Source organism: Cornus florida, unplaced genomic scaffold (assembly GCF_030987335.1).
Source record: "Cornus florida cultivar Cherokee Brave unplaced genomic scaffold, ASM3098733v1 CherokeeBrave_3.0.0_Hap2_Chr05, whole genome shotgun sequence".
In the NCBI taxonomy this organism is placed as follows: domain Eukaryota; kingdom Viridiplantae; phylum Streptophyta; class Magnoliopsida; order Cornales; family Cornaceae; genus Cornus; species Cornus florida.
The window spans coordinates 72,306,126-72,378,214 of record NW_026775575.1 but is presented as its reverse complement, the minus strand read 5'-3'; the positions used below and the strand labels follow the sequence as shown (position 1 = coordinate 72,378,214).

Below are 72,089 nucleotides of genomic sequence, written 5' to 3'. Positions count from 1 at the left end.
GGCATGAGGATGACGTGTGGCGTCTTTATAAGAGCATGGGTGAAAATTCTCTGCATAGAACATTATCATCCAAGAATGGTAGAAATTCACAAGGTAGGAAGAGTGTTGGCTTACATCAAGTTGACCATTCAAATGAAATAGCCGCCGAAATGAAGTTTTTATCTCAAAGGTTTGATCAATTTTTTATTAACCAAAACTCGGTGAACCAAGTATCTTCCTTCCCTAACCATTCTCATCGTGCATCAAATGAAACATGTATTACTTGTTCTAGTGTTCTTCATTATACTTCTCATTGTCCTCACGGACAAGTGCAAAACGAACCTAGTGAACAAGTCAATGCAGTTTTTGTGAACCAAAGGAACAATCCTTACGGTACTCATTATAATCTAAGTTGGAGAAATTATCCGAATTTCTCTTGGAAAAACCAAGGAGAGGGCTTAAACCCTTCCCAAGGCGATTTTCAAGGGAAGTACATTCCACCTCCACTTTAAAACCAAGGATCCCAAGGTTATAGACCTTATCAATCACAAAGGAATCAATTTGCTAACACTCATTTTCCCAACCAATCTTATTCCCAAGGAAATGCTAGAAGTCCCGCCTTTGAAGAAAAAGTTTTGAATGCTTTGAGCACTCTTGAGGCAAACACACAATTGCTTCATTCTCACTCTCAATCCATTGCGAAGCTAGAAACCCAAGTAGGGCAAATAGCAAGCACTCTTAATGCAAGAAAGAATGGAAAGATGCCTATAAATGCCCTACTCAAGCAACAATGTGTTGTGGAAACCCATTCCTCATCGAAAGGCCACACTATTGAGCATGTTAATGCGATGACTACCTTGTGGAGTGGTAGGATTGTGGACAATCAATTTGAAATGTCCAATGAAGAGAGTGAACCGGTACAACCTCAAGTTATCACCCGTCCCATTTCACATCACATTCCTCCTTCATTGCGTATACATGATCTTGTGAATGAGAAAGCTTCAAAATGTGATTTGAAGAATGATTCTGAAAATGATTTGAAGAAAGATTTGCTGAAAAATGAATTTGAAAATGTTTTGTTGAAAAATGATTTGAAACAAAGTGATTTAAAAACTTCTTGTGTTGAAGAGACTTCAGAGAAAAATTTTGGAAAGTGTTTTGAACCAAAAGTTCCATTTCCGGATGCCTTAAAAGGATCCATTTCAAAAGACAAGCAAAAGGCAAAAACCAATGAAATCATGGAAATGTTTAGGCAAGTGAAAGTCAACCTTCCACTTTTTGATGCAATCAAGCAAATTCCGGCTTATGCCAAATTCTTGAAAGACTTGTGCACCCAAAAGTGGAAGAACAAGAGCCAAGCACCAAGAAAAGTGGTTTTGACCGAGCAAGTAAGCTCAATTTTGCAACATAACACTTTACCAAAGTTTAAGGACCCCGGTTCACCTACTACTTCATGCATCATTGGTGATCATATCATTAATCGGGTGCTTCTTGACTTAGGAGCAAGTATTAACCTTCTTCCATACTCGATTTATGTCAAATTGGGCCTAGGTGAATTGAAACCGACATCGATAGTTTTACAACTTGCCGACCGATCCATTAAGAAGCCTAGGGGTATAATTGAGGATGTTTTGATAAAGATTGACAAATTCTTCTTTGCCATTGATTTCGTTGTCATTGACACAGAACCGGCCCCCAATCCTAAAAGTCAAATTCCCGTTATCCTTGGCCGTCCTTTCTTGGCAACCGCTAATGCCAACATCAATTGTTGGACGGTATAATGAAGATCTCATTTGGCCATATGAAGATGAAGTTGAATATCTTCAATCCCACACCCAATTCATTTGACAAATATGAAGGAGAGGTTAATGTTGTAGACAAATGTCATGATCTTCAATGTCAAGGAAGTGAGCTTTTATGTAAGACCAAAACTTCAAAGGGATCATCTTCAACCTTGCATTCTCAAAGTGTTGTTTCAAATTCTTGCCTTGAAAGGGCATGGAAGCCCAAAGGTTGTGATTGCATTGACAATGGATCAAAAGTTTCTTTTGAGCTTAATCCAATAAGTTCTTCAAAGAACTGTTAGTTGTGTGGAGTTCAAAGCATCTATCACCCCAACAAGGAGGGGATGCATTACAAGATCTTTGATCGGGGTTAAAAGAGCACAATGTTTTGCTAGAGACATTAAAGACTAGCACGACATTTCGTAGGGTGTCAAAACCCTATTCCTCCCTCATTTCTATAATAAATTTCATTTCTTGCGAAGTTTAGATACTTGTTTTTGGTTCATATGCATTGCTAGGAACTGTGATTAGGATTGCATGAACTTTTATGTTATGATTGAGCATTTTGCATAAGTTCGATCGATCTCAAATGAGAGTTCGATCTATCGAACTTCCATCTGTATCCAACACTTAGAAAAAATTTCGACCTGCATCCACTTGCATCCAAATCACCTCTCTGTCCCATCGTTCGAACTTATTCTCAGATCGATCAGAAGACCTTAGATCGATCCAACTTCAAAGTTCGATCGATCTTGAGATCCAACACTTAGAAAATTTTAAGCCTGCATCAACCTGCATATTTCAGCTCCCTGTCTCATCGATCGAAAACATTTCAAGATCGATCTGAAGTTCTTCGATCGATCCAACTTCATCATTGGATCTATCTGCAAGTTCCAACACTTAACCAAAATTTTGAACCAAAAACCTGCATATTTTTGCTCTTTGTCTGATCAATCAAACATTTTGTTTAGATTGATCTTAGTTCTTCAATTCTTTATTTTGACTTTTGTTTGACTTCATTTGACTTTTTAATTTTTTTAAAAAATAAAAAATAAAAATAAAAATAAAAAATCCGAAAAGATTTTATTTTCTTTATTTTATTTTATTCTATTTTTCAAAAATCCAAAAATATTTTCTATTTTTCAAATTTAATTTTTAATTTTTAATTTTAGTTTTTAATTTTTCAAAAATTCCAAAAATACATTGAAAAGAGACCATCAAAGTTCGATCGATCGAACTAATCGGCAAAAGTTTTTAAAAATAGACGTTAAGGGTCTCAAGATCGATTCATTAGATCAATCCAACCCTTCAAACCCTCGTCCCTCATCTTTCATTGCCGCTGCACTTACCCATCTTCATCATCTTCTCCGGCAAGATCCAAACTTTGATTCTCTCTCTCTCCTCTCAGATTCTCATCTCCATCTTCTTATCATCTTCTCTTGCAACTTGAGGTAAGATCCGAGCCACATCTTATGATTTCAAGCTTCAACTTGTTCAATACATGTTGCCTACATGCTAGATCTAGGATGTATTGTTGATGATTTCCTCCATTATTGCCGGCTTGAAGCTTTTTGTATATATGTGTATGTATATGTATATATGGTTATATATTTTTGAGTTTTGATTTGTATTGTAGGAGTATGGGCCATGCTATGTGAGTAGGATTGATGATTTGATGTGTTGATGGGCCCACGACACTGTTCGTGTGGCCCCCGTGCTTCCAAAGTCACAGATCTGTGACCTTTCAGTTTTTATCTTCGCACAGTTTGATCGATCGAACTTCGATCGAACTCATCTTTTTTAATTTCTCAGATCGATCGAAGTTTTGAGATTGATCTCAAAACTTTTTGTGATCGATCGAACATTCACAGATCTCATACACGCACTTCATTCATCATGTATTATGTTCATGCTATCTCATATATGCCCAATGCCTATGATATTCCACATTGGACGCATTTCATACTTACATTGTTTAGCATGCTTCATATCTTGTCACTTGCATAGATTCATGTCATCTATATGTTTTGTCTATCTTATTTGACATACATGTTTCTATTTTGTGCTTTCAATTCTTTATTCTGCCACTAACTCCCCTTGTAAGTTTTTAAATTATTTTTCAGGTCATGACTAAGTGCAAGATTATTGCCAAGAGGCAACACGGGCCCCAGAGACATATCCGACCTAGGATAGAGGAGCCAGCAGAGCCCTCTCATGCACAGGAGGAGCCATTACAGCCTACTCCACCTCAGTCACCTGCTCATGAGGCTGAGGATGATCATATTCCATCTACTTCTGCGGCTCAGCCTGTGTTTACACCGTCCCCATCTCCATCACATGATGGAGCTGAGCATTCACCATTACCATCTCCACTACACCAGCCAGCTCGAGAGCATGATAGGCCCGCGCCTAGATATGTGCATATGACAGTGGATCATGAGTCAGTGTTCGACACAGATTTTTTCTGCAAATCGGTACTGACCCGATCAACTTATCATAATATTATCTAGAGGGGCCTTGCAGCTATTCTTGCCCCAGTTACTAAGCTAGTCTACCCGCGGCTAGTACGGATGTTCTTCCAGAACCTCCGACCATCCCCGCGTACCACAGCAAAGCTGGTCACTACTATAGATGGCCATCAGATTACTATTACTGTGGACACGCTAGCCCGATCATGCCATTGTCCACACCGATGCCCTCAGGAGCTACATGAGCTATATCCGAGGCTATATAGGCCTTCTTATGCCGACATGGCAGTTTTCTTGACAGGTCACCATGCCGATGGTGAGACTTTCGCCACCCGCATTTTTCTTCCAGATGACCTATGGTTCTTTGATTCCGTTCTCTTTCGGAACATATATATGGCCGGGCACAAGATTCAGCAACAAGGAGACTATCTGACCGCCCTCTACACATTTTATACAGGCCATTGGGTATCTATCCCCGCGCCCATCTGGAGCGTGATGAGGAAGCTCTTCTACGAGTATATCAGTAAGGAGAAGCCCAGAAGGGCTAAGTCTCTCCCATTCGGCCACCTCATCACCCAGATACTGATTCATCAGCGCTATCCTTTCCATGTCAGTTTTTTAAGAAGGACTGCGACAAGAGTTACAATGTTATTATCACTAGACTACAGGATTACGCAGTAGTGGCTGCAAAAGAGCCCGAGGCTAAGGAGGCACAGGCAGCAGCAGATGATGTACCAGTAGGTCTAGCTGCCAAGCACATAGACATTGATTTAGAGTGACCTGCAGATGACGCAGAGTAGCACTCTCCAGCTGGGTTGCCAGTACATGAGGAGGAGCAGACTCAGGATCTTTCTTCTAAGTCATTCGTACCTGAGGCTCTTAGTCAAACCCTCGGCTTTGGAGAGCATCTTCAGGCTCTTGAGGATGCAGTGGTTGCTATCAGGGCTGTTACTGCTGCCATTCGAGCCGATGCTGTAGCCCACCGAGATGATTTTGCTACATTCCGCACGGATGTCATGACTGCACTCCAAGACTTATCTCGCGATATCAGCAGAGCTCGCCCTACCCGTCCTGCCTCGTCCACCTGAGATTTCTAGTTTCTTTTATCTTTTCATATTACACCTCTGTGCTCTATACTTCATTTTTGTCACTGTATATTATTTGCAGCCGGATATGTCGGCTTTGCTATTTTGATATACTCTATACTTTATTTTCTTTATATATATTTTTGCTATGGATGTCATCTATTATATTCTTATCTCTATATGTTTGACTCCATCAGGTGCATCACAGTGACTAAAGTGAGAGAGAATACTACACAATTTTCAGGACCACCCTTATATCTCTCTCCCTGCTTTATTTTATTTACACTTGCATGTCCACTGTGCACTGATTATCCCTTTTTGTTATCTGATGAGTTTATCTGAGTGCCAAATTTCAGGACCACAGTTAATCCCAAGTTTGGGGGGGGGGGGGGCATGCCACCCAATTTGGATACTTCAGTCCCAGCCATTCCTTGCCTTAATTGCACCGGTATACTCTTTCCTTTGTTCTCTTTGCACATTGAGGACATTGTGCCGTTTAAGTTTGGGAGTAATGGTGTATGTTACAGTGTTTGCTTTTAAATCGAAATTTTGAGCATGACTTGTGTATTTGAGAGATTTTCTATTATTGGTCCATATCTAGCTATGATTTTGATCTTTTGAGGACTATATTGCTTAAAATTTAAAAATTGTTTGACTTGAGAGTCCAATACTCCTTGTATGCCTTGTGGATGCCATTTAAGAGTAAATTTTTCGAAAGATTGATATTTTGCTTGCATTTATGGTCCACATCATCTTGATTTTGTGATTGTTTTGAGATTCATTCTAGGATTCAACACTAGCACAGGCGCACACTAACATTCATTTGTAGGGTACATGCTTTGTCGATTATTGAATTGGTTATATCCCAATTGGGCTAGTAGTGCATTGAAAACTTTCATTCTTGATAAAGGTGGATAACAACCCCTTTTCACTAAGTAGCCGGGATTCTAGTCTCATCAAGCACTGAACTTCTCGCGCCGAAAGGTGGAGGGCCCAAACTCTAGGTCAATAATTGAATACCAAAAAAAAAAAAAAAAAAAAAAAAAAAAAAAAAAAAAAAAAAGAGAGCAAAAGCAAAAGCAATAAAAAGTGAGGACTTCTCCCAAATGGTGAGAAATGGGAAATGATTAGATAGAGGCTAGGTTGTTTTGATTTGTAGCCTAGTTGATTTGAGCTTGTAAGTCTGTAGGGGTGTTTGAACGTCTAATGTCCTAAAGCCGTCTAGTTTGGGAGTCATTGACTTAATGCTCGACCTCATGAATCGCTAGAAAGCTTAATAGATCAACACATTGCACCATGCTTCCATCTTTGATCCTATATACAACCAAAAAAAAAAAAAAAATTTGAGTGAAAAGAATAAGCGCATCTAGAACAATAAAACTTTAATAAAAGGTTCACTTTTTGTCTTGATAATCGGTACTAGATTTGCGTAATAGTTTAAGGGTAAGGATGTGATTAATTCTTTAGTTGGCTTAGATAGCAACACATTTGATGCCGGTCCACTCAAAAAGGATTCTAGAGTTGTTTTGATTTGTATGATCATTTTCTTGATGTGTGAAGGACCATACTTGCTTGCTTGATGTTGAGATTTTGGGAGATTGCTTAGAAATGTTTGAAAAAATGCATACTTGAGATAGTTTTCTCCCAATGCTTGTTTGTAATATTGGTGCCTCTTTTGAAAGAATGAGCTTAATGTTTGTGGGTATCATTTCTGGAAACCCTCATGAGACTTCACTCGTCTACTAGGGGTAACCTAGGGGTTTAAAAGGCTTGTTGTATATGCTAAGTGCAATCGTATTCCTTACAAAGTGGCGTTATCCATTTATTATTTTTCAGTTCATAGTTGTTTAGTTATTCATTTCATTCATTTACTTTCTAGTTCATTGCTAGGGACTAGCAATATTTAAGTTTGGGGGTGTGATGAGCGCTGAAAAGTACGTATTTAAACCCCTTAAGCTTAGGCATTCTACTACCCTTATCTATCTTGCTTTACCATTTTAGATTGATTTCGTATTATTTCCATTTTCAGGCACTTATCCCGAAAATAAGCTAACTCAGCCAAATAAGAGCAGAAATGAAGCAATTCTAGGATGAATCAAAGAATGGAGCCAAGTGGAAGCAAAAGGAAGAAAAAAATGGAAATCAACATCTTCGATCGATCTCTGATCAAAGTTCGATCGATCCAACATGATCGATCTCAGTACTTCAAGATGGATCAGAGCCATGATGACATTTTCAGAGATCTCAAAAGTTCGATTGATCCAACATCGTTCTTCGATTGATCGAACTACCTTATCCTTATCCAAATGATTGATCTTATCTAGTTGTACCACCCTACCAACCACTTTTGTCCTTTTCCCAAAAATATCTTCAAAATATCTCAGATTTATTTTTATCAAAAAAGCGCCGCCATTGAGGATCGATTCAACCTAAGTTCGATAGATCTTAGCCATGTTCGATCGATCCAAGTCCAAGGTTCGATCGATCGAACTTCCTCCAGTGTGAAAAAGTTAAATTTACAGCTCATTGAAAGTTGTCCTTTATCCAATCATTGGAGAATATTTTATGCACGACTCCAGCACATTTTGTGTGTCATTTGACCTATTTGACCTATATAAGGATAAGGATTAGTTTTTACACCATAACATACAATATCACATCATATCATCTAATACCTTGAAAAAACTCTTGGAGAGCAAGCTTAGAGGAGGAGGAGGCTAGAGACACCATTGGAGACTCTTCATCAACCAAGAAACAAATCTTTACCATGGAGTTAGCCCTTAAGGGTTGAAGAAGCACTACCATGAGTGGCTAGACATCCTCTTGGGGCTAGAGTTAGCTCCAAGCATGCTTTCTACATCTTGATTTTGTGTATTATTGAGGGATTAGTGTTGTAATACATGTTTTGGCACTTTTATATATATAGATCTTGTTTATTCAATGATTTATGTGGTTTAATGCTTCCAATTGATCATTTCATTCTATCCATATGTCTATGTTTGCTAGAATAGATGTTCATATGTTTGTCTCTATTTCTTGTGTTATTGATGCATGTCTATGTATATTAATGCCATAGATCTAAAGATTGTCAAAACATTGTGCTTAATGGAATGCTCTTATAATTTTCTAGATGGTTCATGTTCATTTCTTGATGGATTGTGCCTCTCCCTTAGCTTAATTAGTTTAATTTCATGTCATTAGCTTAATTGTAGTGTAGTGGTAGCATATTTGTTAGATGGGAGGACAATCCATGCTTGTTGTTTGATGTTCCATACTTTTGAATGCAAGTAGCATATGTCTCTAACCTTGTGGTGTATTTGGCTTGTGAGCTTAATGAAAGGATTAATGACTTGCTAGATATGTTGTGCTTTTCACATATTATTTAGACAATATATACTTAATTGTTAGATATATTGTGTTTTTCATATGTTGATTAGATAATATATGCTTAATTGGTCACCCTTACTAATTGAATCAACCAACACACACACACATCAATATTGCAACACACATTTCCCTCACTAGTCACTTGTTAAGGGTGTAGAAAAGTATTGCTTGGTGGTGACCTCTAAACCCCTAGAACTCTTTCTCTCTTACTTACTCTTTATTGTATTCAATTATTTAGTTTAATTTGCTCTCTAGTTTAATCAACCAACCAACCATTTGTTTGATCACTCGACCTACAAACCCTAATAGCGATTCCACAACTAAATTCAACTCCAATCCCTTGGGACAATCCCTACTCACCCTAACTATATTTTTAGTGAAGGTAGTAGTGGCTTTATAAATGTAAAACTTGGCCCTCACCTTAATGCACACTTTTAAGCTTATGGTAGGACGACGACCATCACTAGTGTATTCGAGATAAAGAATCTTGGTGCAGCGAAGCAGATTCTTGGGATGAGGATGAGCAGAGAGAAATAGAAAGGTACTTTGCAGTTGTCTCAGGCTGAGTACGTTGAACGGGTTCTGAAGAGGTTCAACATGAATAATGCTAAGGCGGTGAATACTCCCTTAGCTAATCACTTCCGATTATCTCAAGATCAGTGTCCGAAGACAGAAGATGAGAAAAACTTTATAGCTAAAATTCCATATGCCTCAGCCATTGGAAGTTTGATGTATGCCATGGTGTGCACAAGACCAGACATTGCATATGCAGTGGGAACAGTAAGCAGGTTCATGAAGGATCTGAGCAAGCTACACTGGGAAGCAGTAAAGTGGATATTGAGATATCTACGGGGTACCACAGACAGATGCCTATGTTTCAAAAGGGGCAAAGTAAAGCTACATGGCTATGCAGATTCAAACTTTGCTGATGAGGTGGACCACAGAAGAAGTACTACTGGGTATGTGTTCATGGTGGGTACAACTGCAGTTAGTTGGGTTTCGCAAATACAGAGGATTGTAGCGTTATCTACTACAGAGGCAGAGTATGTGGCGATGACAGAGGCCAGCAATGAGATGATTTGGTTACAAGATTTGTTAACAGAGTTGGGATTCGAACAGGTGAAGAATGTTTTGCACAGTGATAGTCAGAGTGCGATACATCTGGCAAAGAATTCAACATTTCATTCAAGGACTAAGTATATAGGACTTCGGTATCACTTTATCAGATCTTTGTTAGAAGATGAGGTGTTGACACTTGAGAAAATACTTGGCACCAAGAATCCGGCTGGTATGTTGACCAAGACAGTGACCATGGAGAAATTGAAGTTCTGTGCAAATTTAGTCAGTCTTCTAGCTTGAAGATAGAGAGAAGCGCACCGACATGTATAGGATATGCATGAGAAGAAGATGGAATGGGTTTACAAGTGCTCTAGCCTCTAAGTGGGAGATTGTTGTGGTTTTGTGGAGTCTGATTAGGTAATTATTTTTTAGGAAGATTTAATTATATGGAAACTTCAAGAGTACTAAATTTTAGGGAAAAATTCAGTTTCCTAATCTGTTAGGGAAAATTCAATTTTCTAATCTGATTTGACTTCCTTATTGGTTTAAGGAAAATTCAGTTTCCTGATTTAATTTAATTTCCTTATTGGTTTAGGATTCTACAAAGGGCAAGTTCTTGCAGGACAAGTTTGGGACTCTATAAATAGGGTGAGAAAGTTAGAGAAAAATGTGTGCCAATACAAGAGAGAGCAATTGAGAGAGATTGAGAGAGAATTGTCCTTGTAATTCTTCATCCTTTTCATAGTGATTTTGTTCGGTGTGCTCCATGGATGTAGGGGTGAACCATGTATATCTTGTGTTCATGTGTGTGATTTTTTTTATTCTTTGTGATTGCTTGTTTATTCCTTGAACAGTGTTATTTATTTTGCATTTCCACCACAACAACTGGTATCAAATCCGGTTGATTGTGTAGTGCAACTCTAACAACCTCCACGTGGGGTTTCTTAAGATGGTGAATCACGGAGTGCCAATGAGCATGATAGAGGCCATTTTAGAAGGTGTTCGACGCTTCCACGAGTAACCGGTGGAGATGAAGAGGGACTTGTATTCCTCCGATAGTAGCAAGAGAGTGAGGTTCAATAGCAATGTTGGTCAACGTGAACTTGATGCTGCATGTTGGAGGGATTTGGTAACTTGTGTGTTTTTTAAGATGATACATTGGACCCTGAAGCTATTCCTCTGGTTTGTAGGTACTTATAATTTCATTTTACATTCTATCTTTTTGCATGCATAATAGAACGAGTATTAGTCCAGATCTCGAGGTTGGGTGTTTGAGTTCTATCAGGGACAATATTGTGAGTGTACTATTTTTTCCTAAATTTAAGGGTGAAAAAAACTAATGCTATATATTAATCTTGTATATATCTAGATCATTAATTGCTTTCTTTGTAAATCTGGATTTGCAGAAAAGAAGTACAGGATTATATGAGTTGCATGATCAAACCGAGGGAGACAATGGCCGAGTTACTACCAGAGGCTTTAGGGCTAAGCAATGACTCCCTTTCACGCTTAGAATGCATGAAAGGTGAATAATTGGCATGCCTTTATTACCCAATTTGTCCTGAGCCAGATCTGACCTTGGGCACTGCCAAACATTCAGACACCACTTTCCTAACTCTACTCCTGCAAGACAACACTGGTGGCCTACAAGTTTTTCATCAAAATCAATGGATTAATGTGGCTCCTGTCCCTGGAGCTCAAATAGCAAAATATTGGAGATCTCATGCAGGTACATATATATGTGGTTTGATGTCGATAAGCTTGATTTATTTGCAACCTTACGTGTTTATGACACATTACATTTTAAAATAGTTCAATACTTACTAACTCCTCCTAATTTATTTATTTATTTTTCAGAAGATTAAGCAATTTATTAATAAGGAAAGAAACTGTACAATAAAAGGCTGAAGAGCCAAGACCAAGGGACAAAAATTAACCCAATACAACACAGGACAAAAGGCCCATCTACCTAGCCCACAAGGGGGACATGTGTACTCCTAATTTAATTTTTTTGCTCTATATTTTCAGATTATTAGCAATGACAAGTTCAAAAGTGTGGAGCATAGGGTGTTGGCTCAACCTGTGGGAACAAGGGTATCAGTGGCATGTTTCTTCATTCCAAGTGGTAGGGTTGCATCTAAGCCTTTCGGACCCATAAATGAGCTTTTATCCAAAGAACAACCACCTATATACAGACAGTTCATTTGTAGTGAATACTATCAATATTACAAGACCAAAGGAACAAATGTTACCTCAGCGCTTCCTCATTATAAGCTATGATGACAAGTTAATTATAAAAATGCTAAGGGTTTAATCAAATAGTGCTGCTCAGTTTCCAAATGATCAATAATAATTAATGGTGCTTGAAAGTCATTATATATATGATCTATAATAGTTGTGCTGATGATTTTGACAATGTTTGTAGCATAATAAGAAGATGATGGCAATGATTATTATTATTATTAGTATTAAGTTGTAATAATAGTAATGCTCATTATAAGCTATGGAATCTTGTTTATTGTATTACAATTCCATCATTAGCTTTTAATAATGATGTATGTACATAGACTTTGTTATGACAAATGCGTCTAAGATCGCAATTAAGAAACAAGCAAAAAAATAAATAGCATCATAAAAAATAGGTAGATGTGATATAGCATAAGTAAAACATATGTTCACATGATATTGTGGTTTGAATTTGGTGTTGAGTTGCAATGCGACCTGATTACTCGTTGGATAAGTTTTGTGTGGATCCAAGCCCACCAAAATATTAGGGGTTCTGGGACTTGGCCCCGAGGAAAATTTTTTGACCCATTTTTTACTTGTGGGTTGTGGACCCTATTAATTAGTACTCTCTTGAAACCCGGTATATAGGGGCGTTGAGAGACATTGAAAATTGAACAGTATAGAGAGTGAGGGACTAAAACGTATAATATCCGATTTTAGACATAGAGAAAACTTTCGCAGGATCTCTATCATAAACGTAGGCTTTGTCGAACCATGTATAAATCTTTGTGTTCTTTGTGTGTTGTATTTACTTTTCTATTGTGTTTCGTGATTATTGATTGGGTTCAATCCGTTTTTCGTAACAATTCGCATTAAAAATCTCGCGAAAATTTTCACTATGAAAAACTCAGGAGATTACAAAATTTGGCTCCCAAACCTTATATCTCTCTAAAAAAAGAGCTTTCAATGTTCTCCCATATCACACACAAACTATAAGTATGATACCCCCAGATTTCCACGTGTAGGTTGGCTAGGCCCATACCCGAAAACACGGGGGATATTGTTGGACCAAGAGGGGGGTGAATTGGTCAATTTAAAAACCTTCTTCAGCTCATCTAGATCAATTTGTTAAACAAATACAATGAACACAAGGTATATAAGGAAAACTCTCTTAATAGGGAAAAACCTTCGTTCTTTGCCTTAGCCAATATAAGCTCCACTAGTTGTATGCAAGTAGTTACACACTCAGCTGCCTCACATTCTACATACACTCTTGTACAAGTTGAAATACTAGTTTTCACAGCCTCTACATATACATACTAACTTAACACAGTGCTCACAAGCACTCCCCCTGTCCTAATCACCTTTGCTTGAACCCTACAAGCTCTCACAGCTCACCAAATACATATAAAAGAATGAATTTCAACAATATACAAGCATATATACACACAAGATAAGAATGGTTGTACAGCTCGAAACAACAATCTGTAGCCTCTAAAACCTTGTCAGCAGAAACTAGGGCTTGAGGGGTAAATCTAGAAATTAATGTTCCAAAAATTCTGAGGTCACTCCCACAACCTTCTATCACCATTACAGACATACCCAGATGTAACATGTGAATCACAATTCAACCTCAACAAGGCATTAAGAACAATTCCACAATGAAGAACGTCTAGGTCACAACCACAAGTGACCAAAGTTCTATCCAAAAACCAACTTCAACAGTTTTTATTAATTCATCAAAATAAATTTGTTAACATGTAGATCAAACATTGTATAGCAAGATATAAACAATCTATATATAAATCACAAGGCTAAACCAAAAAACAGTCCAAATCACAGGTCTAAGAGGTAAAAGTCATTTCTAGCATAGTATGGCTAAAAAATAAGTGCTTAACAAATGTAAATAGCTCAAATATACCTGTCTCAACCTTGACTTAGCACCACAAAAACCTCAGGCTCAAAATGAACCTTCAAACTAGCCCTTTCACCTACAAAACATGACAGCAAACGGACTCTATAATGAACACAACAACAAGGATCAATTCAATGACATTTCTATGAAGATTTCAAATTCAGATCATCATCAAGGACCATAGAAATGTTAGTTCATATAAAGCTTTCGAGATAGGTTCAATGCAAGTCACTATTAGGGTTTTTCAAAAGGCTCAATTCAGCTGAAATGTTATAACATCATATATATATAATAAAACATACAATTCTAGTTCTACTACAAGAAGGATATACACATGGCACCTGTAGCTAATCATTGGCCAGACAATGTTCTGACATTCTTCATGTGAATAGACTATTATGCCTTGCCAACTCAACTATTTTGTCCTGTAGTATACCAGAAATTACAGCTAAAAATATCAAGGTTGTAATAATATTTTTATCCAAAACTTGGTGATTAAGAAATGCAATGAGGTATATACACTCTCACTCTAGGACCACAATAACGTGTCACACACCCAAGCTTCAAGTAGAAAAACCAAAATACCCTTGTAACAGCCACTTCTCATTCTCAGTCCAAACCTGTTGTTGAGACTGTATAATTCATAATGCAGGCTAAATCACATATGTCAATGCAATGTAGCTATCTGAACATATGTATAAACATATATGTAATACCCGTATATTTTAAAGAAATTATTTATTGGGATTTATATTTTTTATTTTTAATTAAAATGATTTGTTTAATTTAATTGAAATTAATTTCGTTTATTTTATTTTTAAATGATTTATTTTATTTAATTGTTGTTTTATTTTAATTAAATTATATTCATGATTATATATGATGATTGTTTGTGTGTGTGCTTAATTATTGATTGAATTGTTGGCATGTTGATTTCATTAGTATGGTGTGACTTGTTTGTAAATTCTTGTTTTATTTATGTGCTTCATGTAATTAGTTATTTTAATTTAAGTGTTTATTTAATTATTTTATTTATTTAAATTAATTGGATTTGGGATTAAAGGAAGTTAGACCAAAGGATGTGATCTTGGGCTTGGATGAAGCCCTGTTGGGTTAATTAATAAAGGCCTATGGTTATATGATTATTTAAATGATCATTTTTGTATAATTATAAATATATATAATTATATATATATAAATATAATTAATTAATAAGTATTATGGAAGGATATATATATATATATATATATATATATATATAATTTAATGATAATAATTATTATTTTTATACGGTAGTCATAATAGAAATAGGATTAGGGCATTAATGTTGTTATATATACATATATGATTATTTTATTAAAAGGTTTTTATGTTAGAAAAATATGAGAGGCAGAGAGAGAAGAAAAACAAGGGCTGACAAGGAGGAGGCCGAATCTGAGAAAGAGGACGTCGGGATTAGAAGGCGTCGGTTTCATTTTGAAACCTTCAAGCGAGTTCTCCTCTATTTTTCCTCTTAGGACTCATAAGGATTTCACATTGACTATCAATGTTTACATTAATTTTATTTGTTTAAAATCATGGTTAGAAGAACAATTAAAAACATAAATTATTATATTTGATTTTTGGATTATCAAATTTTAATTATATATATAAGTGTTGTATATATTTTAAAATTAATTTATAGGTGGACCTTTGACCTAAGAGGGTTAATTAAGGTTTCTAGAATTTCTAGGAATTTTCTGTAATTTTCTAGAATTTTTTAATATTTTTTTAGGAATTTATTAGATTTATTTTCCTATTTTTTTGGAGTATTATATATATAACTGCTGCGAATCATCCACAAAGGGTGTGGATTCAGTGCGGCGCGGTGCACCTTGCTGCCGTGCGCCCCAAATCAGGACCATAAGATAGTCCTGATGAGTAAAGGGTCGATCCAATGTGGGCGTGTGCTTGGGAGCACTGCACACACTGATCTGGACTGTTTAAAGGAGTGGATGGATAGTAGATTGACCCAGTGCATCGCGGCGTACGAAGACATGGTGGGCGCATACAGCTGGACCGTAGATAGGGTCTAGTCAACCTAGATGGATCTAGTGTGGCACGGCTCACAAGAACAAAGAGAAGCAGCCAACCAGAAGAAGCCACGTCTCCATAAAGAAGTACCTGGCGTGTGTGCAGCGCGTGTGGGCGTGTAAGGCCACCTGCCAGCTTGTGGAGGCACGTGTACCAAGTGTAGGAGCGTGTGGAGGCACGTGGGGGCGCGTGAGGCATTGTTTGGGGTCCCAAAAAGTTTCTGTGTGGTCCAGTGATGTCCCATAACTAATTTTAAGCTAGTTAGGGTTGAAAGTAACCACTAGATAATATATTCTTAGGGTTTTGAGAGCCGTAGAGTGTTACTACTATATTTAGTAGTATTTATTTCCGTAATATAATTAAGGTAAAAATGCAAAAAAAAACCCTGAACTATTAATTTTGTTGCAGATACCCCCCTGAACTAAAAAAGGTTGCAAATACCCCCTTGAGAGTCACCGGATCAACTTTTCTGGCGTGTGTAAAGTCACACGCCTGTAGAAACTATGAGAATGCTGAAACTGACCTTTTTGTGACCGTTATAGCCTTGTAGCCTATATAACCCATTTGTATGTCAAATTCCAAATTCTGTACTCATTTTCTCTGTACAACTGGAAGGGGCTTTGGATAAAGGTGAGTTTTCTTATCTAATTAAATTTATTTATAATACATATATATTAGATTTGAATATGTATATATATACATATAAATGTACTTTTTTTGTGTTAGTTTTTTTTCTTCATATGGATAATAATATTTAATAGTTAGGACTATTTTTTTTATTTAATTATTTACGTGGTTGCAATATCTATTGTAGTAGTGATAAGGAGCCATCAAACAATTCATCAAATCGGCATACAATGTATGAATAGGGATGGCAATTTGACCCCGCCCCCGCAGTCACCCGCCCTGCCCCACTTAGCTCCGTTTTTGGCGATTTTGGGGAACCGTTTAGCTTATTTGGGCGAAGATGGTTTGATGTAATAAAAACCTGCGCGGGTTTGGTGCGGGGGTGGGGGGAGGTCGCCCCGCTCCGCCCCACCCCGTTTAGATAGGCAAATTACTTAGTATCCTTATTTCAGTAGTATATATATTTCCCACTATATATAGTAAGTACCCTATATAACAATATTAAAGTAACAAATGAATTTTATTAAAAGGAAAGTTGCAATGGTGAAGAACTGAAGATAAGGGGAAAAAAAAAAAAAGGAGCAAATCTCTTTCAACAATAAATAAAAATGCGGCTGGGCGAGTACCCGTGGGGGTAAAAATGTTAAACGGTTACAGGAATGGGGTGAAAAGTCCCCCCATTTTTGCGATTTTGGGTGGGGACGGGAGCGAGATTTTTAAACGGTTGCAGAGGCGGAGGAGGGTCACCAGCCCAAACCCGCCCCTGTTGCCATCCCCTATGTATGAAGGATTGTATTGCTATTGTGGAGTAAAATCTCTTTTGAGAAAAGCTAAGACACAAAATAATCTAGGTCGGAGGTTATATGGATGTGAAAGGTATCTAATGATGTCTTGTGTGTTCCTTAGATGGGTAGATCCTAAGCACAATGAAGTTCATAGAGGATTTAATTGGAACCATATGGAAAGAGAACTTACTATGAGAACCATATCATCTTTAAGAGGCCAAATTGGTAGGAATTTAAAAGATGAAACACTGCCTATTGATAGGAGTATCAACTTTGTGAGTGCATAACCTATGCCAAACAATACTGGGAATCATGTGATCACAAATTTGGTTGTTTTCATGTAAGGATTTATAGCATGTGCTATTAATGTAATGGTTATTATGTGGTTATCAGTAGAATATAATTGTAATGGACTTTATAATTAATTAATATATTATTGTTCTATATAATATACTGTGTTAGAACCTGCCTACAACCACAATAACAAAAAATTATAATATGTGGTAATCTATACACCACCAACCACCAACATACCAGTTGCACCAACATAGCAAAACACATACAAAAACAAAATCTGTGCATCACCAACATACCAAAAAACATAGCCATAACCATACAAAAACAAAATCTATGCACCACCAACATACCAAAAAACATAGTCATAACTATAACCGTACAAATTATATTAGTATCAATTAACCACAACTATAGCCATAACCATACAAAATCATAAGTTCTGCACCAACATTCCAAAAAACCAAAACTATAATTTGTGCACCAACATTCCAAAAAACTAAACAACATCTATGCACCACCAACAAACCAAAAAACTAAACCATAATCTGTGCACCAATATACCAAAAAAACCTAAACCATATATGTGCACCACCAACATACCAAAATATGAAAACCAATATATGTGCACCCAAACTTACAGAAACACAAAAAACTGTACCATGAACTCCAAAAAGCACAAAACCACCAAATTTACTTAAACTTCTGGGTCCATTGCAGTGGCCTTTTAAAAAAAAATGATCAAAGACATTTAAAAACTGTTCTTGCTTACTCCAGGAAAAAAATGTTAAAAACTTTCTCATACCTAGATGATGAGGATGCTTAACTGCTCCACAAGAAATTTAAATCAATTAATGATGAAGGTTGAGACAAATTATTCAACAATTTCCCATATCTTGATTGTATTGTCATCACCTATGAAACAAAATGATAAAATATTAAAAATATTAATATGACAGTAAATATTCAAATTAATTGATTATGATGGTTTAAAACAATAACCTCTTACATTTGCCTTTCATTTGTTCTTGCAGCCCCTCTTCCCCCTTCCAATGCCTCTTACTCTTGCAGTGTCAACCTTTTCCATACCACTTGCAATCCCTCCACTTCCAATCCCTTCACTTGCAGTGCCAACCTCTCATCTTCCTCTTGCATTTTTTCTTACAGTTACAATACCTCTTGCCATTGTTGATGCAATTCTGTCAGTGTCTGGCAGTCCACTAAGTAGCATAGAAGTAACTAGTAGTCTAGGTCTACCTGGTGGACCTTTTTTGGCAGCTTGAGGTGTTACTTCAGTAGCTTTGCAAGTTCTGACATTGTGTCATTTTACCCCCACACTTTCTGAAGCTGAGTTATGGCCTTTTTCTGCTAACTACACCATTTTTCTTGTTCACTTCACCAACAGCCTTTTTTCTTGCCTTTTTAGGTCTGGCAGATAAGGGTTTAATTATGGGTGGGTGTATGGGATCAGTGCCAACTTCACGTGTCATTTGCCTAAGAGGCATAGGGAAAATAACAGGTGTATATGTCATCAAGTATGTCTCCTTATTATAACAACTATCAACAAACTCTTCAGGATTATACATGTCTCCCTTTGGTAAACAATACATGCAATGGCATGCATACATGGTATACCCTGGCCCTTACATCCCATTCCCTACAACTACATGTCCTGATTGTCAAATTAACAGTATCTTAACCCCTTTATAGCAAACTTCATATATATCATCACATGCTTTATTTGTAGTGCAATACCTTGAATCATCCACTAGCTTGGTCAATTTGTCAGCAATTGTAAGGCACAACAACCCCTTTTGGGTTTGAATCCATTCCCTTTTCGACTGAAATTGATACATCAAGTAGCCTCTATACCACTCCAACATAGTAATTAATGGCTTATCCCTAGCATCACCAATGTTATCATTCCACGTCTCACAAAGGTTGTTAACAAGCAAATCACATCTAGAATTATCATTGAATCTAGACCCTAACCAGTTGGCACCTTTGATAGACACTCATGGGCTTCCTTATCAATTTGACTTATGAAATGCATGTGATATTTAAATGTATCTTCAGTCGAAGCACATGCTACGTTCCACATCACATTCCTCAACTTCGCACCCTTAAACTTTTTCTTAAAATTGTCATACATATACTTCACACAAAATCTATAGTCAGCGCCATGCAACTTGTCTTCAAAGATTTCAACTAAACCCTATTAACCAACAATAAAGAAAATAATAATATAAAAAATACGTAAAACAAACAAAGGAAAATCACATAAAATAAATTATTTAAACATTTATACCTTTTGTCTATCGGACATTAATCTAAATCTGTTTAGAGGAACCAAAGCATTTTCTAGTTGGTCCAAAAACCATTCCCAGGATTGTTTTGTTTTAGACCTAACCAGACCTACCGCTATGGGAAAAATTCCATTGTCTCCATCATTCCCAATTGCACTTAACAACTAGCCCTTGTAAGGACCCTTCAAGAAGCAACTATCCAATCCAATGAATAACCTACATCCTTCCTTCCAAGAAACCTCTATTCATTGCTTCAAAGCAAACAAATAGCCCTTCAAATCTGGTAGGGTCATCAAGTGTTGCTCTATCAACAGTGGCCACAGCAATACTACCAGGGTTGGTGATCTGAATGAGGTGGAAGTAATCCCTAGCCTTTGTGAATTGCAATCCATGGTCACCCTCAATGTGTGATATAGCATTCTTCATTGCCCAATAAACCCTGTATTTGAAAACAATAACATCCAATTCTCTTAAAACTGCCTTCTTCATATTGCAGATGGTTTCCATTTGGGTTCATCCCCAATTGTCTCCATGTATTTGGTTGCCAAAAAACTAGATGATACTTGACTATTAAGCTTACTGTAACTGTAAGTATGTTTTGAGTTAATTAAAAATCTTTATTTCGAAGCTGCCATCCTCGGAGTTAAATGATGCATGAATTCTCCACCCATAATTTTTTGAACATCTAGCAGTAACTTTATTCCATTCATTCTTCACAAACCTAATATCATATTTTCTTTGAATATCATCATCCCTTAAGGCTAATTTAAATGGTTCAGGTGAAGAAAATTTGTTACCAAGTTCTATGACATTATTCCTAAATCTATGCCTTCTTGAAACCATATCCACTTTACTGTCACTATCATCTTCTTCAGAGAATGATCGATTTGCATAAGCTTTCCAACTCATCACTTGGTACATATATTGATTTAATATCTGAGTATTGACCCATGCCACCATTCACATCTTCATCCACATCTGTATTCACATTTTCATCCACTTCTTCATCCATGTCAGAATTCACATCTTCAACCACATCAACATCCACATCTACATCCACATTAGTATATTCATGCACCAAGTCATCATTCAGCTCATTATCCACACGAGCAACATCATTTTCAATTTAAGTTGCCCATTCTAGTATTTCATCATCCCAATTAGAATCATCAAATTGCATTTCAACTTCAGTTTGTTGTACTCCATCCTCCATACACTCATTATTTTCCTCAACATTTTCAGCATTTTCACCCTTTACACTACCTTTTGAAATTATAAATATTTTCATCAATCTGAAACTACTATGAGCATTAATGCATTCCAATACACCTTCATCTATTACAATTTTCTAAACTCCTTCATCACTGGCGACCATTGGATTCCTATGATACATCTCATAGTTTTTTTCAAACCCAAGCCTGTTGGCCACCTTTTTTAGATGAAAATATGATAAAAAAAAAATTCACATCAACATTGTCAACTAGGTCTACCTCACCACTAATATATGACTTAAGTAGTGTGTATTGGACATAACCTCCAAAATGTACTTCCAGTGTAATCAACCTAGTAATATTCATTCTCTATTCAATCAACCGAACCAAAACATATAAGTCAATGCTCAATAAAAAAATTAATCAAATAACAATCCCTAACCAATAAAGTAACAGTATGCACAAACCCTAAGCACAAAAAATAAAAAAATTAATCAAACGACAATCCCTAAGCATAAAAAATAAAATAAAATTAAAAAGCAAATAACAATACCTAACCAATAAAATAACAATATGCACAAACCCTAAGCACAAAAAAATAAAAAATAAAAATAATCAAATGATAATCCCTAAGCACAAAAAATAAAAAATTAAGCAAATGACAATCCCTAACTATTTAATAACAGTGAAAATAAAATATGCAGTAATGGAGCATATGAAGATATGCAGTAATTATCAGATGGACAATATTAAATATTCCATAAATATGCAATAATGGAGCATTTTATTTTTTTTATTTTCACTGTTATTAAATATGCAGTAATGGAGCATATGAAGATAAAAAAAAATTGCAATATTGATCAGATGGAAGACACATGAAGATAAAAGAAAACAAACTGACATCAAACACAAGACATGGACCATTGTGTATGACTATACCAAGACATAAAGGTAAAATAAAAAAATAAAAATAAAATAAAATAAAATAAAAATAAAAATAAAAAGACATGGACCATTGTCATTGACTATAAATTATATTGTCAGTGGGGTCTATCTTCTTTAATCAACATTAAGCCTACACCAGATATTTCTCAAGTTCTAAAAAATTGCATATAATTAACTGCATGCATGTGTATTATATATACAAAAAAGCGATCTTTATAATAGGTCAAAACAAATTTTCACAAACCCTACAAATTGAATATTTGATTCGTAGTAATTAACCCAAAAATATAAACCATTAACATGCAAAATGAAAAATAAGATTCATTTAAAGTAATAAAACAAAATCTACACTTATAAATTTGGAGAACTTGTAAAAGCGAACCAAAGATCCTGAAAAAGATAGACCCAACAGGAAATACCACACGATGTAACGCACAATTAAAGAGAACAAGAACACGATGTCACGCACAATTGAACAGAACAAGAACACGATGAAACTCTTCAACCCACAAAATGAAACCCTAAAGTTTGTATCTGCACCTCCATCTCTCTCTAACTCTCTGTACATCCCTCTCTAACATAATCAACAAAATGAGAATTTATGCCAACTTAACTTAGTAAGGTAAATTGGTATTTTACAATTAGGCTTTTTTTTTTTCTTTTTTATATAATTTAATAAGTAAGGTTATTTCGGTCATTTCAAATCAACACAAGCTAGAAAAGTTGATCCGGTGAATCTCAGGGGGTATTTGCAACCTTTTTTAGTTCATAGGGTATTTGCTACAAAGTTAATAGTTCAGGGGTTTTTTTGCACTTTTGTCTATAATTAATTAATAATTTATTTTGGAAAGAAGTGTGTGTGTGTGTGTGTGTGTGTATATATATATAATTATTTATATATGTGTATATATGGTTTAATTAATTTCGGATAAGTATGGAGGAATGTATATATATGTTGCCTAAGTATTAACTCTAGAGGAGGGTGAATAGAGTCTACGGTTAACAATGGCCAATTATCGGTTTTGCAAATTTTACTAAAACCTTCTAACAATTATGCAATAATCAATATATAGGCATAAGCAATTAATAGCATAAATGTAAAGGAGATAAGGGAAGAGAGATTTGCAAACATTTACACGGCGATTTTAGCGAGGTTCGGAAACTCCTACTCCTCGGCTCAAGACCCCTTTTGAGACTTCTCAATGCACTATGGCACCTCCTTACGGGTGGAGAGAAAACATTTACATGAATCAACTCCTTTCTTTATTTTGCTAAGAGACAACCTCTCTTAGTCTTCCTTTAATTCACACCAACCTTTACAAATTGAAGCTAGCTTGCTTCTTCTTTCTTGGGCCATACCAACCCTTACAAATGATTAAAGATAAGAATTTCAGTACACAATAATCTCTCACAGATTTGATGTACAAAGTTTAGCTCACTCTAGAGTATATATATGAATACAATGAAGCACAATACTCTTCTAATGATATGGGATGTATGAATACAAGAACAAAAGCTCTTTGGATGCTATATGATGTTTCTCTATGGTAGCAACCTTAAATCCCGAAGTCCCTAGCTCTATTTATAGAGTTTTGATGTAGCTAATTCAAAAATATAACTGTTGTGCACGCGGTTCAAGGCAAAATAGTAGTTCAAGTTTGAATCTGTGCTGAGTCGGTCGACCAAAATGAATCATCATTTTGTTTCGGTCGTCTGAAATGAGTTAAGGCTGTCTTTCACCTTTTTATTTTGATAGGCTGAAATGGGTTATGCTTTTGTTTCGGTCGACCGAAATAGCTTGAGTCCTTGTTACATAGCCACTGTCCAAACCAATCATCCGAAATGACTTGCTTATACATTTTGGTCTGCCGAAATGAAACTATTGTTTCAAGAAATTTTGTTCTAAATTAACAGATGAGACAATTTGCGTACAGGACGTCTGCACATACCTTATTTACATTGTAAACTTAAAGTAAATGGACATATAAGGAAGTACAAGACATCTGCACATACCTTATTTACTTAAATATTTTCAATGGAAATAAGGAAGTACCCCGCATTTGGATTCAATAAAAAATACTAGAAAATTGAAATCCAACTAAATCAAAATGTAAAAATTCAGTTTAAGTACAAATTTGGATTTCCGATAGTTTTTGTAAAAATGAATCCTTAGGTAGACCAATGTAGACTTAGTCAAAAATTATAATAAAATCAATTTATGCTAGTTGAAGTATAAAGAGTTATTACTGGGAAAAATTATTTTGAAATAATCATTATTTCAAAATTTCATTTTTTACACTTAGCCAAAAACACAGTTTTTCATGACGTGCATTCAGGAGTCCTAATGTCCGTTACCAACTCATGGTAATGAAGGCTTTTCATGCCTTAATTTTTTACCAATATGAATTATATGATTGATATGCATAGTCTTCATATTTCGAGCACAAGTGATGGGTTCTTTCAAAGCTTATGCAAGCTTGAACTAATACACTCTTTAGCAATAACTTCATGTGCAATTATATATAAATGAAGTGCATAGTCTATTGCTAATGGATATAGGAGCATATAAATGATGATATGATTTGCATGGTCCTATAGAGATGAGCTTCAAATGGATTCATAAATACTTTGACATTGAATCCTAAACACTCACCATCCTATCTATCCCTTTCTTCACGCTTTGTCCATGATCGTGTAAACTTTCAGGTATACTTGTTTTTTTCATTTCTTTGAGTTGCTTTCTTACTCGTTGTAGTCCAAATTATCTTTGGATGGACTTTGCATTTGCTTCTTTGCAACTTCATGTCTTCTTTGTATTCATTGTTTTCCTTGATGTGATCTTGAATAATGGAATACTTAGAATGATTTTTCGTGCTTCATTAAGGTCATCAATGTGAATAATCTATAACACTCAATATAAATATTAGTCCTTAAACACCATTAATGGTTTGTAATCATCAAAGCAACTAGATTGTCCTTAAATGAAATCCTTAAGGTTAACAATATATGTATACAATTATTGATATATATGTATATATATGATTTAAATAATCAAGGAGTATTATAGATAGTATTATACATATATATATATATATATATATATATTATAAAATATATGTGTGTATATATATATATATGTTATTTAAGATGATAAATATTATTATTTTTATGTGGCATATCATGGTTTATAAGTTGTATAGTTGATTAAATCATACTAGGTTGGTTATTAAATTAATGTTATGTTTTTAATATGCATGGGATGTCTATGTATGATTTAGTTTATTGTTAAATTTAAAGTTAATACATTGTTGAATTATAGGCATGTATGAGTTGCTAAAGGCTTAAATATATGGCTTAAATATTTGTATAAATAAAATACATACATAGGAAGTATGAATGAATTGCTAATTTAAAAGTATAAATATATATACTTAAGGAGACATAGTTGAGTTGCTAATATATAAATAAATATATTTATAATAATATGGTTGATTTGCCAAAGCGTAATTAAATTGTTATGTGTGAAATAATTAAAATTTCATCTATGGTTATTGTATGTATAAGTTAGATTAGGATTAGATTTTCTTATTGGAATAATCTAGTACCTATAGGTTAGTTATTTATTTTATAATATTAATAAAATAATATTGGTGGAGACATAGATGATTTGTCAAAGTTTTGATACTGAATATGTGATTTAAAAAATTACAATTATTATTAGGTATTGGATTAAATGTAATATTCATTTAATTATATTTTATTGTTTAAATGATTAATTAACTGTCTAAGAAGGAATTGAGGTTAATGAACTTTTCTTTAAAAGAAATGATGAATTAGTTTAGGTACGATTATTATTTAATCATTGTTAATGATTTTGGAATTAATGAACCTAGTAATAGATGTGACTGTTGTATTATATATAATTATTTATATATATGCGTATCATTATATATTAAAAATAAAAATTTTATTAGGATTGGTTTTGGTCAGAGATGATTTGTTTGTTAGTTTTCAGAGGCTTAGTAGAGAGAGCTTGCTCGTGGGTTTGACCCACTTATTTTTATCTTTTATATTATTATAGGTTCAAGTCTCAAGGATGAGGATCCGCAACTGGAGGACTTATCCATTCTTTCGGTTTATTTTAAAGTAGGATTTTAGTACTTCATTTGACATTAATATTTAATTATGGATTTCCGGATGGTAACTTTTGGTTAAGGGGTCCTTGAGTTAAGAGATTCCTGAGTTGTAACAGTTGGAGGATTATTAATTAATTAAATTATTATTTATTAGTTTTCCTCAGCGTATCATTTATTCTTTTTTTTATTTTGTAATCTATGCTTGTTTAAAATGCTTTAATTGTTTTGATATCCCTTAATCTTGTTCGCGAATTTGATCAACCCGTGTCTCGAAAATTAGGGGGTATAACTATATAATACAACTGTAAAATGACCATAGTGCCCCTTAAAATCCCTGTAACTAATTTTCATATGTTGAACCTAAGTTAACATAGAAAATAGCCTGAACAGGCTGAATAGCTGCAATGTGCTACTATCTTAAACCATTATAAAATTGTGTCACGAGATGGTAAAAGACAATACTACCCCTGCGTGAAGATATAAACCACTGTGAAATGGTGAATATATAAACCCTTGACAGCTCTGTTACACCTGGTTTTGACATTAAATAGGCAAACACCAATTGGTACTAACTTGGACCAACAATCTCCCTCTTTTGCCTTTAATGACAAAAATCTCAAAATGAAATAAGAATTGAAAAGTGAAGATTCGGCAGCACAATTATATGAATACCACAATCATAGACAGTTAAATATAAGCACCAAAACCTTATTAAAGGATAAAAATATCCTTATTTCAGTCATTTTCTCCTCATTTTTGACATTGAAGGTCAAAAGGTGATAAGGACCAACAATTATAAGCTTAAGAATGTGGTGGAACAACCCTGAGAAGGTCTCTAAGGGCTGTAAATCTCTAAGGAAGAAGAAGTTTGTTCATAATGTCTGCAAGTTAATCTTCAGTACGTGGGCAAATAAGTGATATCAATGAGACGCTTTCAAACTTTGTCTCTGAGAAATGATACATGATGTCAATGTGCTTGCTTTTCCAATGAAGAGTTGGGTTTCTACTGATAGCATTGGCACTTTGTTGTCATAATACAGTTTGGGAGGACTTGAGAATTGAGGACCAAGGTCTGTAAGTGTTGTCATTATCCAGAGTAGTTAAGAACCAGCTTAAGAAGCAGCAATGTAGTCAGCTTCAGAAGTTGAAAGGGACACTGTATCTTGTTTTTTGCTGAGCCAAAACACTATATTGGATCCATGAAGATAACAACAGCCTAAAGTATTCTTTCTGTTCGGCAAAGAACCACCCCAATCAGCATTTAAATAGGTTTCAATAGGTAATGTGGGAGAAATTAAATAGTGAAGGCCATAGGAAAGTGTTTCTTTGACATATCTGAGGATTCTCTTGGCAGCTTGAAGGTGAGAAACTCTTTGATTGCTTTGAAACCTTGCAACTAAACCCACATAATACATAATATCAAGCCTAGAAGTTGTAAGATACAACAAACTCCCTATGATAGACCTGCAAAGAGTTGAAGGGACAGCTTCTGTTGTACACTCAATGATGAGTTTGGTATTAGGGCACAAAGGTGTAGAAACAACCTTACTTTTAGTATATGGAATTTCTTGAGTAGCTCAATAGCGTACTTCTATTGGGAAATGAAGATTCACGTGGATATTTGACAAATTTGAAGCCCTAAGAAGTATCTGAGAGTCCTTAAAAAGTGACATTCCAAACCTTGTCTTCATGAGATTGGAAAATTATGAGGTTAATGAAGTGTCTGAGCCACATAACATGATATCGTCAACATAAATTTGAAGAATGATGAATTAATCTTGATGAGTACTAACATATAAAGCATTATCCATCTTACCTATGTGAAAACCTTGTTCAACCAAGAAGCTATGTAGTTTTTCACAAGAAGCTCTAGAGGTTTGTTTAAGACCATACACGGCCTTGCTTAGTTTGAGCATAATGCCCCTATAAAACCCTAATTTTCAAATGTTGAACCTCAATTTACACAAAAAAATAAACCTAAATAGGCTTTATAACAATAATGTACTATCTCAAACCATTGTGTAATTGTATCACAAGATGTTAAAAGACAATATTACCCTTGTGTGTGAAGCCAATGTATACCACAATACTGATATTATAAGCTCTTGTAAGCTCTGTTATACCTGTTTTTGACATTAAGTAGGCAAACGCACTTGGTACATCATAGGACCAACACGTCGCCTTAAGGATCTTTTACACTCCATCATACAGTGGAACGGTTGAAGCACATAATCCTTTAAAACCCTGGCACCATCCGGTTTAGAATCCCTTCTCCGTACCTCGTTGCTGGCTCGCAGTGCAAAACAAGTTATCCACACTTGATCGAAGCAGTATGAGAGATGTCCCTAGACCGAAGGCTTGTCACCTTTGCAATATGGTTGATGAATCGCACGACCACTTGTTTTTGGCTTGCCCGTTCGCAAGACCGATATGGATTTCTCTACAGGACAAGTGCAGATTTCATGTGCCGCCTTCGTCGTGGAATACATTGGTAGGTTGGGCGTCACACCACTGGTCAAGTAAGAACTTGAGATGTGCAATTAGAAAGCTGATGTTTTCTACAGCCATCAACAAAATATGATAGGAACGAAACAATAGGGTTGCCCTTTCATTACTATCTAGAAGCGTGAAGGACTCACCTCTTGCACGATGACTAATGATTGAGTGGGAACTTCCGGTGTCATTCATGTGACCTCCACCGGAGCCGCCTGACTAATCAATTTAGGGCTTTGCCCTTTCATTGCATTGTTCACCAGATTGTTTTGTGCCAAAGACGCATAGTCTACAAAATGCCAGACTAAAAGTGTCTTGGTCATGCTTTGGGCTTGGTCTGTTGTCTTTTGTTGTGGATGGGCTTAGTCCATATTTTGTGGACCAGGTTCCCTTCCAAAGGTATGGCCTTGTACAACATTTACGTTTGGAAAAAAAATTAAAAAATAAATAATAAAAAAGAATAAGTAGATAGTAATGTGTTGTCATTGACTTTGAAAAGTTGAGGACAGGTAAAGTTCCCAACAAACTTATTAATGAATTATTTTATTTAAGAAAGATAATTTAATATTTTGAAATAAAAATTTCTAGGATATTTTGAACATGCATGCATAATTGTTTTGTCTAATTTAACAAAAGTGAAAAACTAAACTTTAAAAGTAGAGCACTTTGCAATTTAGAATTCTTATCTCTACTTAAGTATAATTTTTCTTTTGTTATATTTAATTATAATTATGTCCTATCCTCTCACAATTCCAAAAAAAAACAAAAACAAAATAAAAAATCAGTCATAAATTTTCTTCCCCCTAGAAACCTCATCTTTTATTTATTGTCTAAAATTTGTTCAGATCTGAATGTTTTTTTTGAAGTTGAGATCTGATTGTCTCACCTCCCAATTCTCTTCCCAGTCTATTTATTGTTTGAAGCATAGATCAGGTTTTCTTGTATCCCTCCTTCTCCCTCTAAAAAAATTAGTTTTCAGTTTAGATTCTCTGTCTACCAAAAGTAGAACGTTCAGTTTGTTGAAGTATAAATCTGGGTTTTCAGATAATAACAATAAAATAATAATAAAAAAAGTATAGATTTGGTTTTCTTGTATCCCTCCTCTCTGAACAAAAACTAACTTTCAGCTTCATTTCTCTCTACCAAAACGGTTTTAATTAAAAAAAAAAAAAAAAATGAAGAAGATGGTTTTAATTATTTTATTTGGAATCCTAATAGGATAGGAGTGGTAATTAAAGAGAATAAGAGACCCAATAAAAATTTAGGACCAAAATAATTCAGTGTTGAGGAAAGCAGTTTGACGTTAAAGTAGCCTCTCATTGACTAGGTTGGTTTGACTTTCTAGAAGTTCACACAATTTTACGCAAACTCGTTTTAATTTGTTTTTTTTCTTTTTTTTAATGGCAAACTCGTTTTAATTACTAATACCAATCTAGAAGATTACACAATAATTTCAAACCCACAAATTCTTGAAAGAAAACGTTAAACGAAGACAGTTTTAAAATAATTATAATTAATACATTGTTTTTATTTTTGTAAAGCATTAAAATATAATTTTATAAGATAATATTATCCTCTTTTTGAATTTTATTCTCTCCGTGTGTGACTATTTTATCACCACTATACTTCTCTCTTGCTCTCTACCAAATCATTCACTTTTATCATTTATAAATAACAAAAACTCAATTATACAATTTTACTTTAATAAAAATTCAATAAGTGTGATTATTTAAAAATTACTATAGTTTTCTCACCCTCTATCTTCACTAATCCATTTATTTCTATCTTTTACAAATAAATTAAAACTTAATTATACAATTTTATTTCAAACAAAATTTAATTTTATAAATTACTTCAATTAAAATTTACAATCATGAAAGTATAAATAAATAATATTTAATATATACAAAATTCATCAACATTAAAATAAAAAATAAAAAAAAAAGAAGAAAAAGAAATAATGCATTGATAGTAGATTAGTTATATACATAAAAAGCTATAGATGGAAAGGAGAGAATAATAGTCAATAGACAAAAGAAGATAATTTTGTCTTCCAAAATTAAATTTTAATATTTTATAAAAATAAAAATAATATATTAATTATAATTTCTTTTTTAATTAATATTGTGTAAGGACAGTCACAGTCTGGACTGCAATTATGGGATGGTCCCATACTTATTGCATCGTTTGGATTACTCACTCGGTTTTGAATAGAGAGAGAGAGAGACTGAAGCCCGGCCCCATGTATGATTGACAAACCAAACCCACGATGGTTGACCTTTACGTCCTTGGATTTCACAGGTTGTGCGTGACAATTTCTGTTTTTTGTTTTTCAGATGTCAAGTGCTTATTGGCCGCATTAATGTTCATAATAATGTGTTGTAATAAGGTTAGTGGACACACGAGTAAATGCCGGCCTTTGTAGTTAGTTTCAACTTTGGGCCAAAATAGTCTACCTGGTCCCAAAATAAACTATGACTGGTTTTAGTATTTTTTATTGATATATTAGTAACAAATTAATTACTAAATATTTTTATAATAGGTTTTCAAAATGTGATGATTTATTTTTTTATAATTTTAATGCGATTTTATTGATAATATAATCAAATAAATATATATATATATATATATATTTTAAAAACAATACTTAGTAACTTATCAGTAAATAGGGTGAAACTACTCAACTTTTTATACTCGAATAACAAAATAACACATCACCTTTAATAATAAAATAATCCACACATTTCTTTATTTTTTCGGATCAACAGTATATTGTGTCTTTAGGTGTGGATTACTTTATTATTAAATGTGATTTGTTATTTTATTATTGAACCAAATAGAGGTGAGTAGCTTCACTATACTCACCAACGAGCAGCTAAGTATTATCTTAATTTTAATATTTTAAATAAAACATTTATTTTGGCACCCAATTCCAACTTTTTACTCTTCCAACACTATATAATGGGATGCGCTCAAGTCACGAGTATCAAGCATTCACTATAAGCAGCTATATCTAGATCTCTGCATACATAACTAATCACTGTAAAAGCACCAAATACACTTCAAATATGGAAGTGGTCTCCGGCAATGGACATTACAGCTGGGCCAAAGAAGTAAAGGAGTTCGACGAAACCAAAGCCGGCGTAAAAGGACTTCTAGACGCCGGCGTGGTGAAGATCCCCAGATTCTTCGTCCACCCACCTGAGAGTCTTCACAGTCCATCGCCACCTGATAACAAGAGCAGCCTCGAACTCGAGTTCCCCACGGTAGACCTCCGAGATATCGAGAGTGGTGGAGATCGGAGAAAGGAGGTGGTGGATGGGATTCGACAGGCGGCCTCAACGTGGGGTTTCTTTCGGATGGTGAATCATGGAGTGCCAACGAGCAAGATGGAGGCTATCTTAGAAGCTGTCCGGCGATTCCACGAGCAACCGGTGGAGGTGAAGAGGGAGTTTTATTCCTCTGATAGTAGACTGAAAGTGAGGTTCAACAGCAATGTTGCTCAACGTGAACTTGATGCTGCATGTTGGAGGGATTTGTTAACTTGTGTTTATCATGATGATATTTTGGATCCTGAAGAAATTCCTCTTGTCTGCAGGTAATTATAATTTTGTTTTTGCATTAATTCTGTCTGTTTTAGACCAAGTCTTATACTATAGTGATACTTAATTTCTTGCCTTACAGCAGAATAGTGAGAGTTCAAGTGTCCATATGGGCAGTGTAGGGTGTATTGGTGTATTTTTTGTCAATAAAAAAATATATATATCTAACATATGAGTAGCATTGGGGTTATTATCATTTTGTGGGTTTTTGTTTGATGCAAGGATGAGAAGTTTGATTAAATATCTTAAAAATAATAATAAAAATAAATAAATAAATAGATGATGAAAATAAGAGGGTGAAGATCATCTCACATAGAGGGTGAGATGAGAGCACCCTACAGGAAGTCTATAATATTCTGTTCATGGAGATCACATCCATGTAGAATGATCTCCACCCTTTTCATATGCAAAGAATTGTCGAATGAACAAATGAAATTTTAATTCGTTGAGAATATCCAACGTCTTATACGCTCTAATTGCACTTTCTATAAATTGATCTTGTACATATCTTGATCATATATTGCTTTCAATCTACTTCTTGGTTGCAGAAAAGAAGTGCAAGAGTATGTGGAATGCATGATCAAACTGAGGGAGACACTGGCTGAGTTACTATCAGAGGCTTTAGGGCTAAGCAGCGACTACCTATCGCGCACAGAATGCATGAAAGGTGAATCATTGGCATGCCTTTATTACCCAATATGTCCTGAGCCACACCTGACCTTGGGCACCGTCAAGCATTCAGACACCAGTTTTCTAACCCTACTCCTGCAAGACAACACAGGTGGTCTACAAGTTTTTCATCAAAATCAATGGGTTGATGTGTCTCCTGTCCCTGGGGCTCTATTGGCAAACATCGGAGATCTCATGCAGGTATATGTGTCACAAATTAATTGTTTCATTTGAAAAGTTAAAGCAAAATAAAAATTATCTTAATTTTATATTTAAAAAATTTCCTCAGCTAATAAAGGATATATGAAGGGGATTAAGTTTATAATATAAATATATATGTGCATATGTTATTTGTATATTCTCATCAAGCGTTCATAGGTTGTGTTTCTTGAAGTGTTGCATGATAAATGTCATTAAATTTTTTTTTTTTTTTTTGGTCAAAATTAAAAAATTTATTTTGAGGAAAGAACAATATTAGCCACAAGAGGGAAATAGATTTTCTTGCAAAAGCTTGAAATTTTAATGAAAAGAGGTTTTATAATTTCTCCAATTTTTGCTTTTACTTGGTGTGCATCATGAGAACAAATGGAGAATTTTCTATAAGTTGACAAGTGACCACATGGTTTATAGTTTTTTCAATAAGTTGACAAGTCTTCTGCTCTCTTTTTTCCATTGATAAAGAAAGTACTAATAAAATATTCTAATAAGAACAAATGGAGAATTTTTATTATTGTCTATTGGCAGGAGATAACATATATATCCTAACCAAGTCTTATGTTTACTCTCTCCCCTTTCCCTCCCCCCCCCCCCCCCTCTCTCTCTCTCTCTCTAAATATATATTCAGATTATTAGCAACGACAAGTTTAAAAGTGTGGAACACAGGGTGCTGGCTCAACCGGTGGGACCAAGGGTATCAGTGGCATGTTTCTTCAATCCAAGTAGTAGGTTTCAGTCTAAGCCTTTCGGACCCATAAAGGAGCTTCTGTCCGATGGAGAACAACCCATATATAGAGATTTACTTTGCAGTGAATACTATCAATATTACAAGACCAAGGGAACAAATGTTATCTCAGCCCTTCCTCATTATAAGCTCTAGACAAGTACTTAACCATATATATATATATATGTTGCTGGTTAATTACAGAAAATCATAAGAGTTTAATTAAATAATGCTGCTCAGTTTCCAGATGATAATAATAATTAATAACGCTTGAAAAAGTCGTTATAAATGGTCTGTAATAAAAGTACTGCTCATTGTGACAATGTTTGTGGCAGATATATATATATATATATATATCTTTTTTTATGTTGTAATAATAATGCTGCTCATTTTCATCTGCAATGGTAGTACTATCTAATTTGCTGGATTACAATTTCACTATTAGCTTTTAATGATGTATGTGCATGGTCTTGTTTACAACAAATGTGGTGAAACCAAAATCGTAATAGAAAAAACTAGCAAAAAAATTAAACATCTATGTATCATATACAAAAATATAAAGATTTATGTTGTTCATAGTAGGCAAAAGATTTTATTATATAAAAGTCAAGAAATTACAAGTTTTAATTCCAATTCCCTCTTCATGTGAAAAACATCTTTTAGCGTTCTCTCAAGTCACACACTAAATAATGTACCATTTAATAAGTTACAAGAGTGTAGAACCTAATCGACGGCTGAGAAAATGGTCAAACAAATCGGATGGATGACAATGTGATCGGGGCTGAAACAAATTTTGGACCACATTTTCACAAATATTGAGGACGCAATGAACCTTCGAATGAGAGAGAAATTGCAGTCTCTGATGATGATGGGCAGATTGTTGACTAGCATGAATTAGGTACCAATAAAAAATTCTAGTCAGATGTGTTTGATCGGAGTGCGATTGAACCAAATATCTCTCAGCTCGGACCACTGAAGCCTCACTTGACATTGACTAATTTCACACGTCATTATTCCCCTCAACTCACTGCTAATTTAAAACTTTCCTGACCTCGTGCACAGATAATAATATCACTACGCATGCGCGCGCACGCGCACACACAAAATAAACCTACTTTGACATAGTGGTGGGAATAACAAGTGTTGACAGTAGCCACTTCACTTCTGTATGATGATAGGGTCTGCGATAGAGACGACGACATTCAGTTAACGACGATATTAGAAGTGGTTATTAATGATAAGTAGAATCTCTTTACAAGCGAGATCCTATTCAACAGCCTATATCGACAAAACACCGAAACGATGGAATGAGGTAGATATACGAAAAAATCATATTTCAATTATTACGATTTAATTCTCTCTCTCTAAACCCCCCACTAACTTAATCGTCGGAGGGGTTACAGTCGGCACCATACCGGTACCTGACTCAGCTATCTTTATTTTATAGAAAACAGTGTTGTACTAGTCGCGGCGAATTTCAACCCCAATATATATATATATATATATATAATATGTGTATATGTATGAAAATCATCAATTCAATAATCAATGTAGGCAAAACAGGCTAATGCTTTTATTTATTTATTTATTTTTAAACCACTTCCTTATGCAATTTGCATATTTAAACACTTCTTTCATTATTCCCAAACACAAACCAATCGCCATGTGAATATGTGATACACATTTTGGTGATTCTTACGAATCTCGAACCAGCCAGAATGCTAGATGATTTGATACAAAATCATTTTGATCACATGGGATAGATATGTAATTGGTTTGTTACTGCTGCTTTCTGATTTGGTTTCAAAATTTCAGACCATTAATCAAACAACTCCTGTTTTGACGGACTGGTTTAATATTAGTGGGGGATAACGTATTGGAAGTAATGAAGAAATAAAGATAACTTTGAATTTACAAAGTTGAAGAAATTTATAGAGAATTTTAATATACTATTGATAACAGTACATGTATTTATAAATAAATAACTCTAAGAAATCCTGAAAGCATAAAGAAACTAGTCGTATAAGAAATTGTTCAAAATCAACTTCTCTCCTAAAAATAAAGTAAAAAATCTAATTGGTAAAAACTAGAATCGTTCTTTCTGTCTTAGTGATTTATTCTGGGTATTTTCTTGTTGGGTTGGGCTGGGCTTGACTGGCCATGTTTTAGGTTATTTCAGGCCAACTTACTGTTGGGTCCTTATGTTTGTACAGTTGCTTTTCATTCAATAAATTGTTTTACTCTTTATTAAAATAATAATAAATAACTTAGCTAATCTAACATGATAAAACAAATTGCAAAGGCTTTCAAAGTAGGAGAGTTGAACACTACCTACATTTATTTAACCAATATCTCCATCTTTACCTTACCACTTGAAATATTTATTTCCAATTACGAGCCGAAAGTACCAAGATATCTATGGGTTATTGTGATAGGTGTCCGAGTCTGACAAAATTTTATGATAATTATCATTAATTAAACTAGAAATTTTTTGACAGATTCATGTTTTAAGTGATACCCAAAAACTCTATTTTCTAGATATTTCTCGTTCAATTTAAATCACCAAATACTTAGAACTAAAGATAGAAAGTTTGGATGCACCTATGTAACTCGACTATCAAAATAAAAAAAGTTAAATTTCCCAATTAATTTATTCAGTGGGTAAATCATTTTCTGGTTTTTTTTTTTAAATCCCCTATTAATATATTAAGTGAGTGAATAATTTTCTTTTCTTTTTTTGACCTTTTCATTAACTAAATTCATAAACCAAACCAATCGACACAATATTCTTAATTTTAAGTCCAAAAGAAAAGGGAAATGGTTTTCTTTTGATTCTGTTGCTCTCTGTGTCCCCCTACTTCTAGATGCTTACTATTTGTTGGTCCCACAAGAATATATATGCACATGCTGTTCACTCACTATATTTTTGAAATATTCCATTTTTGTGGACGGCACAAGAAATTATACAATATTCTTGCGCTTTATATATTATTGGATCATTTATTAAGTGCCGTCTATTAACGTTTTTACTTTCTTATTTTTGCTTTTTCAAAAAATAAAATCATGATTTTCATTTTTGAAACTGAAATATAAAGTAGAATTATGTTTACTAATTTTGTATGCTTTCAATATTTTCAAAACAATAAATTAGAAAGTAAGTTTAGTAATTATATTTTTTATTTTGTTTTCTAAATTGTATATATATATATATATATCATCAATGCTGCAATTCCCGACTGCCAGAAACCAAAATTCCAGACTGCAATTCCCGAATGCCAGAAACCAAAATTCCAGATTTGCCTTTTAGAATGAGAGATTTCACTATATATATATATATATATATATATGAAGAATCATGTTTCCAAATACTCTTCCCCGTTGTGAGGCCAAACAAACCACGAACCACAACATGGAGAAAATATCATTAAAATCATTGATTGGGCAAGAAAGATTTGATTTGGCAATATGAGATGGAGATGACTGAATAAGCAGGGTTAGGTTCAATTCACTTGCTGTTTCAGATTTCTCCTGTTGAGCCAATTCATCTTTGAAGCAAAATTTTCTAAAGAGAGAGACGAAGAGACTTGACTGATTCAAGGATTCTATGATTGAAACCAAATGTACAGGGCATGTGATGAAATTGGTGTGCCCATGCCCAGTAAAGCATTGGTTGGCGACGACGTTCTCTTCCTCATCTTCCTCCTAGTTGATTTGAGCCTCAATTTGCTCTCACAAATTTGAGCCACCCGACGGAGGTTCCTCTGTTGAATCATTCGATTTTGAGGTTGGGTTTCACCATCGACAATAGATCCGTGGGAAGCGAGTATTTGTAGAGAGAGAAAGAAAGACATAGGAGAGAGAGGCGTTCTCGGAAGTGGCGATGATAGAAGTGGTTGTCGGCAATGGCGATGATGGCAATGGTCGTCGACAATGAGGGTCTGTGCTTCATTTCTTTTCTTTTCTTTTTTTCTTTTTTTTTTTTTTTTTATGTTGATTTGGGTATATTGTTGATGGTGTGTATGAAAGAGAAGAGAGTTGGTTTGTGGCAGTGACTATGGTGGGAGGAGGTGGCAGTGGCAATGACCATGGTGGGGAGGAGGTGGGTGGATGAGATGGGTAATATATGGCGGATGGCGGATGACTGGTTAGAAATTTTTTTTTTTTTTTTTTTTAAATGCTACAGTGTATAAAGTAATTTCCTTGAACAGTAATAGAGAAAATGAGAAAGTACCTTCTTAAAACAAAAAAGTGAAAGCATTTTATTAAATATAATTTTTATTTTTGATTCTTAATTTTAGGAATTAGTAGTAAACAGGCCCTAAGCGAGTTCACCATTAGACTCGGAATATTATTGGATCATTCATTTAGGAGATTCTAGAAATTTTCCTGATTTTTTCACGTGAGGAAATCAGAATTTTCTGAGCAACCATCCACCGCTCTTTGGCCAATATACTAAACATATTTGTGTCCTCTAATGAAAAGCTGAAGAATATTATTGTCATTATATATATATATATATATATATATATATATCTGTTTTTATGTTGTAATAATAATGCTGCTCAGTTTCTTCTGCAATGGTAGTACTATCTAATTTGCTTTATTACAATTTCACTATTAGCTTTTAATGATGTTAGTGCATGGTCTTGTTTACAACAAATGTGGTGAAACCAAAATCGTATTAGAAAAAACTAACAAAAAAAATAAACATGTACCATATACAAATACAAAGATTTATGTTATTTGTAGTAGGCAAAAGATTGCACTATGCAAAAATAAAGAGGTTATAAGTTTTAGTTCCAATACCCTCTCTAGGTCAAAAGTGTCTTTTAGCATTCTCATGTCACACACACTACATACTATACTATATAATAAGTTACAGTTAGGGCTCAAATCTTCTGCTGTGAGTTACCCTGCAGTCCCCTGCTGTGAGCTGATGAAAAGCCTTAGTTTGGCCACGTGTGCTTCAGTTTGTAATATGTCTGTGGGCTCCACTAAAATGGTGCAAAACGCATTATTCCGTTAAATCTGCCTTCCGTTAAACATCTATCTCTCGGCATCTCTGAAAAAGCCCAAAAGAGCCGGCTCTACAAATTAATTGAGCTGTCTTCAAAAAATTTGGTTGAGCCGTCTCCACATTTCTTCTCGAGCCGGCTGTCCATTATTTTTTTTTTCTTTTATTTTTATTTTTTTTTGCTTGGCAAGGAGCCGGCTCTAAAAATTTTGATCACAGGAACTCTGATCACATTCACCATCAAAATAAGCTATTGACACAGTTCTGTAAAACTAATTTGACACCTAAATTTAACATTTTTAATTCTTTCATTTTTCATCTGTTAGTGTAAATTATGATATTTTTCTACTTGAAATTGACATTGGTTAAGCATTCTAGCATATTTAAAATGTTGGATAATTGTAGGATTTTTTTCTATAATCTTCAATAACCATTCTAGTGAATGTAAAATCTTACATAATTGTTTTTTTTAACTGAGTTGGCTTCATTAGATACCAATTTGTTATCCAAATATTTTTTCTTCTCATGTATGCGGCAATTACACATTTCACAGGTTATTATGTGACATTTATGAGAAAAAATACATTGTGAAGTTTAATAAGTAGGGACACTGATTACCTTCACCATCAAAATAAGTTATTTACACAGTTCTACTAACTAATTTTACACCTCTGCAAAACTAATATCACACCTAAATTTAACATTTTTTAATTCTTTCATTTGTCATCCATTAGTGTAAATTATGATTTTTTTTTTTACTTGAAATTGACATTGATTAAGCATTCTAGCGTATTTGAAATATAGCGTAATTGTAAGATTTTCTTCAATAATCTTCAATAACCATTCTAGTGAATGTAAAATCTTCCGTAATTGTTTTTTTTTTTTTAACTGAGTTGGCTTCATTACGTACCAATGTGTTATCCAAATATTTTGTCTTCTCATGTATGCGGCAATTACACATTTCACAGGTTATTATGTCACATTTCTGAGAAAAAATACATTGTGAAGTTTAATAAGTAGGGACACTGATCACCTTCACCATCAAAATAACCTATTCACACAGTTCTATAAAACTAATTTCACACCTCTGCAAAACTAATTTCACACTTAAATTTAACATTTTTTAATTCTTTCATTTGTCATCTGTTAGTGTAAATTATAATATTTATTTACTTGGAATTGACATTGGTTAAGCATTATAGTGTATTTGAAATATTGGATAATTGTAGGATTTTCTTCTATAATTTTCAATAACCATTCTAGTGAATGTAAAATCTTCCATAATTATTTTTTTTTTAACTGAGTTGGCTTCATTAGGTACCAATGTGTTATCCAAATATTTTGTCTTCTCATGTATGCGGCAATTACGCATTTCACAGGTTATTATGTGATATTTATGAGGAAAAAAAATTGTGAAGTTTAATAAGTAAGGACACTGATCACCTTCATCATCAAAATAAGTTATTCACACAGTTCTGTAACACACCTCTACAAAACTAATTTCACACCTAAATTTAACATTTTTTAATTCTTTCATTTGTCATTTGTTAGTGTAAATTATGATTTTTTTTTACTTGAAATTGACATTGGTTAAGCATTCTAACGTATTTAAAATCTTCGATAATTGTAGGATTTTCTTCTATAATCTTTAATAACCATTCCAGTGAATGTAAAATCTTGCATAATTATTTTTTTTTAACTTAGTTGGCTTCATTAGGTACCAATGTGTTATCCAAATATTTTGTCTTCTCATGTATGCGGCAATTACACATTTCACAGGTTATTATGTCACATTTATGAGAAAAAATACATTGTGAAGTTTAACAAGTAGGGACACTGATCACCTTCACCATCAAAATAAACTATTTACACAGCTCTGCAAAACTAATTTCACACCTAAATTTAACATTTTTTAATTCTTTCATTTGTCATCCGTTAGTGTAAATTATGAATTTTTTTTTTTCTTGAAATTGATATTAGTTAAGCATTCTAGCGTATTTGAAATCTTAGTTAATTGTAAGATTTTCTTCTATAATCTACAATAACCATTGTAGTGAATGTAAAATCTTCCATAATTGTTCTTTTTTTTTTTTAACTGAGTTGGCTTCATTAGATACCAATGTGTTATCCAAATATTTTGTCTTCTCATGTATGCGGCAATTACACATTTCACAGACTATTATGTCACATTTATGAGAAAAAATACATTGTGAAGTTTAATAAGTAGGGACATTAATCACCTTCACCATCAAAATAAGCTATTCACACAGTTCTGTAAAACTAATTTCACATCTAAATTTAACATTTTTTAATTCTTTCATTTGTCATCCGTTAGTGTAAATTATGATTTTTTTTTACATGAAATTGACATTGGTTAAGCATTCTAGCGTATTTGAAATCTTGATTAATTGTAGGATTTTCTTCTATAATCTTCAATAACCATTCTAGTGAATGTAAAATCTTCCATAATTGTTTTTTTTTTAATTGAGTTGGCTTCATTAGATACCAATGTGTTATTCAAATATTTTGTCTTCTCATGTATGCGGCAATTACACATTTCACATGTTATTATGTCATATTTATGAGAAAAAATACATTGTAAAGTTTAATAAGTAGGGACACTGATCACCTTCACCATCAAAATAAGTTATTCACACAGTTCTAACAAACTAATTTCACACCTTTGTCAAACTAATTTCACACCTAAATTTAACAGCTCTTGGGATTTAATGGAGCCGGCTCTTGAAGTTCAATTGAGCCGGCTCTAAGTTGTTGAGCCGGCTCTTTGAGTTGGCAGCCGGCTCATAATAAATATGGAGCCGGCTCTCAGAATTTTTAGAGCCGGCTCCTTGCCAAGCAAAAAAAAAAAAAAAATGAAAGAAAAAAAAAAAAATGGACAGCCGGCTCAAGAAGAAATGTGGAGACGGCTCAACCCAATTTTTTGGAGACGGCTCAATTAATTTGTAGAGCCGGCTCTTTTGGGTTTTTTCAGAGATGCCGAGAGATGGATGTTTAACGGAAGGCAGATTTAACGGAATAATGCGTTTTGCACCATTTTAGTGGAGCCCATAGACATATTACAAACTGAAGCACACGTGGCCAAACTAAGGCCTTTTATCAGCTCACAGCAAGGACTGCAAGGTAACTCACAGCAAGGGATTTGAGCCCAGTTACAAGAGTTTGGATTCTAAATGGACGGCGAGAAAATGGTCAAACAATGTGATCGGGCGGAAACAAATTTTGGACCACATTTTTACAAAATGTGGACAACATTTTCACAAATATTGAGGACCCAATGAAGCTTCAAATGAGAGAGAAATTGCAGTCTCTCATGATGATGGGCAGATGCTGACTAGCATGAATTAGGTACCAATAAAAAAATCTAGTCAGATGTGTTTGATCTGCATTTTTAAACGCTTCTTTCATTATTCCCAACCACAAACCAATCACCATGAGAATATTTGATATACATTAGCCAGAATGCTAGATGATTCGATACAAAATCATTTTGATCACATGGGATAGATATGTAATGGATTTGTCACTGCTACTTTGTGATTCGGTTTCAAAAGTTTAGACCACAGACTGATCTTTATATTTTTATTTAGAAATTTTATTTAGTCCGCGAATTAAACAACTCCGGCTTTGACGGACTGATTTAATATGAGTGGAATAATGTAATAGAAGTTATGAATCGTTGACAAAGGTTAAGGGTGATTTTGAATTTACAAAGTTGAAAATATTTATAAAAAATTCTGATATATCATTAATAACAGTACATGTATTTATATAACATCATAACAAACCTGAAAATATAAAAAAACTACTCTTATAAAAAATTGCTCGAAATCAAACTTTTCTCATAAAAATAAAGTAAAAAATTTAATTACTAAAAATTAGTATCGTTCTTTCTGTCACAGTGATATATTCGGTGAGTAAATCATTTTTTTTTTTTTTTGCCTTTTCATTAGTTAAATCCCCCTATTACTATTAAGTGAGTAAATAATTTTCTTTTCTTTTTTTTTTTCTTTTTTTTTCTTTTTTTTTTTTTTCCAGGGAAAAGGTTTTCATTTGATTCTGTTGTTCTCTGTGTCCCCTTCTTCTAGATCCTTAATATTTGTTGGTCCCACAAGTATACATGCACATGCTTTTCACTTACTATCTTTTTAATTGAAATATTCCATTTTTGTTGACAGCTATTCTCTCACTTTTTGTAATCCGTCTGCTGTATCTCCCACTTTTTATATTGTTGAATCATTTATTGAGTTCCGAATACAGAGATTCTAGGAATTTTCATGATTTTTCCACACGGGGATATCCGAATTTTCTGAGCAACTATCCACGGCGGCCTATATAGTAAACCTCTAATGAAAAGCTGAAGAATATTATTATCATTATGTATATATATATATATATATATATACAGGCACACATTTTCATCAAGATCCCCGAGTAGGTTGATCATCTGTCCCTTGGCGTTTATATATATTTATATAATTTTCAGGTGCTCTACAGGCTAGCTACAGCCCCATTTTGTTGACTAAGGTTGAAAATAAAATTATACTTACAGCATTATATAATTATATGGATCTGAAAAGTGTGAGGACACCACTATACAGGGTGTAAGACTGTTACTTAACTAGATAATGCGGAGACCAACATTACATGCATTATTATAAATATAGAAAAATAAATTTAATGTAAATATATCATTCTAATATATATAGAAGGAAGAAGTAAATAGACGAAACTGATAGAAATTCATTATTATTATTATTATGTAGACTTGTTGGATGCCTTTCATCTGTCAATTTCCCTATTGCACATCCCACTTGTAAGACAAATGCATTTGGCCAGTAATGGTGGCCAACACACCTTACATTAGTGGCTACATAAGATATATACAACACTCTCCTTCGATTGACAAACCAAACCCACCGTTGTTGACCTTTACGTCCTTGGATTTCACAGGTTGTGCGTGAGAATTTCTTTTTTTTGTTTTTCAGATGTCAAGTGCTTATTGGCCCCATTAATGTTCATAGGAATGTGTTGTACTAAGGTTGGACACACGTAGTAAATGCCTGCCTTTGTAGTTAGTTTCAACTTTGGGCCAAAATAGTCTACCTGGTCCCAAAATAAACTATGACTGGTTTTAGTATTTTTTTATTGATATATTAGTAGCAAATTAATTACTAAATATTTTTATAATAGGTTCTCAAAATGTGATGATTTATTTTTTTATAATTTTAATGCGATTTTATTGATAATATAATCATATATATATATATATATATATATACTTAGTAACTTATCGGTAAGTAGGGCGAAACTACTCACTTTTATATAGTCCAATAACAAAATAACGCATCACCTTTAATAATAAAATAATTCACACATTTCTCTCCTTTTTGGGATCAACAGTATATTGTGTTTTTAGGTGTGGATTATTTTATTATTAAATATGATGTGTTATTTTATTATTGAACCAAATAGTGGTGACTAGTTTCACTTTACTCACTAGCGAGTAATTAAGTATTATCTTAATTTTAATATTTTAAATAAAACATTTATTTTGGCACCCAATTCCAACTTTTTACACTTCCAACACTATAAAATGGGATGCACTCAAGTCACCAGTATCAAGCATTCACTATAAGCAGCTATATCTATATCTCTGCATACATAACTAATCACTGTAAAAGCACCAAATACACTTCAAATATGGAAGTGGTCTCCGGCAATGGACATTACAGCTGGGCCAAAGAAGTAAAGGAATTCGATGAAACCAAAGCCGGCGTAAAAGGACTTTTAGACGCCGGCGTGGTGAAGATCCCCAGATTCTTCGTCCACCCACCTGAGAGTCTTCACAGTCCATCCCCACCTGATAACAAGAGCAGCCTCGAACTCGAGTTCCCCACGGTAGACCTCCGAGATATCGAGAGTGGTGGAGATCGGAGAAAGGAGGTGGTGGACGGGATTCGACAGGCGGCCTCAACGTGGGGTTTCTTTCGGATGGTGAATCATGGAGTGCCAACGAGCAAGATGGAGGCTATCTTAGAAGCTGTCCGGCGATTCCACGAGCAACCGGTGGAGGTGAAGAGGGAGTTTTATTCCTCTGATAGTAGACTGAAAGTGAGGTTCAACAGCAATGTTGCTCAACGTGAACTTGATGCTGCATGTTGGAGGGATTTGTTAACTTGTGTTTATCATGATGATATTTTGGATCCTGAAGAAATTCCTCTTGTCTGCAGGTAATTATAATTTTGTTTTTGCATTAATTCTGTCTGTTTTAGACCAAGTCTTATAGTATAGTGATACTTAATTTCTTGCCTTACAGCAGAATAGTGAGAGTTCAAGTGTCCATATGGGCAATGTAGGGTGTGTTGGTATGTTTTTTGTCAATAAAAAAAATATATATATCTAACATATGAGTAGCATTGGGGTTATTATCATTTTGTGGGTTTTTGTTTGATGCAAGGATGAGAAGTTTGATTAAATATCTTAAAAATAATAATATAAATAAATAAATAAATAGATGATGAAAATAAGAGGGTGAAGATCATTTCACATAGAGGGTGAGATGAGAGCACCCCACAGGGAGTCTATAATATTCTGTTCATGGAGATCACATCCATGTAGAATGATCTCCACCCTTTTCATATGCAAAGAATTGTCGAATGAACAAATGAAATTTTAATTCGTTGAGAATATCCAACGTCTTATACGCTCTCATTGCACTTTCTATAAATTGATCTTGTACATATCTTGATCATATATTGCTTTCAATCTACTTCTTGGTTGCAGAAAAGAAGTGCAAGAGTATGTGGAATGCATGATCAAACTGAGGGAGACACTGGCTGAGTTACTATCAGAGGCTTTAGGGCTAAGCAGCGACTACCTATCGCGCACAGAATGCATGAAAGGTGAATCATTGGCATGCCTTTATTACCCAATATGTCCTGAGCCACACCTGACCTTGGGCACCGTCAAGCATTCAGACACCAGTTTTCTAACCCTACTCCTGCAAGACAACACAGGTGGTCTACAAGTTTTTCATCAAAATCAATGGGTTGATGTGTCTCCTGTCCCTGGGGCTCTATTGGCAAACATCGGAGATCTCATGCAGGTATATGTGTCACAAATTAATTGTTTCATTTGAAAAGTTAAAGCAAAATAAAAATTATCTTAATTTTATATTTAAAAAATTTCCTCAGCTAATAAAGGATATATGAAGGGGATTAAGTTTATAATATAAATATATATGTGCATATGTTATTTGTATATTCTCATCAAGCGTTCATAGGTTGTGTTTCTTGAAGTGTTGCATGATAAATGTCATTAAATTTTTTTTTTTTTTTTTTGGTCAAAATTAAAAAATTTATTTTGAGGAAAGAACAATATTAGCCACAAGAGGGAAATAGATTTTCTTGCAAAAGCTTGAAATTTTAATGAAAAGAGGTTTTATAATTTCTTCAATTTTTGCTTTTACTTGGTGTGCATCATGAGAACAAATGGAGAATTTTCTATAAGTTGACAAGTGACCACATGGTTTATAGTTTTTTCAATAAGTTGACAAGTCTTCTGCTCTCTTTTTTCCATTGATAAAGAAAGTACTAATAAAATATTCTAATAAGAACAAATGGAGAATTTTTATTATTGTCTATTGGCAGGAGATAACATATATATCCTAACCAAGTCTTATGTTTACTCTCTCCCCTTTCCCTCTCTCTCTCTCTCTCTCTCTCTCTAAATATATATTCAGATTATTAGCAACGACAAGTTTAAAAGTGTGGAACACAGGGTGCTGGCTCAACCGGTGGGACCAAGGGTATCAGTGGCATGTTTCTTCAATCCAAGTAGTAGGTTTCAGTCTAAGCCTTTCGGACCCATAAAGGAGCTTCTGTCCGATGGAAAACAACCCATATATAGAGATTTACTTTGCAGTGAATACTATCAATATTACAAGACCAAGGGAACAAATGTTATCTCAGCCCTTCCTCATTATAAGCTCTAGACAAGTACTTAACCATATATATATATATGTTGCTGGTTAATTACAGAAAATCATAAGAGTTTAATTAAATAATGCTGCTCAGTTTCCAGATGATAATAATAATTAATAACGCTTGAAAAAGTCGTTATAAATGGTCTGTAATAAAAGTACTGCTCATTGTGACAATGTTTGTGGCAGATATATATATATATATATATATATATCTTTTTTTATGTTGTAATAATAATGCTGCTCATTTTCATCTGCAATGGTAGTACTATCTAATTTGCTGGATTACAATTTCACTATTAGCTTTTAATGATGTATGTGCATGGTCTTGTTTACAACAAATGTGGTGAAACCAAAATCGTAATAGAAAAAACTAGCAAAAAAATTAAACATCTATGTATCATATACAAAAATATAAAGATTTATGTTGTTCATAGTAGGCAAAAGATTTTATTATATAAAAGTCAAGAAATTACAAGTTTTAATTCCAATTCTCTCTTCATGTGAAAAACATCTTTTAGCGTTCTCTCAAGTCACACACTAAATAATGTACCATTTAATAAGTTACAAGAGTGTAGAACCTAATCGACGGCTGAGAAAATGGTCAAACAAATCGGATGGATGACAATGTGATCGGGGCTGAAACAAATTTTGGACCACATTTTCACAAATATTGAGGACGCAATGAACCTTCAAATGAGAGAGAAATTGCAGTCTCTGATGATGATGGGCAGATTGTTGACTAGCATGAATTAGGTACCAATAAAAAATTCTAGTCAGATGTGTTTGATCGGAGTGCGATTGAACCAAAGATCTCTCAGCTCGGACCACTGAAGCCTCACTTGACATTGACTAATTTCACACGTCATTATTCCCCTCAACTCACTGCTAATTTAAAACTTTCCTGACCTCGTGCACGGATAATAATATCACTACGCATGCGCGCGCGCACACACAAAATAAACCTACTTTGACATAGTGGTGGGAATAACAAGTGTTGACAGTAGCCACTTCACTTCTGTATGATGATAGGGTCTGCGATAGAGACGACGACATTCAGTTAACGACGATATTAGAAGTGGTTATTAATGATAAGTAGAATCTCTTTACAAGTGAGATCCTATTCAACAGCCTATATCGACAAAACACCGAATCGATGGAATGAGGTAGATATACGAAAAAATCATATTTCAATTATTACGATTTAATTCTCTCTCTCTAAACCCCCCACTAACTTAATCGTCGGAGGGGTTACAGTCGGCACCATACCGGTACCTGACTCAGCTATCTTTATTTTATAGAAAACAGTGTTGTACTAGTCGCGGCGAATTTCAACCCCAATATATATATATATATATATATATATATATATATAATATGTGTATATGTATGAAAATCATCAATTCAATAATCAATGTAGGCAAAACAGGCTAATGCTTTTATTTATTTATTTATTTTTAAACCACTTCCTTATGCAATTTGCATATTTAAACACTTCTTTCATTATTCCCAAACACAAACCAATCGCCATGTGAATATGTGATACACATTTTGGTGATTCTTACGAATCTCGAACCAGCCAGAATGCTAGATGATTTGATACAAAATCATTTTGATCACATGGGATAGATATGTAATTGGTTTGTTACTGCTGCTTTCTGATTTGGTTTCAAAATTTCAGACCATTAATCAAACAACTCCTGTTTTGACGGACTGGTTTAATATTAGTGGGGGATAACGTATTGGAAGTAATGAAGAAATAAAGATAACTTTGAATTTACAAAGTTGAAGAAATTTATAGAGAATTTTAATATACTATTGATAACAGTACATGTATTTATAAATAAATAACTCTAAGAAATCCTGAAAGCATAAAGAAACTAGTCGTATAAGAAATTGTTCAAAATCAACTTCTCTCCTAAAAATAAAGTAAAAAATCTAATTGGTAAAAACTAGAATCGTTCTTTCTGTCTTAGTGATTTATTCTGGGTATTTTCTTGTTGGGCTGGGCTGGGCTTGACTGGCCATGTTTTAGGTTATTTCAGGCCAACTTACTGTTGGGTCCTTATGTTTGTACAGTTGCTTTTCATTCAATAAATTGTTTTACTCTTTATTAAAATAATAATAAATAACTTAGCTAATCTAACATGATAAAACAAATTGCAAAGGCTTTCAAAGTAGGAGAGTTGAACACTACCTACATTTATTTAACCAATATCTCCATCTTTACCTTACCACTTGAAATATTTATTTCCAATTACCAGCCGAAAGTACCAAAATATCTATGGGTTATTGTGATAGGTGTCCGAGTCTGACAAAATTTTATGATAATTATCATTAATTAAACTAGAAATTTTTTGACAGATTCATGTTTTAAGTGATACCCAAAAACTCTATTTTCTAGATATTTCTCGTTCAATTTAAATCACCAAATACTTAGAACTAAAGATAGAAAGTTTGGATGCACTTGTGTAACTCGACTATCAAAATAAAAAAAGTTAAATTTCCCAATTAATTTATTCAGTGGGTAAATCATTTTCTGGTTTTTTTTTTTTTTTTTTTTTAAATCCCCTATTAATATATTAAGTGAGTGAATAATTTTTTTTTCTTTTTTTGACCTTTTCATTAACTAAATTCATAAACCAAACCAATCGACACAATGTTCTTAATTTTAAGTCCAAAAGAAAAGGGAAATGGTTTTCTTTTGATTCTGTTGCTCTCTGTGTCCCCCTACTTCTAGATGCTTACTATTTGTTGGTCCCACAAGAATATATATGCACATGCTGTTCACTCACTATATTTTTGAAATATTCCATTTTTGTGGACGGCACAAGAAATTATACAATATCCTTGCGCTTTATATATTATTGGATCATTTATTAAGTGTCGTCTATTAATGTTTTTACTTTCTTATTTTTGCTTTTTCAAAAAATAAAATCATGATTTTCATTTTTGAAACTGAAATATAAAGTAGAATTATGTTTACTAATTTTGTATGCTTTCAATATTTTCAAAACAATAAATTAGAAAGTAAGTTTAGTAATTATATTTTTTATTTTATATTTTGTTTTCTAAATTGTATATATATATATATATATATATATATATATATCATCAATGCTGCAATTTCCGACTGCCAGAAACCAAAATTCCAGACTGCAATTCCCGAATGCCAGAAACCAAAATTCCAGATTTGCCTTTTAGAATGAGAGATTTCACTATATATATATATATGAAGAATCATGTTTCCAAATACTCTTCCCCGTTGTGAGGCCAAACAAACCACGAACCACAACATGGAGAAAATATCATTAAAATCATTGATTGGGCAAGAAAGATTTGATTTGGCAATATGAGATGGAGATGACTGAATAAGCAGGGTTAGGTTCAATTCACTTGCTGTTTCAGATTTCTCCTGTTGAGCCAATTCATCTTTGAAGCAAAATTTTCTAAAGAGAGAGACGAAGAGACTTGACTGATTCAAGGATTCTATGATTGAAACCAAATGTACAGGGCATGTGATGAAATTGGTGTGCCCATGCCCAGTAAAGCATTGGTTGGCGACGACGTTCTCTTCCTCATCTTCCTCCTAGTTGATTTGAGCCTCAATTTGCTCTCACAAATTTGAGCCACCCGACGGAGGTTCCTCTGTTGAATCATTCGATTTTGAGGTTGGGTTTCACCATCGACAATAGATCCGTGGGAAGCGAGTATTTGTAGAGAGAGAAAGAAAGACATAGGAGAGAGAGGCGTTCTCGGAAGTGGCGATGATAGAAGTGGTTGTCGGCAATGGCGATGATGGTGATGGTCGTCGACAATGAGGGTCTGTGCTTCATTTCTTTTCTTTTCTTTTTTTCTTTTCTTTTTTTTTTTTTATGTTGATTTGGGTATATTGTTGATGGTGTGTATGAAAGAGAAGAGAGTTGGTTTGTGGCAGTGACTATGGTGGGAGGAGGTGGCAGTGGCAATGACCATGGTGGGGAGGAGGTGGGTGGATGAGATGGGTAATATATGGCGGATGGCGGATGACTGGTTAGAAATTTTTTTATTTTTTTTTTAAATGCTACAGTATATAAAGTAATTTTCTTGAACAATGTAGAAAATAGAGAAAGTGAGAAAGTACCTTCTTAAAACAAAAAAGTGAAAGCATTTTATTAAACATAATTTTTACTTTTGATTCTTAATTTTAGGAATTAGTAGTAAAAATCATGAATAATTCCTGTTAGTAAACAGGCTCTAAGCGAGTTCACCATTAGACTCGGAATATTATTGGATCATTCATTTAGGAGATTCTAGAAATTTTCATGATTTTTCCACGTGAGGAAATCGGAATTTTCTGAGCAACCATCCACCGCTCTTTGGCCAATATACTAAACATATTTGTGTCCTCTAATGAAAAGCTGAAGAATATTATTGTCATTATATATATATATATATATATATATATATATATATCTGTTTTTATGTTGTAATAATAATGTTGCTCAGTTTCTTCTGCAATGGTAGTACTATCTAATTTGCTTTATTACATTTTCACTATTAGCTTTTAATGATGTTAGTGCATGGTCTTGTTTACAACAAATGTGGTGAAACCAAAATCGTATTAGAAAAAACTAACAAAAAAAATAAACATGTACCATATACAAATACAAAGATTTATGTTACTTGTAGTAGGCAAAAGATTATGCAAAAATAAAGAGGTTATAAGTTTTAGTTCCAATACCCTCTCCAGGTCAAAAGTGTCTTTTAGCATTCTCATGTCACACACACTACATACTATACTATATAATAAGTTACAGTTAGGGCTCAAATCTTTTGCTGTGAGTTACTCTGTAGTCCCCTGCTGTGAGCTGATGAAAGGCCTTAGTTTGGCCACGTGTGCTTCAGTTTGTAATATGTCTGTGGGCTCCACTAAAATAGTGCAAAACGCATTATTCCGTTAAATCTACCTTCCGTTAAACATCCATCTCTCGGCATCTCTGAAAAAGCCCAAAAGAGCCGGCTCTACAAATTAATTGAGCCGTCTTCAAAAAATTTGGTTGAGCCGTCTCCACATTTCTTCTTGAGCCGGCTGTCCATTATTTTTTTTTTCTTTTATTTTTATTTTTTTTTGCTTGGCAAGGAGCCGGCTCTAAAAATTCTGATCACAGGAACTCTGATCACCTTCACCATCAAAATAAGCTATTGATACAGTTCTGTAAAACTAATTTCACACATCTGTAAAACTAATTTGACACCTAAATTTAATATTTTTTAATTCTTTCATTTTTCATCAGTTAGTGTAAATTATGATATTTTTCTACTTGAAATTGACATTGGTTAAGCATTCTAGCATATTTAAAATGTTGGATAATTGTAGGATTTTTTTTCTATAATCTTCAATAACCATTCTAGTGAATGTAAAATCTTACATAATTGTTTTTTTTAACTGAGTTGGCTTCATTAGGTACAAATTTGTTATTCAAATATTTTTTCTTCTCATGTAAGCGGCAATTACACATTTCACAGGTTATTATGTGACATTTATGAGAAAAAATACATTGTGAAGTTTAATAAGTAGGGACACTGATTACCTTCACCATCAAAATAAGCTATTTACACAGTTCTACTAACTAATTTTACACCTCTGCAAAACTAATATAACACCTAAATTTAACATTTTTTAATTCTTTCATTTGTCATCCATTAGTGTAAATTATTATTTTTTTTTTATTTGAAATTGATATTGGTTAAGCATTCTATCGTATTTGAAATATAGCGTAATTGTAAGATTTTCTTCAATAATCTTCAATAACCATTCTAGTGAATATAAAATCTTCCGTAATTGTTTTTTTTTTTTTTAACTGAGTTGGTTTCATTACGTACTAATGTGTAATCCAAATATTTTGTCTTCTCATGTATGCGGCAATTACACATTTCACAGGTTATTATGTCACATTTCTGAGAAAAAATACGTTGTGAAGTTTAATAAGTAGGGACACTGATCACCTTCACCATCAAAATAAGCTATTCACACAGTTCTATAAAACTAATTTCACACCTCTGCCAAACTAATTTCACACCTAAATTTAACATTTTTTAATTCTTTCATTTGTCATCTGTTAGTGTAAATTATAATATTTATTTACTTGGAATTGACATTGGTTAAGCATTATAGTGTATTTAAAATATTGGATAATTGTAGGATTTTCTTCTATAATCTTCAATAACCATTCTAGTGAATGTAAAATCTTCCATAATTATTTTTTTTTAACTGAGTTGGCTTCATTAGGTACCAATGTGTTATCCAAATATTTTGTCTTCTCATGTATGCGTCAATTACACATTTCACAGGTTATTATGTGATATTTATGAGGAAAAAAAATTGTGAAGTTTAATAAGTAAGGACACTGATCACCTTCACCATCAAAATAAGTTATTCACACAGTTCTGTAAAACTAATTTCACACCTCTGCAAAACTAATTTCACACCTAAATTTAACATTTTTTAATTCTTTCATTTGTCATTTGTTAGTGTAAATTATGATTTTTTTTTTTTACTTGAAATTGACATTGGTTAAGCATTCTAACGTATTTAAAATCTTCGATAATTGTAAGATTTTCTTCTATAATCTTCAATAATCATTCTAGTGAATGTAAAATCTTGCATAATTGTTTTTTTTTTTTTTAACTGAGTTGGCTTCATTAGGTACCAATGTGTTATCCAAATATTTTGTCTTCTCATGTATGCGGTAATTACACATTTCACAGGTTATTAAGTCACATTTATGAGAAAAAATATATTGTGAAGTTTAACAAGTAGGGACACTGATCACTTTCACCATCAAAATAAACTATTTACACAGCTCTGCAAAACTAATTTCACACCTAAATTTAACATTTTTTAATTCTTTCATTTGTCATCCGTTAGTGTAAATTATGAATTTTTTTTTTTCTTGAAATTGACATTAGTTAAGCATTCTAGCGTATTTGAAATCTTAGTTAATTGTAGGATTTTCTTCTATAATTTTCAATAACCATTGTAGTGAATGTAAAATCTTCCATAATTGTTTTTTTTTTTTAACTGAGTTGGCTTCATTAGATACCAATGTGTTATCCAAATATTTTGTCTTCTCATGTATGCGGCAATTACACATTTCACAGGTTATTATGTCACATTTATGAGAAAAAATACATTGTGAAGTTTAATAAGTAGGGATATTGATCACCTTCACCATCAAAATAAGCTATTCACACAGTTCTGTAAAACTAATTTCACACCTCTGCAAAACTAATTTCACACCTAAATTTAACATTTTTTAATTCTTTCATTTGTCATCCGTTAGTGTAAATTATGATTTTTTTTACTTGAAATTGACATTAGTTAAGCATTCTAGCGTATTTGAAATCTTGATTAATTGTAGGATTTTCTTCTATAATCTTCAATAACCATTCTAGTGAATGTAAAATCTTCCATAATTGTTTTTTTTTTTTAACTGAGTTGGCTTCATTAGATACCAATGTGTTATCCAAATATTTTGTCTTCTCATGTATGCGGCAATTACACATTTCACATGTTATTATGTCATATTTATGAGAAAAAATACATTGTGAAGTTTAATAAGTAGGGACACTGATCACATTCACCATCAAAATAAGTTATTCACACAGTTCTAACAAACTAATTTCACACCTTTGCCAAACTAATTTCACACCTAAATTTAACAGCTCTTGGGATTTAATGGAGCCGGCTCTTGAAGTTCAATGGAGCCGGCTCTAAGTTGTTGAGCCGGCTCTTTGAGTTGGCAGCCGGCTCATAATAAATATGGAGCCGGCTCTTAGAATTTTTAGAGCCGGCTCTTAGAATTTTTAGAGCCGGCTCCTTGCCAAGCAAAAAAAAAAAAAAAATGAAAGAAAAAAAAAATAATGGACAGCCGGCTCAAGAAGAAATGTGGAGACGGCTCAACCCAATTTTTGGAGACGGCTCAATTAATTTGTAGAGCCGGCTCTTTTAGGCTTTTTCAGAGATGCCGAGAGATGGATATTTAACGGAAGGCAGATTTAACGGAATAATGCGTTTTGCACTATTTTAGTGGAGCTCACAGACATATTACAAACTGAAGCACACATGACCAAACTAAGGTCTTTTATCAGCTCATAGCAGGGGACTGTAGGGTAAGTCACAGCAGGAGATTTGAGCCCAATTACAAGAGTTTGGATTCTAAATGGACGGCGAGAAAATGGTCAAACAATGTGATCGGGCCGAAACAAATTTTGGACCACATTTTCACAAAATGTGGACAACATTTTCACAAATATTGAGGACCCAATGAACCTTCAAATGAGAGAGAAATTGCAGTCTCTCATGATGATGGGCAGATGCTGACTAGCATGAATTAGGTACCAATAAAAAAATCTAGTCAGATGTGTTTGATCTGCATTTTTAAACTACTTCCTCGTGCAATTTGCATTTTTAAACACTTCTTTCATTATTCCCAACCACAAACCAATCACCATGAGAATATTTGATATACATTAGCCAGAATGCTAGATGATTCGATACAAAATCATTTTGATCACATGGGATAGATATGTAATGGATTTGTCACTGCTGTTTTGTGATTTGGTTTCAAAAGTTTAGACCACAGACTGATCTTTATATTTTTATTTAAAAATTTTATTTAGTTCGCGAATTAAACAACTCCTGCTTTGACGGACTGATTTAATATGAGTAGAATAATGTAACAAAAGTTATGAATCATTCACAAATATTAAGGGTGATTTTGAATTTACAAAGTTGAAGATATTTATAAACTATTCTGATATATCATTGATAACAATACATGTATTTATATAACATCATAACAAACCTGAAAGTATAAAGAAACTATTCCCATAAAAAATTGCTCGAAATCAAACTTTTCTCATAAAAATAAAGTAAAAAATCTAATTACTAAAAATTAGTATCGTTCTTGCTGTCACAGTGATATATTCGGTGAGTAAATCAAATTTTTTTTTTTTTTTTGGCCTTTTCATTAGTTAAATCCCCCTATTAGTATTAAGTGAGTAAATAATTTTCTTTTCTTTTCTTTTTTCTTTTTTTGTTTTTTCTTCAGAGAAAGGGTTTTCATTTGATTCTGTTGTTCTCTGTGTCCCCTACTTCTTCTAGATCCTTAATATTTGTTGGTCCCACAAGTATACATGCACATGCTTTTCACTTACTATCTTTTTAATTGAAATATTCCATTTTTGTTGACAGCTATTCTCCCACTTTTTATAATCCGTCTACTGTATCTCCCACTTTTTATATTGTTGAATCATTTATTGAGTTCCGAATACAGAGATTTTAGAAATTTTTTTCCACATGAGGTTATCCAAATTTTCTGAGCAACCGTCCACGGCGGCCTATATAGTAAACCTCTAATGAAAAGCTGAAGAATATTATTATCATTATGTATATATATATATATATATATACAGGCACACATTTTCATCAAGATCCCCGAGTAGGTTGATCATCTGTCCCTTGGCGTTTATATATATATAATTTTCAGGTGCTCTACAGGCTAGCTACAGCCCCATTTTGTTGACTAAGGTTGAAAATAAAATTATACTTACAGCATTATATGATTATATGGATCCGAAAAGTGTGAGGATACCACTATACAGGGTGTAAGACTGTTACTTAACTAGATAATGCGGAGACCAATATTACATGCATTATTATAAATATAGAAAAATAAATTTAATGTAAATATATCATTCTAATAGATATAGAAGGAAGAAGTAAATAGACGAAACTGATAGAAATTCATTATTATTATTATTATGTAAAAAACTCACATTGCTGAACATGATACACGCATATATATATAGACTTGTTGGATGCCTTTCATCTGTCAATTTCCCTATTGCACATCCCACTTCCCTATTGCACATCCCACTTGTAAGACAAATGCATTTGGCCAGTAATGGTGGCCAACACACCTTACATTAGTGGCTACAAAAGATATATACAACACTCTCCTTCTATTGACAAACCAAACCCACCATTGTTGACCTTTACGTCCTTGGATTTCACAGGTTGTGCGTGAGAATTTCTTTTTTTGTTTTTCAGATGTCAAGTGCTTATTGGCCGCATTAACGTTCATAGTAATGTGTTTTACTAAGGTTGGACACACGTAGTAAATGCCTGCCATTGTAGTTAGTTTCAACTTTGGGCCAAAATAGTCTACCTGGTCCCAAAATAAACCATGACTGGTTTCAGTATTTTTTATTGATATATTAGTAGCAAATTAATTACTAAATATTTTTATAATAGGTTCTCAAAATGTGATGATTTATTTTTTTATAATTTTAATGCGATTTTACTCTCTCTCCTTCCCCCCCTATATATATAAATATATATTCAGATTATTAGCAACGACAAGTTTAAAAGTGTGGAACACAGGGTGCTGGCTCAACCGGTGGGACCAAGGGTATCAGTGGCATGTTTCTTCAATCCAAGTAGTAGGTTTCAGTCTAAGCCTTTCGGACCCATAAAGGAGCTTCTGTCCGATGGAGAACAACTCATATATAGAGATTTACTTTGCAGTGAATACTATCAATATTACAAGACCAAGGGAACAAATGTTATCTCAGCCCTTCCTCATTATAAGCTCTAGACAAGTACTTAACCATATATATATATATGTTGCTGGTTAATTACAGAAAATCGTAAGAGTTTAATTAAATAATACTGCTCAGTTTCCAGATGATAATAATAATTAATAACGCTTGAAAAAGTCGTTATAAATGGTCTGTAATAAAAGTACTGCTCATTGTGACAATGTTTGTGGCAGATATATATATATATATATATATATATATATATATATATATCTTTTTTTATGTTGTAATAATAATGCTGCTCATTTTCATCTGCAATGGCAGCACTATCTAATTTGCTGGATTACAATTTCACTATTAGTTTTGAATGATGTATGTGCATGGTCTTGTTTACAACAAATGTGGTGAAACCAAAACTGTAACAGAAAAAACTAACAAAAAAATACACATCTATGTACCATATACAAAATATAAAGATTTATATTGTTCAAAGTAGGCAAAAGATTTCAATAAAGAGGTTACAAGTTTTAATTCCAATTCTCTCTCCATGTCAAAAGCGTCTTTTAGCGTTCTGTCGTGTCACACACACTAAATAATATACTATATAATAAGCGACAAGGGTTCAGAAAATAATCGACAGCCGAGAAAAGGGTCAAACAAATCGACAATGTGATCGGGGCTGAAACAAATTTTGGACCACATTTTCACAAGATATGGACCACATTTTCACAAATATTGAGGACGCAATGAACCTTCAAATGAGAGAGAAATTGCAGTCTCTGATGATGATGGGCAGATTGTTGACTAGCATGAAGTAGGTACCAATAAAAAATTCTTTCCAGAAGCGGGATTCTATTCAATAGGACAAAACACCTGGAGAATGGAATGAGGTAGATACAAAAAAAAAAAAAAAAAAAAAAAAAAAAAAAAAAAAAATCCTATTTTAATTATTACGATTTAATTCTCTCCCTCTAAATTTCCACTAATTTGATCTTAGAGGGTCTACGGCCGACACCACACATTACCTGACTCTACCGTCTTTATTTTACAGAAAACATTGATGTACCACAACATTATTATACACAGATATATATATATATATATATATATATAATATGTGTATATGTATGAAAATCATCAATTCAATAATCAATGCAGGTAAAACAGAAAATCATCAATTCAATAATCAATGTAGGCAAAACAGGCTAGTGCTTTCTTTTATTTATTTATTTATTTTTTAAAAACCACTTCCTTATGCAATTTGCATTTTTAAACACTTCTTTCATTATTCCCAAACACAACCTATCACCAAACACAACCTATCACCATGTGAATATGTGATCTACATTTTGGTGATTCTTACGAATCTCGAACCAGCCAGAATGCTAGATGATTTGATACAAAATCATTTTGATCACATGGGATAGATATGTAATGGGTTTGTTACTGCTGCTTTCTGATTTGGTTTACCATATACTGATCTTTATATTTTTATTTAGAAAATTTATTTAGTCCGCTAATCAAACAACTCCTGTTTTGACAGACTGGTTTAATATTAGTGGGGGATAACGTATTAGAAGTTATGAAGAAATAAGGATAATTTTGAATTTACAAAGTTGAAGAAATTCATAGAGAATTTTAATATATTATTGATAACAGTATATGTATTTATAAATAAATAACTCTAAGAAATCCTGAAAGCATAGAGAAACTAGTCGTATAAGAAATTGTTCAAAATCAAACTTCTCTAGTAAAAATAAAGTAAAAAATCTAATTGCTAAAAATTAGAATCGTTCTTTCTGTCTTAGTTATTTATTCTGGGTATTTTCTTGTTGGGCTGGGCTGGGCTTGACTGGCCATGTTTTAGGTTATTTCAGGCCAACTTACTGTTGGGTCCTTATATTTGTACAGTTGCTTTTCATTCAATAAATTGTTTTACTCTTTATTAAAATAATAATAAATAACTTAGCTAATCTAACATGGTAAAACAAATTGCAAAGGCTTTCAAAGTAGGAGAGTTGAACACTACCTATATTTATTTAACCAATATCTCCATCTTTACCTTACCACTTGAAATATTTATTTCCAATTACCAGCCGAAAGTTCCAAGATATCTATGGGTTATTGTGATAGGTGTCCGAGTCTGACAAAATTTTATGATAATTATCATTAATTAAACTAGAAATTTTTTGACAGATTCATGTTTTAAGTGATATCCAAAAACTCTATTTTCTAGATATTTCTCGTTCAATTTAAATTACCAAATACTTAGAACTAAAGATAGAAAGTTTGGATGCACCTGTGTAACTCGACTATCAAAATAAAAAAAGTTAAATTTCCCAATTAATTTATTCAGTGGGTAAATCATTTTCTGGTTTTTTTTTTTTTTTTTAGTTAAATCCCCTATTAATATATTAAGTGAGTGAATTATTTTCTTTTCTTTTTTTGACCTTTTCATTAACTAAATTCATAAACCAAACCAATCGACACAATGTTCTTAATTTTAAGTCCAAAAGAAAAGGGAAATGGTTTTCTTTTGATCCTGTTGCTCTCTGTGTCCCCCTACTTCTAGATGCTTACTATTTGTTGGTCCCACAAGTATATATATGCACATGCTGTTCACTCACTATCTTTTTGAAATATTCCATTTTTGTTGACGGCACAAGAAATTTTACAATATCCTTACGCTTTTTATATTATTGGATCATTTATTAAGCGAGTTCACCGTTAGACTCGAAATATTATTGGATCATTCATTTAGGAGATTCTAGAAATTTTCATGATTTTTCCACATGAGGAAATCGGAATTTTCTGAGCAACCATCCACCGCTCTTTGGCCAATATACTAAACCTATCTGTGTCCTCTAATGAAAAGCTGAAGAATATTATTGTCATTATATATATATATATATAAAATATATATGCAGGCACGCATTTTCATCAAGATCCCCGAGTACTGCTCATTGTGACTGTTTGTGGAAGATATATATATATATATATCTGTTTTTATGTTGTAATAATAATGCTGCTCATTTTCTTCTGCAATGGTAGTACTATCTAATTTGCTTTATTACAATTTCACTATTAGCTTTTAATGATGTATGTGCATGGTCTTGTTTACAACAAATGTGGTGAAACCAAAATCGTATTAGAAAAAACTAACAAAAAAAATAAACATTTACCATATACAAAATACAAAGATTTATGTTATTTGTAGTAGGTAAAAGATTACACTATCCAAAAATAAAGAGGTTATAAGTTCTAGTTCCAATAACCTCTCCAGGTCAGAAGTGTCTTTTAGCATTCTCATGTCACACACACTACATACTATACTATAGAATAAGTTACAAGAGTTTGGATTCTAAATGGACGGCGAGAAAATGGTCAAACAATGTGATCGGGCCGAAACAAATTTTGGACCACATTTTCACAAAATGTGGACCACATTTTCACAAATGTTGAGGACCCAATGAACCTTCAAAAGAGAGAGAAATTGCAGTCTCTCATGATGATGGGCAGATGCTGAGTAGCATGAATTAGGTACCAATAAAAAATTCTAGTCAGATGTGCTTGATCTGCATTTTTAAACACTTCTTTCATTATTCCCAACCACAAACCAATCACCATGAGAATATTTGATATACATTAGCCAGAATGCTAGATGATTCGATACAAAATCATTTTGATCACATGGGATAGATATGCAATGGATTTGTCACTGCTGCTTTGTGATTCGGTTTCAAAAGTTTAGACCACAGACTGATCTTTATATTTTTATTTAGAAATTTTATTTAGCCCGCGAATTAAACAACTCCGGCTTTGACGGACTGATTTAATATGAGTAGAATAATGTAATAGAAGTTATGAATCGTTGACAAAGGTTAAGGGTGATTTTGAATTTACAAAGTTGAAGATATTTATAAAAAATTCTGATATATCATTAATAACAATACATGTATTTATATAACATCATAACAAACCTGAAAGTATAAAGACACTACTCCTATAAAAAATTGCTGGAAATCAAACTTTTCTCATAAAAATAAAGTAAAAAATTTAATTACTAAAAATTAGTATCGTTCTTTCTGTCACAGTGATATATTCGGTGAGTAAATCATTTTTTTTTTTTTTTTTTGCCTTTTCATTAGTTAAATCCCCCTATTAGTATTAAGTGAGTAAATATTTTTCTTTTCTTTTTCTTTTTTTTTTCTTTTTTTTTTTTTTTTTTTTTCCAGGGAAAAGGTTTTCATTTGATTCTGTTGTTCTCTGTGTCCCCTTCTTCTAGATCCTTAATATTTGTTGGTCCCACAAGTATACATGCACATGCTTTTCACTTACTATCTTTTTAATTGAAATATTCCATTTTTGTTGACAGCTATTCTCCCACTTTTTATAATCCGTCTACTGTATCTCCCACTTTGTATATTGTTGAATCATTTATTGAGTTCCGAATACAGAGATTCTAGAAAGTTTCATGATTTTTCCACACGGGGATATCGGAATTTTCTGAGCAACCATCCACGGCGGCCTATATAGTAAACCTCTAATGAAAAGCTGAAGAATATTATTATCATTATGTATATATATATATATATATATATATATATATATATATAGGCACACATTTTCATCAAGATCCCCGAGTAGGTTGATCATCTGTCCCTTGGCGTTTATATATATTTATATAATTTTCAGGTGCTCTACAGGCTAGCTACAGCCCCATTTTGTTGACTAAGGTTGAAAATAAAATTATACTTACAGCATTATATAATTATATGGATCTGAAAAGTGTGAGGATACCACTATACAGGGTGTAAGACTGTTACTTAACTAGATAATGCGGAGACCAACATTACATGCATTATTATAAATATAGAAAAATAAATTTAATGTAAATATATCATTCTAATAGATATAGAAGGAAGAAGTAAATAGACGAAACTAATAGAAATTCATTATTATTATTATTATTATGTAGACTTGTTGGATGCCTTTCATCTGTCAATTTCCCTATTGCACATCCCACTTGTAAGACAAATGCATTTGGCCAGTAATGGTGGCCAACACACCTTACATTAGTGGCTACATAAGATATATACAACACTCTCCTTCGATTGACAAACCAAACCCACCGTTGTTGACCTTTACGTCCTTGGATTTCACAGGTTGTGCGTGAGAATTTCTTTTTTTGTTTTTCAGATGTCAAGTGCTTATTGGCCGCATTAATGTTCATAGGAATGTGTTGTACTAAGGTTGGACACACGTAGTAAATGCCTGCCATTGTAGTTAGTTTCATTAGGTTTATTATCATTAATTTTGTGGGTTTTTGCTTGATGCAAGGATAAGAAGTTTAATTAAATATCTTATAGAAAAAAAATTAGATGATGAAAATAAGAGGATGAAGATCACCTCATATAGAGAGCGACATGAGAGCACCCTACACGGGGTCTATAATATTATATTCACTACAAGAAAAAAGGGCTTCTATGAGGGGTCAAAAACGCCGTGAAAAGTCATTCACGGCGCATTGTAGGCCCTCGTGTATGAGGGTTCCGTAAATACTTAAATTTATTTACAACATGAATATTTACCCGTTAATAATCAACTTACGAGGCACCAAAGTGTGCCGTAGAAAAGTTTTCTACGGCAAATTGTAACTACCCGTAAATAATCTCACGAGCACCGACGCATGACGTAGAAAAGTTTTCTACAACGAATTTTAACTACCCGTAAATAATATCACAAGGCACTGATGCATCCCGTAGAAAAGTTTTCTACGACGAATTTTAACTACCCGTAAATAATGTTTACGGGGGTTTCAAGCTCCCCGTAGATAACATAATTTTTAATAAAAAAAAATTATAAAACATTACCCTTAAATGCTACCTAATCATTCACACAACTTACAATTGGCATTAATTTTCAACTATCATTTAATTCAAAAATATATCAACACATTCATAGTTGCAATTTTATATATTAATGTCAATAACCATAACCAAAATAATTTCTTGAAATACCACATTAAATATATCAAAAGACTTAAAATATTTTTACAATTCAAGAATTCATGATTGATCAATGTGCCAAAATAGGAAGTAAATCCATTTACAAAAAAAAATAATCAATTTCCTAGCAATTGAGTTTCAATCTGCACTTGTCAAAAATACCACCTCATTTTCCACGATACAAAATCTAAGCAAGTAGGTGCTCCCATTGGTTCAGCAACCAAAACTCGAATAGTAGGGTTGATAAACTTGGTAGCCATGCAACCCCATATATCAAACCTCCGCCTAAATTGTTTTTACCAAAAAAATGGAAAGCATCAAATTAGTAATAAAGATGATGCAGGAATAGAAAAGATGAATTAATACTTATAAGTCATTAAACAAACCACATAGGAACTATTATAGTGTCTATTTGTGGGGCTTGCTCCAAAATACACCAATTTATGAACATCTGAATAAAGCAGCCACCAGTAAGAAATAACAGACACGTAAATATAGGAGAAGCCAATATTTAACTTCAACTCACTTATGACTTATGTCAATTATGGGTTCTTATTGAAACCACTGTTTTCAACTTAATATTGCTTTATCAAAGTGAAGAAAATTATATATAGCAACCACCTTATGATTCATTACTTAGTACTTAATTCAACGTGGCTCATATGCATTCTAACATGGCTATCTATTTAGATTGATTCCCTAAATCATTATACGCTACAGGTTTAGAAAACTCTATTCCAAAGAAGAAATATCAACATCGATCCCAAGATGTTTGTCTCAATATATTTTTAAAGTATTACAATTATTACTTCACATATTGAAATTGAAAAGTTATTACTTCATCGATAAAAATTGCATAGCACAAAAATTATAAGCAAAAAAAAGTTGCCTTATAGTACCAAAGAATAGCCGGTTTCTAATATCTAGCTGAAAATGAAAAATTCTATTTGGATTTTCAATTTGTAAAATCCAAAACCCAAAGAATGGGTGTTTGGTTGGTTTTTCTGGATGTGGTTTGCTAGATAATTCTGCCCATTTCTATTCTACTCCTGATACTGATATGATGGCTAGTATGGATGTTACTAAATCCCAAAGACAAGGAAGGGCATGGTACGCAACAAAATGCTTCAGGGAGTAATGAGGAACCATTTTTGGCAACGGATGCATTTATTATATTAAACAACATTATAAAAGCTACGACAAGAGAGAAAAAAAAAAAATTCTAAAGGGATGGAATTACGTATTCATCATAAAAAAGTATTTAATAGAGATTTTAATTTATAAAAAATACAAGCAGATAGTGCAAACTTAGGGATCTATCAAGGACATTCAGTGTATGACATCTCCTCAAAAAGCATTTAATAGAGATTTTAATTTATCAAAAATATAAGCAAATAGCGCTAACTTGGAAACTATGAAAGGACATTCAGTGTATAACATTGTTTTTCATCATTAAAAAACTGCTTTTCCAACATATAATCTTCCTTGGGCGTCTTCCCTCTCCTAATCGTCCCAGCAAGGGGTCGATTGGTGACCTTCGTCTGTCAATAAGAGTGGAATATGCACATCCATGCTGTTAATTAAAAATTAAACTGCTGCAGAGATACTTATGAAAAATGCAATCATTTCACAGCGAGTACAGGCAGAAATTGGAATTTTTGTGCTATCAATGAGAAAATACAAGAATAGTTGAGAGCACCAATTACTCTATTACTCCTTTTAAAAATGGATTTATTGCCTTTTTCATACGAGTAAGAATTTCTGGACTTGAAACAACTAAAATACATCCTCTAGCCTGATCACAAGAAAAGTTCCAAAAAGAGTTGGAATTAAAAATTAAAATGAACACCTCAGCAAAAAGTTTCAGGGAAGAGTAGACACACTAGTAAATAAGTCAAATATGGATTTGGATTAAACAATTCTCAATGCCCTGTAGATTTTCAAATAGGTCTGCAAAAGTTTGTTCAAATCGTTTACTTAATACAATCTAGAAAATATCCCCAGCCAGGATATGTTCTTTAGCTTGAAGCACTGCTTCCTTGTATGCTTCACTTGTCATGGTTGACTCCTTCAATGAAGGACCACACAAGGTACTATATAATTTAATTAGACCTGCAGCTAGCCTTGGGCTGAAATTTAAAGTCAAATTAAGCATACTACCAAGGAATATATAAACAACATAATGAATGGAGTGGATCATTAAGCATAATAATGATTACTCACGGAACTATATCATGCACTCTAGACACTAAGGTTTCCAACCGTTTCATTCCATCATTATAGGCCTCCTTAACAGAAGAAAACCAATCCAATTGCACCCAGTGGATCACAATTGCTTTCTGAAGTTGAACAAATTGCCATGGAAAAAAGGAACTCAATCATATCTAATGAAGAAATCACCGGATCTATTAAAAAAAATTAGAATTTGAAGCTATTAGTTACCACTTCATCTAAAAAATTCACAATTGAAGCTATTAGTTATCACTTCATAATAAATCAAATCCATAGATTGGAAAGATATCATTTGATTCTTGACATAACTTCAGCAAATTGCCATGGAAAAAAAGAACTCAATCATATCTAATGAAGAAATCACCGGATCTATTAAAAAAAAAATAGAATTTGAAGCTATTAGTTACCACTTCATCTAAAAAATTCACAATTGAAGCTATTCGTCATCACTTCATAACAAATCAAATCCATAGATTGGAAAGATATCACTTGATTCTTGACATAAATTCACCATATATACCTTTCCACAAATAATAATAATAATAATAAAAATAATAATAAAAAATCACCATATATGTTCCTAGCAAAATAACTTGAGAACAATTAAAACATTATCAATATTAAACATAAGAAGGAATGAATGAGACCATAAAGAAATCAAACTTTAAAAATATTTCAAGGATCTGAGTCGATATCTCAACCTACATCATATTTTGTTCTCTCATTTAGATAAAGTACATTCTTTTTAAGATTAGGATGAGGAGGGGGGGGGGGGGTGCGACATCGCTACATTAAGTCTGCGGCAACATAGAAGAGGTTGGAGAGTGAGAGTAGGCTAGAAGGGAGAAGGGAAGGTGGCTAGGTGCCCCAAAGATAGAGATGGTGCAGCATCGCTACAATTCATCTCGTTGAACCATAGTCTCATTGTTGGGTTTCACTATGTATTTGTGTTTTTGGGAGAGGAGTGAGAGTACACTTTTTAATTTAGATGGGCTCATAAAATTTCAAAAGAAGAGTGGTGAATATACTAATAAAATTAACACTTCTTACTAAAGTAGTTTTGGAATTTAATTCATGGTTAAATGGTTATAAAGAACTAAACTGGTATTTTCATTAGTCATGGGTCCACCCCAGATTAATGGCAGTTCTTCTGGAGAATAGTTATATCTAGCCAATGTTTAAAAGGCACACAAATATACAGTGAGTCCTTCACCTATAAACTCCAATTATCTGCTAATTTCTTAATCACCATAGCCCAACAACAATTAATCTACCAGGGGCTTTAGGAGTAATAAACCCTACTTTTTAACTCACAATGTTTAAGGATATGATTAGATATGTATAGTCCAACATAGAATTTTTTTCTACCATCAGGGCACACAAGTATAATAAAAAAAAGATGGTTAACATTCATAAAGACATTAATTGAAATAGATTACTATTCATACCAACCGTTTGATCAAATACATCATAGAATGAAACAAAAGAAAGAAAATTTGAGGACCCATAAATTAGTGATTAGATCAAAGAATCAAATTATGAAAATAATATATAAATAAGGAAACAACTCAAAGTCATGCACCAAATAATAAATCTATACCAATCCAAGATGCAGTCTAGATAAAGGAATAATAGTTAGCTAATTATTCAACCAAATGCGTCAATTAAAGAACAAGAACAACATTCACATATGGAAAACCCAGAAATAATTAGAGTAGGGAAACAATTACCTTGCCATAATTTGCTTATAGTGGAGTTTTGACTGCAACCCAAGCAAATCTGAACCTAACAAGTCGCTTAAAACCTATCATCAGAGTGTGGAAAGAGAATTCAAAGATACAGGGAACTTTAGATGTATATCTATTCAAACCATATATAATCATAAGCACCAAAGATGAGGAAGTAATGGATACCTTCCATAATTAGGGCTTTGGTGGAGAGAAAAGATTTTATATTACAGTAACAAAAAAGGAAATTAACAACAAAATATGCATAAATTCACATTATGCGTATGATAGAAAATACCAGAGTCATCAAATATATACATATATAAACACACACATCTGTGTGTAATACATACCAGAACTTTGACTTTGCCCGAACCTCGTTGGTGGCCGTAGGAAGATCTCTTGCCACAACCTGGTACCAATGAAACTACACAAACAATTGATGAATCCTGATATCCCAGATTTGATGCTCTAATTTCGACACAAATGCTTCCCTATTTAGAGCTTCCGATGTACATCCGCAGGCTTCTTCAAGAAATCAGAAAGCAGTTTTTTGTGATTGTGAAATGACCTCTACTCTACTAATTCTTACACATATATAGAAAGAGATTGACGAACCTTGATTTTTTACTCCAAATTGATGTGTATAGCCGTCTGAAATTCGAAGAAATTGTGGCTCCAAGTGGTTATTTGTCGTGTCTAAACCACTAAACCAGAGAAAGAACTCGATGGAGAAGCGAACCAGAGAGAGAACTCGATGGAGAGGCGAACCAGAGAGATAACTCGAATACGGAATCTACAACATCATCTGCATCTTTTTCGTCTAAAGAGAGAGAGCAGAGAGAGTTGCGGCTTCAACGCGAGAGAAAGAGTAGAGAAAAAAAGCTAGGGCTTGATATATAATCTATTGACAAAAACTACATCGTTTTTGTCAAATTTTTAATTATGTTTTCTATTAAAAAAAATCATTTATTTGGCTTTTTGGCGCTAAATTTCCCGCCAGCGGCACGGAGAGGGAAAATTTTATTTGGAAAGCTTATCTACGGGGCAAAAAAGGCCCCTTGGAAGGCTAAAAATGGTATTGCTTATTTACGGGACAAAAAAGGCGCCTTAAATATGAAATCTATTCACGGACTCTATAATACGCCGTAAAAGAACTCAAGTTTAATTTTTTTATTCTTTTCTGTATATATGTTTTGAAGTAGTTTTAGTAAGGCTAATTTTCGGGGAAAAAAAAAAGGCCTTAAAATGTGAAATTCCACTAATTTATCAACGAGCAGCATTTATCCCGTTGAAGGTATACAAATATGCCATAAATATATCTAAATATTCACGACCTCTTTAAAATGCCGTAAACATATTTTTCTACGAAGATTTTACTAAATCCTCGTGAAAGCATGTAACAATTACGAGGATTCTTTTAAAAACTCCGTAAATGATGGTAATCACGAGGCAAAATAAAAAAGCCCCGTAAATATTATGTTGTAGAAACCCACATTTCTTGTAGTGGTTCGTGGAGACCACACCCCATGTAGAATGATCTCTACCCTCTTCTGGAGCAAAGAATTGTCGAATGAACAAATGAAATTCTAATTCGTTGAGAATATCCAACGTCTTATATCTTATACGCTCTAATTGCACTTTCTAGAAATTAATCTTGTACATATCTTGATCATATATTGCTTTCAATCTACTTCTTGGTTGCAGAAAAGAAGTGCAAGAGTATGTGGAATGCATGATCAAACTGAGTGAGACACTGGCCGAGTTACTATCAAAGGCTTTAGGGCTAAGCAGCGACTACCTTTCGCGCACAGAATGCATGAAAGGTGAATCATTGGCATGCCTTTATTACCCAATATGTCCTGAGCCACACCTGACCATGGGTACCGTCAAGCATTCAGACACCAGTTTTCTAACCCTACTCCTCCAAGACAACACAGGTGGTCTACAAGTTTTTCATCAAAATCAATGGGTTGATGTGTCTCCTGTCCCTGGGGCTCTATTGGCAAACATCGGAGATCTCATGTAGGTATATGTGTTGAAAAATAAACTTGATTTTAGTATTTAATTAATCATTTTAAGTATTTGTCTTACAAAGTGTATGTGAACATTTAGCATGTTAGTGGTTAGTAAATTATCTTAATGAGTACTAGTATATGAGAGTTAGTGTGATGATGAAGGTTATGTAAAACCAAGGGTCATGAGAGTTAAGTCTAAATGGTTATGTTAATAGGAATTAAACCTCCTAAATACCATGTTAGTGGGAGTAGTGGGAGTTAAGCCTAAAAGTTATGTTAGCGTGTGTAATTGGGCATTGAAATGTAATTGATTACATATGTCTTAGATCCATGTACTATACCTATTTTAAGTAAGTAGAAATGGAATAAAATAATTTTTCAAGTATTCCTCCATATCCTCTTCTCTTCCTAAATATTATAGTATTGTATGTGCGTATCTAGGCCACTATTTCCAAAAGAGTGGTATCATAGCAAAAGCCAGTGGTATCAGAGAAAAAGCCAACAAAGTGGTATCAGAGCCAGATTTCATGTTCAAGAGCCTAGACGATCCTGAAGGCCTTACGAAGTTAATCCTAGAAGGTTCAATATTTTGAGAAAAACATATTTCTTCTTGATGATGATGAAGGGGAGAAAATGTATTTTCTTAGTGAAAAAATGATGTTCTCTAATTACAAGAAAATGAGAATCATCATGACTTCATACCTCAAAGCATGTAATTTGTGTGATGATGTTGGGTTAGAGTCAAAGAATGGCATGTCCAACACGATTTGTGTGAAGAAAGAAGAAAAAGCATTGGTAGTGTTGCAAAAAGCAATACATCAAGAAATTTGGGAGTATTTTGGAGAGTCCAAAACTCCAAGTTGTGTTTGGAAGATGCTCGAGACAATCATTTCCAATCATAGAGATAAATCACTACCATAGAGTATTGGGAACAATGTTTTGAGGATGATGAGTTTACGAAAGATGATTATGAAAATCTTGATGACAAAGTTGTGGAGAATGAAAAGGTGTATCATGCAAATGAAGTTGAAGATTTTAGAGATTCAAAAGTTGATGGAGAATTTGAAAAGGTGAATGAGGAAGAGGTAAGAAAATGTGTTAAAAAAGAGATTGAAAAAGTAGAGGAGAATGAAGTGAAAATAAAAGATTTAGGCAAAAGTTCAAGTTGGTAAGTTAACACTTTCAGATATGGTTACAAATTCCACCTTGAAAGAAGTTATATTTGACTTATTTAATGAAATTATTACTTCTTCATATTCATCAAATAATGCTTATTTTGTGGAAAATGATGAACTTCCCTTAAAGAAAATTGTTCCAATTAATTATGAGATTGAAACTAAAGGCGAGAAGAATTTTTCGAATTATTTTTTACAAGATAGTTCGGAGAATTTGGTAACTGATACAGGTTGGGTGATTATGGAGTCATTTTTTTATTCCAAAGAAGAAGCACATAAGAAGTTCAAGAAGTTTCAAGAATTCAAGAAGAGAGAAAACAAATGGTGTGCCCATGTGAAGAAGATAAATGTTAATCATAAGAGGGCATTATTCAAGCATTTGAAGAAGTTTCACAAGCCCTACACATCAATGGAAATGGCCAAGAAAAATGAAACTATTGAAGGAAGTGGAATTGAAGACCATCTATCGAACCTTTGATCAAGCTCCCAAGATTAATAAGAAGGGTTTTCAAGTTACAAAATCAAGTTTAAAGGGGGGTGTCGAAAAATACACTTGATTTTAGTATTTAAATAATCATTTTAAGTATTTGTCTTACATAGTATATGTGGGCATTTAGCATGTCAGTGGATAGTAAATTATCTTAATGAGAATTAGTATATGAGAATTAGTGTGATGATAAAGGTTATGTAAAACCAAGAGTCATGGGAGTTAAGTCTAACTGGTTATGTTAGTAGGAATTAAACCTCCTAAATACCATGTTAGTGGGAGTAGTGGGAGTTAAGCCAAAAAGTTATGTTAGCGTGTGTAATTGGGCATTGAAATGTAATTGATCACATATGTCTTAAAGCCATATACTATACCTATTTTAAGTAAGTAGAAATGGAATAAAATAATTTTTCAAGTATTCCTCCATATCCTCTTCTCTTCCTAAATATTATAGTATTGTGTGTGCGTATCTAGGCCATTATTTCCAACAGAGTGGTATCATAGCAAAAGCCAACAATGTGGTATCTGAGCCAGATTTCATGTTCAAGAGCCTAGACGATCCTGAAGGCATGACGAAGTTAATCCTAGAAGGTTCAATATTTTGAGAAAAACATGTTTCTTCTTGATGATGATGAAGGGGAGAAAATGTATTTTCTTAGTGAAAAGATGATATTCACTAATTACAAGAAAATGAGAATCATCATGACTTCATACCTCAAAGCATGTGATTTGTGGAATGTTGTTGGGTTAGAGCCAAAGAATGGCTTGTCCAACACGATTTGTGTGAAGAAAGAAGAAAAGGCATTAGTAGTGTTGCAAAAGGCAATACATCCAGAAATTTGGGAGTATTTTGGA

The 72,089-nt window shown here is 33.5% G+C and overlaps 2 protein-coding genes across 2 annotated transcripts; both read left to right on the top strand.

Moving 5' to 3' along the window:
* Positions 1–31,748: 31,748 nt before the first annotated feature.
* On the top strand, positions 31,749–34,386 carry LOC132306825 (1-aminocyclopropane-1-carboxylate oxidase homolog 1-like). Its single transcript, XM_059804396.1, has 3 exons — positions 31,749–32,371; positions 32,924–33,245; positions 33,889–34,386. Exons 1-3 carry the CDS (start codon positions 31,842–31,844, stop codon positions 34,138–34,140), a joined length of 1,104 nt encoding a protein of 367 aa, XP_059660379.1. The 5' UTR covers positions 31,749–31,841; the 3' UTR covers positions 34,141–34,386.
* Positions 34,387–44,628: 10,242 nt separating this feature from the next.
* Positions 44,629–47,260, top strand: LOC132306824 (1-aminocyclopropane-1-carboxylate oxidase homolog 1-like). Its single transcript, XM_059804395.1, has 3 exons — positions 44,629–45,249; positions 45,803–46,124; positions 46,761–47,260. Exons 1-3 carry the CDS (start codon positions 44,720–44,722, stop codon positions 47,010–47,012), a joined length of 1,104 nt encoding a protein of 367 aa, XP_059660378.1. The 5' UTR covers positions 44,629–44,719; the 3' UTR covers positions 47,013–47,260.
* Positions 47,261–72,089: the final 24,829 nt, after the last annotated feature.

Excerpts from the sequence above, each read along its gene's own strand:
- LOC132306825 (XM_059804396.1), top strand. The coding sequence starts at position 31,842 with ATGGAAGTGGTCTCCGGCAATGGACATTACAGCTGGGCCAAAGAAGTA. Across the intron at positions 32,372-32,923 it reads GAAATTCCTCTTGTCTGCAG|AAAAGAAGTGCAAGAGTATG; the intron begins GTAATTATAATT and ends TCTTGGTTGCAG. Across the intron at positions 33,246-33,888 it reads ACATCGGAGATCTCATGCAG|ATTATTAGCAACGACAAGTT; the intron begins GTATATGTGTCA and ends ATATATATTCAG.
- LOC132306824 (XM_059804395.1), top strand. The coding sequence starts at position 44,720 with ATGGAAGTGGTCTCCGGCAATGGACATTACAGCTGGGCCAAAGAAGTA. Across the intron at positions 45,250-45,802 it reads GAAATTCCTCTTGTCTGCAG|AAAAGAAGTGCAAGAGTATG; the intron begins GTAATTATAATT and ends TCTTGGTTGCAG. Across the intron at positions 46,125-46,760 it reads ACATCGGAGATCTCATGCAG|ATTATTAGCAACGACAAGTT; the intron begins GTATATGTGTCA and ends ATATATATTCAG.